This window comes from Bos mutus, chromosome 5 (assembly GCF_027580195.1).
Source record: "Bos mutus isolate GX-2022 chromosome 5, NWIPB_WYAK_1.1, whole genome shotgun sequence".
NCBI classification, from domain to species: domain Eukaryota; kingdom Metazoa; phylum Chordata; class Mammalia; order Artiodactyla; family Bovidae; genus Bos; species Bos mutus.
In genome coordinates, this window is record NC_091621.1 from 5,451,008 (window position 1) to 5,523,096 (window position 72,089).

The window sequence follows — 72,089 nt, forward strand, 5'->3', positions numbered from 1 at the left end:
ACAAAGAGAAATATTGTCTGATCACACTTGTGAGTAAAAATTTTTATAAAGAAATTAATTCATAGAAACAGAGAGTAGAATAGTGGGTACCAGGGTTTCGGAGAGTGAGAGAAATGGGAAGATGCTAGTCAGAGGGTAAAAAGTTGCAATTATGTGGGATGAACAAGTCTAAAGAGCCAAGGCTCAGCATGATGGCTATAGTTAATAATACTGTGTTGAATAATGGAAATATGCTAAGGAAGTAGATCTCAAGTGAACTCATCACAGACACATATGGGAAATAATGTGTTGGTTTGACTGTAGTAATCATTTCACTATGTATATCAAGTCATGTTGAACACAATAAATATATACAATTTTTATTTTAAAGTACATTTTAAAGAATTAAAAGTCTATAATGGTCCTGGTCTTTCTCCAAAATACCCCACCCCCATGACCCTCTAACCTTTCCAACAACTCTCCCATTTGCCATATCCTTTTTCAACCACACTGAATTCTTCACTCTTCTTTAAATATTCTAGACATATTTTTGCATGAGGTATTTTAGCTTGCCACTTCTTAAAATGTTCTGCTGGAACCCACATGGGTAGCTACTTCTCCTTCAGTTCTTTGCCTTCAAATGTCTTTTTAGTGAGTAATTCCCTGATCTTCCTATTCAAGATTAAAATTGCAAACCCACCTGCCCAACTAGCTCTCTATTCCCTTTTCTGGCTTAGTTTTCCCCCATAGAACTTATTACTGTAACACATATATAATATTTATTCACTTAGTGCATCTCCTCATGTAAAACATAAACCTGATATCAAGGACTTTTGTCTGATTGGCTCACTGTTGCATCTCCAATGCCTAAAATAATGCCAGGTCTCCAGCTAGTGATTGTTCCTAGCAAAAGGGCAGTGGGACTTCCCTGGTGGTACAGTGGTTAAGAATCTACCTTCCAATGCAGGGGTTTGATCCCCTGGTCAGGAAACTAAAATCCCACATGCTGTGGGGCAACTAAGCCCAAGCTCCACAACTAGAGAAAGCGCACACAGTCTACAAAGAAGTCCCAGCATGGCCAGAAAAAAATTAATAAAAATTAAAGAAATAAAAAAAAATAAAAACTTCCTAATGAATTAGATGAGATAGAGGTATTCTGATAGGTAGTTCAGATGGTAAAGAGTCTGCCTGCAAATGTGGAAGACACAGGTTCTATCTCTGGGTGGGGAAAATCCCCTGGAGAAGGAAATGGCAACCCGCTCCAGTGTTCTTGCCTGGAAAATCCCATGGGATGGAGGAGCCTGGCAGGCTTCAGTCTGTGGGGTCACAAAGAGTCAGACATGACTGAATGGCTAACACTTTCACACTTTGAGTAGGGACTTCCCTGGCAGTCCAGTGGTTATGAATACATCTTCCAATTCAGGGGACACAGGTTCAATCCCTGGATGAGGAACTAAGATCCCACATGCCTTGGAGCAACTTAACCTGCTTGCCGCAACTACAGAGTCCACGTGCTGTAACAAAAGATCCTGCTGGTCACAGTGATCCCCAGTGCCACAACTAAGACCCGACACAGCCAAATACATTAATTTTAAAAAATACACATCCACAGGACGAGTAAAAAGATAAAATTTGTTACATTTTTTAAAAAATAAATGCCAGACCTAGACTCTCAGAAAATAATTGTTGGATGAATGAATCAGTGAATTAATGAATCCTTCTAATAACAATCTTAGAAGAAAACTAGAATAGATTTTGTCCTATTTACTGAAATTTTTCAAGGCACAGAAACAGCCAGATGATTTACCAAAGGCCTTAAATCTGTCCCAAAGATACTACTGCTCTAGAGAAAACACACCCTGTCTGAGAGTCACAAATTCTCTTGCTTTCATATCAATACAAAGTCATTTTTTCATAGTAGATCCCTTAGACTCAATTCTAAGAAGAATAGAAAAGAATATACAAGATGCCTGCCTCCTAGGGAGTCTGCAGCACTTTAACATTAAATATTTATGGAATAAGCAAAATAGATAAAAGAAGTGCTAAATTATCATGTAACATGTAGTTACAGACTCTGTTGTTGTTGTTCAGTTGGTAAGTTGTGTCTGACACTTTGCGACCCCATAGACTGCAGCATGCCAGGTTCCCTTATCCTTCACTATCTCCCAGAGTTTGCTCAAACTCATGTCCATTGAGTCAGTGATGCTATCTAACCATCTCATCCTCTAGTGTTACAGACTCTACTGGTGGCAAGAGAAGTTTGTCTTCATTTAATGAATCGCTTTAGTGGAAAGAGAAGTGGGAGAGGGATGTGAAGTAACAGGATGGCCTCAATTACTAAGCAGCTGGTTATACTTGGTGCTGGGGGAGGTGTGGCCCTGCCCCATGAAATGTTTCTGACCTTCCTAGTAGAATGTCTTGGTTGGAACATACACTTTTGTTTCTTTATTTTCCTTGACTCTCTGTGTCAGTTTTTATGCATTAAACAGCCAACCACCCCTCCTAGTCTTGAAGGAATGTCTTGTGTAGGAGATAGACGTTATTGTTTAACAACGTTTTCCACAAATTGCACTGTCTAAGAACTCCAAGTCTTTTGTATTAGCCATTAAATGGGAAACGCCCATCTTCACAAACTAGAACTGCAAGTATTAGTCATGCCTCTACAGAGAGACTCACAAACCAGGGGTTGGAAGAGAACGAAAGACGAAGCCTTCTGATGGCCCTTAGGTGAGTGACTGGGGGACCCAGCAGGTAAACCCCACAATTGCTTCCCCCCACAGTGGCTTCCCACAGTCTTCAGATGAAGCTCCACCTCACCCCATGAAGCTCCCACAGTCACCCTGCCCCACCTCTCCCCTGCAATTCCCACCACCCCCACCCAGCCAGGATGAACTCCCAGCAGTTCCCAGGACACACTGAGGGTCTTCAGGGCTCCGGGTTTGCGCTTCTTTACCCTTTCTTAGCTTCTTCTGCCCATATTTGTTTTCCTGGTGCTCCCCCTTATGGCTCAACAGGGAACTGCACTCTGGGAATCTATCCTAAGCCAGAAGTCTGACATGGGTGCCCCTGCACTGTGCTCCCAAAGCCATCAGGCTCCCCTGGGCGTTGCTCTCTGCTTAATACAGGTTACCCAGTGCCCTCTCCCCCACTATTCTAAAGAGCCCCAGATGCAGGGGTTGGGTCTTCCAGCAGTGTCCTCGGTGACTAGTATCCATATGGGGCACAGCAAGAACTCAATTGGTGATGATCAATAAACAACTAAGAATCGGAATGGGGTATCAGAAACCAATCTATGGGAAAGCACATCATTTTGTTCTGCTTGGATTTATCATGTTCATTAAGTAAAAGTAAGCTAAGAAAATGTAAACTATCTTCCTGGGAATGAGTTCCTTACATAACTCTTCACTCCTGAAATTCTTCACAACTTTCAGCACAGATATAAGACTACATAAAGCTCCCATTTGCAAAACAGAACCTTCTCCTCTTCCTCTTCAAGCCCTTCCCAACTGGAAAGCCCAGTGAGATAACCTCCCAGTTGTACTAACTTGTGCTAGTGCTAAGTCGCATCAGTCATGTCCGACTCTTTGTGACCCTATGGACTGGAGCCTGCCAGGCTCCTCTGTTCATGGGGATTCTCCAGGCAAGTACTAACTTAGCCTCTTCTATCATTCTGTTCCTCTCCCTAGAGCCTCCTCCAGATCACTTCTGAGAATTCAGTTCATTGAGGAAGCCACTCTTCCATAAAACCCCAGAAGTAAGTTGTACTTGCCAAAACCAGACATCTACATTCCAGAGATTGAAACAGTTTTTCCAAAACTAAATTCAAGCAGTCTCCTAAAACCAAGTCTAGAAATAAATGCTCCTAGCATAGACAGTTTCTTAAGAAATCTTTTCCAATCAAAATAATTTTATTAGTCAGAAATTCTCTGAAACTCATCTCTCCAGTATACATTACATTTCAGTAACAGTCTTACAAAGAACCAGAATACATTGTTTGAAGAGTTTTTAACTCTCAAATTTTGGGCACACTCCTGAATATTCATTGGAAGGACTGATGCTGAAGCTGAAACTCCAATACTTTGGCCACCTGACACGAAAAACTGACTCATTTGAAAAGACCCTGATGCTGGGAAAGATTGAAGGCAGGAGGAGAAGGGGAGGACAGAGGATGAGATGGTTGGAAGGCATCATCGACTCAATGGACATGAGTTTGAGTAGGCTCCGGGAGTTGGTGATGGACAGGGAGGCCTGGCATACTGCAGTCCATGGGGTTGCAAAGAGTCAGACACAACTGGGCAACTGAACTGAACTGAAAGGTTTCTCCAATATCTTGCTTTAGAAAGCTCTTAACATTAGTAATTACTCTTGTCTAAGACTTTCACTCAAGATTCTTGCAATACTTAATAAAAATGGTAATCAGACATAAGACATAGGTAAGTGGGTGGTGTTATTAACTTGTAAGAATCACAAGGTTCTAAATTTAAATAATGTCTAGTTGAAGGAAAATGATAAGACTTGTCATAATATGAAAAATACTGTTCATTTATAATAAAATTGATGGGAGTTTTAGGAATGTGTTTAAACTAACTTTTGAATTGGATTTTTGTTCTTGCTTGCTAATAAAAGTCAACCTAAGAAGAACAAAGGATGGGGTTTTTCAAGAACTAACATGAAAAACAACCAATGAGCAAAACTTGAACAATGTGAGCAATAAAATAGGTATCATTATAGTGCTAGACTATAACCTAAAGAAGAACGTAGTATCCATGAGTCCTATGGATATAAATAAATAATTGAATAAAAAGTAAATGGGGGGTGCTCAGCCGCTCAGTCATGTCCAACTCTTTGTGACCCCATGGACTGTAGCCTGCCAGGCTCTTCTGTCCATGGGATTTCCCAGCAAGAACGCTGGAGTGGATTGCCATTTCCTCCTCAGGCGGATCTTCCTGACCCAGGGATCAAACCCAAGTCTCCTGCCTCTCCTGCATTGTAGATGGATTCTTTACCACTGAGTCACCTGGGAAGGCAGATGTGGGAGAAGAGACAAGTATTCTTCAGAGAAGGATTCCAAGTAACACAGGTGCAGGAACAAGGGAAGTAGAACATAAGCACTGGAAGCCACAGTATATGCTGCCAGCAGGGTCCAAGGATGAATGCTAAAATTGGTGGGCAAGTCTTTAAAAACAGGACATGTTCAGAGTCTCAAAGTGTCTCCCCCCAAATACTTAATAATTACCGTGGGTTTTTCCTTTTCTTTCCCTTTTGCTTTACTTTTTAATTGAGGTATATTTGACCTCTTTTGTAAACTCTGGTGCACAACATAATGACTTGATATGTCTATACATTTCAAAATGATCACCACGGAAGTCTAGTTACCATCTATCACCAAAGATACTACGTTATTATGGACTGTATTCCCCACACTGTACATTTTATCCCCATGACTCATTTATTTTGTAACTGGAAGTTTATATATCTTAATCTCCTTCACCTATTCATTCCTTCCCCCATCCTCCCCTCTGGCAAACAGCTGTTTGCATGACTGTTTCTGTTAGTCATTCGTTTTGTTTTTTAAATTCCACGTATAAGTGAAATCATATAGTATTTGTCTTTCTCTGTCTGACTTATTTCACTTAACATAAATAAGTTCATTCATGTTGTCACAAATGGCAAGATTTCATTTTTTTATGGCAAGTAATACATAATGCTTCTCAAAAATTCCTTGACACTCTTTTCTCCAGGATGTTGAGCTTAATTCCCCTCTCCTTTGAATGTGGTCAAACTTCCCTGGTGGCTCAGATGGTATATGCCTACAATGTGGGAGACCCGGGTTCGATCCCTGGGTCGGGAAGATCCTCTGGAGAAGGCAAGGGCAAGAGTACTCCAGTACTCTTGCCTGGAAAATCCCATGGATGGAGGAGCCTGTAGTCTACAGTCCATGAGGTCACAGAGTTGGACACAACTGAGCAACTAAACTTTCACTTTCTTTTATTGAGTGTGGTCTAAACGTCTGACTCACTTATAAGGAACAGAGAATGGAAACAGAACACAAGACACCTTACGGTGGAGAAACCTGACAGATGCTCCTATCCAAATGATCATAGTTAATATCACCAATAACAAATTATGTTGAAGTCATAAGATATTATGATGTGCTGAAGGGGGCTCTTCATCTCTGTGGAATTCCCCTCAAATTTATAACCCCCATCCATAAGAAAACATCAGAGAAATCCAGACTGAGGAAAATACTTAAAATATGTAGGCTTCAAAAGTCTCAAGTCATGAAAAATAAGGAAATTCTGAGAAAACACCAGGAAGAGGAGAGTCAGGATGACAAATGCAACAGAATGCAGTGGAATTTGGGGCTTCCCTGGTGGTGTGGTGGCTAAGACTCCATGCTTCCAATGCAGGCGGCCTGGGTCCCACTCCTGGTCAGGGAACTAGATCCCACAGGCCACAACCTAGACCTGGTGTGACCAAACAAATAATTTTAAAAAAAAAAAGAATGCAGTGGAATTTCAAGTTGGACCCTGAACAGAAAAAGGATGCTAACAGAACAGCTAATGGAATCCAATGAGAGCCTGTAGTTTAGTCTGTAGCATTATACCAATGTTTAATTTCTCAGTTTTGACAAATATAGTATGTTTATGTAAGATGTTAACATTAAGGAAAGCTAGAGAATGGCATTTAAGAACTCTCTGTACCATCCTTACACTCCTCTTTAAATCTAAATTTATTTCAAAATTAAAAGTTTTCAAAAGTTAATCTATCTGTTATCTCTATGGGATAAACATGATATTTCACCCAAATGCCATTATGGATGTGTGGATATGGGACAGGAGTACACGTACCATAATCATTTCTCAGTGATTCTAATCTTCAGTTTGTTTGTTTTTCAAATCCATTTGAAGTGCCTATGATAGTTGTATGGATAGTTGTATGGATAGTTGTATAAGGTAATGATTTTCTTGTGAAAGATTTTGTTCTTTTCATAGCAATCCATTTATACATTATTATTTTTATACTGATATATTGTATCTACATATCACAACATGTGACTTATTTGAAAGTGTTCTTCTAGAAAATAATGAAGAAATCCAGGTAAAGAGGGATAAAAATGTTTTAATTGTTGAAATGCAATTGAGTGATTTACATTGCAGTATTAAGTGGATACACAAGGTCGTTATCAAATTAAGAACTTTCCAAATATCCCACTAACCATCAGTGACAAGTCCTTGAAAACAGTACAGAATTAACATGATAAGATGCTTTGATCACACACAAGTAGAATGGGAGACTTGATGGCTATGAAGTACTTGTAGTTACATAAGCCTTTAACTAAAGAAAAGAAGAAGTTAATTGAAATGTACGTACGGCATGCAAACCTCAGCAGTTGAAGTATTGCCATGTAATGTGTTGTTCCCAATAAAGAAACTCCTTTGACATTTAAATAAAGCTGAAAACCAATAGTAAAAAAGGGAGATAGCAGGAAGTTATCAATTTAATCAATTTTACAGCTAAAAATCAACATGAAGTAGAAATAGTGAAAAATAACAGACAAATATATTACTTTGGGTAACTCGTTGATAGTGCCTTATTATTTTAAGTTATAAATAGATGAAGGATTTTAATTTATAAAAACTATCAAAAAAGCATCAGTGAAAAGACATGATCTTCATGAGCTGTGGGGATGTTCAGGTGAGAACACAGCAGGGACACAGCGACCGGCTGGGCAAGAACCCTTCATAAGTTTGTCTTCTGCAGGTGGATCACAGAAAGTTCCATATCCAAGCATGTTGTTTAACCAATTCCCTTCTAGTACCACAACATTCAGTATGTACCCGTGGTTTCAACTACCAACTAAGAATTTGGGGGGAGGGGTGGCGACTGTTTAGAATTTCCTTGGAAATGTCTGTGCACATTACAAAATCCCATGAAGGAAAAATTTCATCCAGATCTTGATGAACAGGCTATGAGGGTAACAAACAAAAAAAAGGGGAAAGAGTTATTAGGAAGCATGAAAGGCAACACTTAGATAAAAATACATCAGCATTAAGCCTGCAAATTATTCAGATTTTCTCTTCAGTAAAACACACATTCAACATCCGTTTAACATCGATCTGAGAATGAAAATGTGGCCAGCATAGGGGGAAGCACTGATGACACTTATATAGAGACAAAGGTGGATGGACAAAGAGACTTTTCAACTTATAACTAAACAATTGGTTGGTCAAAAAGTTCCTCTGAGTTTCTTCACAACATCTTATGAATTGAACTCTTTGGCCAGCCCAATACACCAATGGGATGATGCCCAAACCTAGTTACCCATCAACAGCACAAAGATACAGATTGTTCAGCCACAACCCCACTCCTTTCCTGCTCAGTCAGACCCTCCTGGAAGGGGGCGAGCTATCCACATTATCTCCCTGGGGATCTGATGCAGCAAGCCCATCCACTGGCATTTGAGAAGCATTACTGCACTGGCAGCACTCCATACATCTAAACGGGCAAAACTTCCACCCTTGGGTCATCTGTAGAAGAAACTACACATCTGGAGATACAGCCAATTTTAAGAGATTATGAAAGTGTCCGTCGCTCAGTCATGTCCAAATCTCTTTGCAACCCATGGACTGTAGCCCACCAGGCTCCTCTGCCCTTGAAATTCTCTAGGCAAGAATACTGGAGTGGGTTGCCAGTTCCTTCTTCAGGGGATCTTCCCAACCAAGGGATTGAACCTGGGTCTCCTGCATTGCAGGCAAATTCTTTACGATTTGAGCCACTAGCTTCACAAAGTAACCAATTTGACTGTGAACTTGGGACACTAAGATTTTACACATATGTTGTTTAGTCGCTCAGTCGTGTCTGACTTCAGCAATCCCATGGACTGCAGGACGTCAGGCTTCCCTGTCCTTCACCATCTCCCGGAGCTTGCTCAAACTCATGTACATTGAGTCAGTGATGCCATCCAACCATCTCATTCTCTGTCGTTCCCTTCTCCTCCTGCCTTCAATCTTCCCCAGCATCAGAGTCTTTTCCAATGAGTCAGCTCTTCACGTCAAGTGGCCAAAGTACTGGAGCTTCAGTTTCAACATCAGTCCTTCTAGTGAATATTCAGGACTGATTTCATTTAGGATGGACTGGTATGACTTCCTTGCAGTCCAAAAGACTCTCAAGAGTCTTCTCCAAAATGATAGTTCAAAAGCGCCAATTATTTGGTGCTCAACTTTTTTTATAGTCCAACTCCCACATCCATACATGACCACTGGAAAAACCATAGCTTTTTCTACATGGACCTTTGATGACAAAGTAATGTCTGCTTTTTAATATGCTGTCTAGGTTAGTCATAGCTTTTCTTCCAAGAAGCAAGCACCTTTTAATTTCGTGGCTTCAGTCACCATCTGCAGTGATTTTGGAGCCCCCAAAAATAAAGTCTGTCACTGTTTCCATTGTTTCCCCATCTATTTGCCATGAAGTGATGGGACTGGATGCCATGATCATTGTTTTTTGAACGCTGTTTTAAGCCAGCTTTTTCTCTCTCTTCTTTCACCTTCATCAAGAGGCTCTTTAGTTCCTCTTCGCTTTCTGCCCTAAGGATGGTATCATCTGCATATCTGAGGTTATTGATATTTCTCTCAGCAATCTTGATTCCAGCGTGTGCTTCATCCAGCCCAGCATTTGATATGATGTACTCTGCATAGTAATGCTCAAAGTTCTCCAAGCCAGGCTTCAACAGTACGTGAACCATGAACTTCCAGATGTTCAAGCTGGTTTCAGAAAAGGCAAAGGAACCAGAGATTAAATTGCCAACATCTGCTGGATCATCGAAAAAGCAAGAGAGTTCTAGAAAAACATCTATTTCTGCTTTATTGACTATGCCAAAGCCTTTGACTGTGTGGATCACAACAAACTGTGGAAAATTCTTAAAGAGATGGGAATACCAGACCACCTGACCTGCCTCTTGAGAAATCTGTATGCAGGTCAGGAAGCAACAGTTAGAACTGGACATGGAACAACAGACTGGTTCCAAATAGGAAAAGGAATATGTCAAGGCTGTATATTGTCACCTTGCTTATTTAACTTATATGCAGAGTACATCATGAGAAACGCTGGGCTGGATGAAGCACAGGCTAGAATCAAGATTACCAGGAGAAATATCAATAACTTCAGATATGCAGATGACACCACCCTTATGGCAGAAAGCAAAGAAGAACTAAAGAGCTCCTTGATGACAGTGAAAGAAGAGAGTGAAAAAGTTGGCTTAAAGCTCAACATTCAGAAAACTAAGATCATGGCATCCGGGCCCATCACTCATGGCAAATAGATGGGGAAACAGTGGAAACAGTGGCAGACTTTATTTTTTGGGGCTCCAAAATCACTGCAGATGCTGACTGCTGAAATTAAAAGACGTTTACTCCTTGGAAGAAAAGTTTTGACCAACCTAGACAGCATATTAAAAAGCAGAGACATTTCTTTGCCAACAAAGGTCCATCTAGTCAAGGCTATGGCTTTTCCAGTAGTCATGTATGGATGTGAGAGCTGGACTATAAAGAAAGCTGAGTGCCAAAGAATTGATGCTTTTGAACTGTGGTGTTGGAGAAGACTCTTGAGAGCCCTTTGGACTGCAAGGAGACCCAACCAGTCCATCCTAAAGGAAATTAGTCCTGAATATTCATTGGAAGGACTGATACTGAAGCTGAAACTCCAATACTTTGGCCACCTGATGCAAAGAACTGACTCATTTGAAAAGACCCTGATGCTGGGAAAGACTGAAGGCAGGAGGAGAAGGGGACGACAGAGGATGAGATGGTTGGATGGCATCACCGACTCGATGGACATGAGTTTGAGTAGGCTCTGGGAGTTGGTGATGGACAGGGAGGCCTGGTGTGCTGCAGTCCATGGAGTCGCAAAGAGTCAGACATGACTGAGCAACTGAACTTAACTCTGCATAGACGTTAAATAAGCACAGTGATAGTGTACAGCCTGATGTACTCCTTTCCCAATTTGGAACCAGTTCTTTGTTCCATGTCCGGTTCTAACTGTTGCTTCTTGACCTGCATACAGGTTTCTCAGGAGGGAGGTAAGGTGGTCTGTTGACCACCTTTAAGAATTTTCCACAGTTTGTTGTGATCCACACAGTCAAAGGCTAAAGTATAGTCAAGGAAGCAGAAATAGATGTTTTTCTGGAAATCTCTTACTTTTTCTGTGATCCAATGGATGTTGGCAATTTGATCTTCTGGTTTAGGTCAAAAAACAAAAGCATCTCCAATCTCTTCCATAAAACGTCTCTTCTTATCAGCATTTCTGCCCGATAATTTAAGCTCCAACACCTCATGATAAGTACTACTGAGGATGCTTAATGATTGAGTAAACGGACAGCCTTTCAATGTAGACATTTTCTCAAATTCAAAAGAGGCAAATTGATTGGTAACCAGTAGAGTTAAAGAATGGGAAAAGTTGAAAGGAGAGAGGGATGGCAATAAAATAGTGTCTGTTTTCATACCGATAGCCATGGGCAGTAGGGAAATATTCAAGCTCACCGTCTAACATTGGCTGATGTTGGCTGATTCACCAGCAGTGTGGCTCCACTGTTATCAGGAAATTTCAGATCCACATACAAAGCTTCCACAATCATCTTGTCTAACTCTCACATGTGAAAATTGAAACTGGGTGAAGCTGGGAGAAAGTGAGGGATTCATCTAAGATCCTGTGTTAATACAGACCTGCCAAGTCTCCTGATCTCTGTCTACACAGCACTGCTTCCCACTCTATTCAGATGCTTTCTGAAATATATCCTGTTTTCAGGAGGGTAAACACTAATGTATGCTTATTTTCAACTAGATTATCTTTTCTATTTGATGCAGATAATAAAAAAAAATACAGTCACATCAGAAAAAAGCAGCAGGGAACTTAGAAATCTACATGAGATTTAGAACTCTTAAAAATACTAGAAATAGAAAATCTCCAGCAAGTTCTCAACACCCTAATATGGATATGAGCACTATGGAATAATGCTCCATAATGTTGTAGCCTTGACGAGAAAGTCTTTGAAGAAGCTGCCTAATATTGTTGTATTTCTTATCCCAAAGAAACCAGTTAAAGCTTCCATGTCCCTTTCCTCCAATAGGAAAGCTTATTTGTCTCCATTTTTGAGCTTATTCTGCACCCCATATCGTCCCAGACACCAGTACCCATACTGGCTCTGAGCAAGAAGTTGGTTCAACATCAAATCAGTCTTGCTTCTGGTCTACCAAGGGCTGGATCCTAGTTACACAAAAGGATGACGGTACAATGACGATGATGATGGTGATGAAGACAGTGACAATTACAGCAGAAGGTACCATTGACTTTATATTTAATCCTAACAAGACCCCTTCAAGATAAATATCAGGGGAAGTAACTTGCCAGGCTAGTAACGGAAAGAGCCTGAATTCAAATCCAAGGTTGTCTGACTCCCAAAAGAGAACGGGCTATCTCAGGAGACAGAGCATTCCTGATCATTGGATGTTCAGCAAGACTGAAAGGCAAGATCTAAGCACTGCATGCATTGTGGACCAGGTGAACTGAAACTCTTTGGCTCTATGGTTGCTCAGTATCTTTTAGAGTATCTGGTACCCAGAGGGTTGTTAATGAAAGCTATTTTTCTTGTATCCTTGTTCTTGTTCATCATATCAATATAATTCTAACTCCACACTCTTCACCAGGTCAACAGTGCATCACCTTTTAAATTTGGTCTATAATTTTACTATTCCTTCCTGCAAAACTGCATCTTTGCAAACTGATGACTACCTATCTCTATTGGAGTTTTGGTACTGATAAATCTTCTCTCTGTATATCAAGTACTCCTGGCTATTGCCAAACATTTAATATTGATCCGAATCTAATTCCCAGCCTCTCTAGTCTTTCCTTGTCTATCATTTTCAAGGTCATAGCCCCTCAAAGATTTTGGCAATGAAGAGAGAAACCTCGGGAAGTCTAGGCAAACATGTAGCTTGTTCTTATTTGATGAATTAAGTTGCAGTTGAAAAAAATTAAGTGAAAAAAGGTAACTGCAGAGAAAATCAATCTAATCATTAAAGACTTCTTTACAATAAAACATATTTGATTCCATAGATTTAACTGAAAGATGAGATCCCTCCTAATCTTATACAGAGCATTATTAATATCTACAGTTCATTCATCAAGGGTAAATATACAGAATTATTTAGAAAAATATACGGTACCTCTTGATCATTGAGTCATGATATTTTTTCTTCTAATCTTAAAAAAGAAAATTAAGAAAAGTTAAATATTCAGTTATAAAGAACTTATTGCAGTTACCCATAGAACTACAAATAGCTGGGATATATACATATTTGCTAGTCTAAATCATCAAGTAGAGAAAAAGCAATGAGGAACAAATAACCAGGGTATGTTAAAATAATATAATATTTTTATTATATTTGTGTACAAATTAAATTACATGTTACATCTATATATGTGTACATATCAATAGTTCTTTAAGAAACCATATATTAGACAACTGTATAGTGATTAGTAAATCAGCATTCTTTACAAGCCACATTAAAACTTAACTTTAGCAAGAAGCTATCTACAAAGTTGCAATCATACCTATTATCAAAAGGACTTCATTAGCCCCATAATTACTAACTACTAAAACTCAGAAAAAGGAGCCTCCACTTCATTTCGTTACACAAAAGGCAGTTAATTTTCTTCTAATCACCAGGCTACTTACCAGTTACATTTATAAGGTATTATAAGAATTCACCTTTATGTTCTACAAAAATTCCATAAATTTACTGAAACATTTGCTTTCACACTGATCATCACTGAAATTAAGATGAAATTTAAAATATCCATGGATCAACCACAAACAGAAGCTAACTGTTGCTCTGGAATTATTCTCATCATGTGGGTGGCAGTTTCAACAAATGATTACAATGAGCATGTATGGGTTTTTGTTGTTACTATTGTTGCTTGTTTTTTTTAGGCCATGCCTGGTGGCATGTAGGATCTTAGTTCCATAACTAGGGACTGAACCTATGCCCTCTGCAGTGGAAGGTTGAAGTCTCAACCCTGAACTGCCAAGGAAGTCCCAGATATGGTTCTTATACATGGTTCACTGAAACTCAGTAATATTTAGGGTGAGCCAGGCAAGTGGAAATATCAATTTCACATTTTTTTTTTCACAAAACAAAAAATTAGACATGTAGAAACAGTAAATATCACAGAGTTTTACTTACTTTTCTGCACAGTCTTTGTCTGATTGGACACCATATTGACAGCTTCAGATGGTAGACCAACATACACTCCTCCATAGTTTCTTGATGAGAAAGAAGCAGAGATAGAAAAATCAGACCAAACTACATGGTTACATTTGCAGAAAGTGGTGATATCATGGGAACTTTCAAACAATTATAGAATTATTAAACTAATTTATGACTTTTCAAAAGTAGAATTCAGAATACTATTGTCCTTGGAAGATCATTGTTTTTCTATGTTTAAATAAAAGCTACATATAAAAATAGAAAGCTGTAGTTTTTAGATATTTTACTTGCAATGAGGAAGAAGGAGTTGGGATTGTTTTTAGAATTCAGTGGAGTAATAAATAACAGTGGCATGACAGGTTACAGTTAATCAGTCAACATTTATCAAGAATTCACCTAATGTGGTAGCAGGTGCTATGAACACACAAAAACACTTTATGTGTAGGTAGATATAAAGTGTTGGAGGAGGAAATGGCAACCCACTCCAGTGTTCTTGCCTGGAGAATCCCAGGGACGGCGGGACCTGGTGGGCTGCCGTCTATGGGGTTGCACAGAGTCGGACATGACTGAAGCGACTTGGCAGCAGCAGCAGATATAAAGTGAGGAGAAAGAGAGAGGTAAGGAGTAATGAGAGTGAAGTGCAGTTAATCAGAGGATGGAAGGATGGAGAAGGCAGAGGAAGTGAAGAGATGTCATCCAATTTGAGAGAACAGCTCATCCAAAGTCCACGAGTGGAAGCTAGCACAGGCTGTGTGCACAGAACAAACCACGCTTGTTTGGAAGAAGCAAAGATAATGAAGAACTCGGGGCAAGATCTTTATCACACTACCTGCTCCCACCTGTATTGTCTGTGCCACAAGTTTCCCTGGAGGAATCGGTATTATTGGCAATGTGCTACCCAGGCGTCAATTAAATTTGTGAGTTAAATTAATTTGTGTTAAATTAAATCCATGAGGTGTGCCCAAATTACTCAAATTAAAGGCAGCTTCAACACTAAACATACCTCCTCTTATCATCTTCTGTTATCGATTCTTCTGTTCTAAAAGATCAAAAACATTTGATATGAGCCATTTGGTTACACAGAGACTTCATTTTTGGTTCTGAGCAAAAGGGGACTGACAAGTTAAAGACCAGTTTTGTTTCTTTCAAGTTCTTCCATGGAGTATTTCAGTAACACAGTATGCTCTCTCTGCCTCTACAAAGAAAGGAAGTGGAGATTCGAATTTATCTGCTGAACACTGGCCACACACACAGAAAATACACCCATAGAGGGCAAAAACCACTCTGTGATCTAATTTGTCCAAATTGAGCCCATAATCTAAATTCACCAGCTAATGATCAACCTCATTTACCTCTTGATAAAGTTGGATCATTTTTTAATTCAAAGGTGTCAAAGTCATACTGTAGTAGACCCAGTGCTATGCTTACTGAAGTGGTATAACACTTTTAGGTGCTATTTACAACTTTTAATTAAAATGGATTTATAACCCATCAGTACAGATAATAGGAAAATGATGGTGACAAACTTGTTCAAGATTATCAGAACCGTTTACTCCGGTTCTGAATGGCCAGCGTTATCGTGAAATTGTTTTTGAAGCTGTAACTGGCAGTTATGGACATACAGAATGCCTAATTTTTTGCTGCAGATATTCTTTTCCTATCCAGTGACATATGTGTGTATTTTAAGTCTTTCCCCTTTTGTGTGATTCAGCTCAAGGATATATTCAATGTTTTAAAATATATTTAACTTCCCCAAATGTAAGAAAATAGTGAATTATTTTTAATCTATTACCTCATAAATTATTCAATGCCCTAAAACCCAACTTGCATTCTCTGTATAAAATTAATCAATATCTTACGCAACTAATTTGCATGAAATGATAATGTAACTGCCATATTTTTGGGTAATAAATTAAGCTTCAGATATATTATTAAATCTTTAAAAATATCATTTATAAAGACTTACCAGATAGCCATTTTTTAAACCTTCAAGTAAGTTATAGTGCCTGCCTTTATCTACATGCTCCCTTCATTCCACAAATGATTACTCTATGATACAAAGACTGGAGACTAAAGACCACATGGGTAAAAACAGCATCATCAACGAGTCCTTCCCATGTGTCAGATTCCACATGCCAGACGTTCCACATGCACCAGTGTGATTTCTCCCAACAGTTCTGAGGAAATAGCTTCAGAGAGCCAGGTAATGAACAAATACGCAAGTCCAACAAGTAAGACCAACATTGAAACCCCACCCAGATATCTGACACCAAAACCACATTCCACATTCCAATTTACCACTCTGCCTCTCAAACAGGAAGATGTTAAAGTGAAAAACACTTCCTGCGACAAACCAACATGGTGGCTTCCCCTAGAGTGGGCGCTGCCTCCACACCACTCTTTGCAAAAGCTGTGAGCCTCATCCCTGTCTCACAACCTGCTTGTGTAACTGCACCAGGTACTTTGCTCCTGCGATTCTACTATTTCCTTCAATCCTCATCACAATCCTGAAAAATGGGGATTTGTTGTTGTTGCTGTTGTTGTTTAGTCGATCAGTCGTTTTCAACTCTTTGCGACCCCATGGACAGTAGCCCACCAGGCTCCTCTGTCCATCAGATCTCCCAGGCAAGGACCCTAGAGTGGATTGCCATTTCCTTCTCCAAGGAATCTTCCCAACCCTAGGATCGAACCCGCCTCTCCTGCATTAGCAGGCAGATTCTTTACTACTGAGCCACCCAGGAAGCCCAAAATGAGGATTAGTCACATTTAAAAATGAAAAACTGAGACTCTGAAAGGTGGTGTACTATATCCAAGGTTACATGGCCAAGTAATAGAGCCAGAATTCAAAACAAAGGTTGCTGTACAATAGAAATTAATACAACATGGTAAAGCAACTATGTTGTTTTATTGTTGTTGTTGTTGTTCAGTCACCCAGTCGTGTCTGACTCTTTGCAACCCCATGGACTGCAGCACGCCAGGCCTCCCTGTCCCTCACCATCTCCCAGAGTTTGCCCAAGTTCATGTCCATTGCTTCAGTGATGACATCTAGTCATCTCATCCTCTGACACCCTCTTCTCCCTCTGTCCTCAATTTTTCCCAGCATCAGAGACTTTTCCAAAAAGTCAGCTGTTTGCATCAGATGACCAAAATACTGGAATTTCAGCTTCAGCATCAATCCTTCCAACAAGTATTCAGGGTTGATTTCCCTTAAGATTAACTAGGTTGATACTCCAATAAAAATCTGTATGTGTGTGTGTGATTTGTGTGTGTGTGATTCCAGTTCCTGCTTCATAAACTGTGAGCCCATGCTAATTTGTATCAGAGAAACACCTCTATCTCCCAAGCTGAATCTCTCTGATTTTATCATCCCATTTATAAGAGGGAACCAAGGTGGCAGAAGGGTCTTAGTCAATGTTTCATTAGCATTAGACCTAAGCCTCTATGCTGTCAGGGGCAAGCAATCTTTTACAACTTGTTAAATGGCTACATAACTCATTTTATGAGTCATGTATTGAAGTTTTCTTGGTAGAAAACCTCTCCAGATCAGCAGTTACATTAGACTGTATTCATCTGAACAACCAGGTCCAAATCAAAGTTAAATCAAAAAATAGTGGCTGGTCTAAACCAAATCTCCTTGTGGAGAGAGAGGGCCAAGCCACTCTGGCTGCCTGAGAGCCAAGTGCTGCCCTGTCCTGTTCGAGAGGACAGCAGCCTCTCAGCTATGGTGACGTGGTCCTGCCCTGCCTGCACTGGCTGTAGCCTTCTGAAAAAGAAATGGTTCATCAAGCAGCAATAAACATTCCTGGTAAGAGGAAGATCTAGAGACATTAAGCATCTAAAAAGATACACCTTTGGTGTGAAGGTCAGCTTCTTTTGAAAGGGCCTTTCTTGTTGATGAAAAGTGGACATTATCTCACAGCAGTTCAAAACAACTGAGGTGATAAATTTATCTGACTGCTAAGCAACTTGGCAAGAAACTTTAGTCTTCAGAATTCTAACACCTGGGAAGATTGACAAGTTTGGGATAACGCCTTGGCTGTCCAAATACCTGGGTTGCCCCACCCATGCACCATCTTAAAGAATCATTGTACTTGTTTCCCCTCACTGAGTGTATTTTGAAAGATCCTGTTACCAACTGGCCTTAGTAACTCACTTACTGACAATTTTCCTAGACATTCAAGTGCCGAAGACATACAAAGCCTCTGAAGCACGGGATGATTCCCACAGGGAATGTGTAGAATGTGAATCAAAGGCAAATAAACCTTATGTTTTGCTAACCTACAGCCCGTGCAGCCTCGTTGTAGGCACATGCAATGCAGATTTCTGTTCAGTTTCTAAAGTGATGAAAATACCCTGTGGTCGGGCCAGGGCACCACCCTACCACGGAGCCCTTGGAGGAGCCACTGATCTTCATGGAGGACTTGATCATTTTTCTTTCCTGGTCACTATAGCTTTAGTGCAAGGGCAATGACTACTGTGCAGCTGTGATTGCTGATGCATCACAAGATCTGTTCCCAAAAGCAGGGAAGGAAGTGGGGAGGGAGAGCAGGACAGAAAGCCATGTAAACCCTGGCTTGGAGAGAAAGCAGCCACTGACAGAGCCTAGAAAGCCCTTGGTTGTGGCCATCATAGCTCTATTTTCTGCCAGCACTAAAGACAAAGAATGAGATGACTTCACCCTGGAGTCTTTCTTTAGAAAAGAGAAACTGAAGATTGAATTAGTCTATGCTGGGAACGGCAAAGTAAAAAGGAAGCCGATTCACAGTAGATGAGCCGGAAGAGGCCAAACCGCTCTGCCTGTCCTGACAACACTGCTCAGGAGTTCACTGGTCCAAATACCTCCACACATTCGGCCCATAATCCTGTTCCCTTAGACAAGGAGCAAGTGAACATACATCAACCAGCAGAAATCTCCTAGGGAGTAATGGAAATAAAAACAAAAATAAACAAGTGGGACCTAATTAAACTTAAAAGATTTTGCACAGCAAAGGAAACTACAAACAAGGTGAAAAGACAACCCTCAGAATGAGAGAAAATAATAGCAGAGGAAACAACCGACAAATAATTAATTTCCGAAATATACAAGGCAGCTCATACAACTCAATACCACAGAAACAAACAACCCAATCAAAAATTGGGGAAAAGACCTAAACAGACATTTCTCCAAAGAAGATATACAGATGGCTAACAAACACATGAAAAGATGCTCAACATTGCTCATTATTAGAGAAATGTAAATCAAAACTACAATGAGATACCACCTCACACCAGTCAGAATGGCCATCATCAAAAAGTCTACACACAATTAATGCTGGAGAGGGTGTGGAGAAAAGGGAACACTCTTGCATTGCTGGTGGGAATGTAAATTGATACAGCCACTATGGAAGACTGTTTGGAGATTCCTTAAAAACTAGGAATTAATCCACCATATGACCCAGCAATCCCACTACTAGGCATATACCCTGAAGAAACCAAAATTGAAAAAGAAACATGTACCCCAGTGTTCATTGCAGCACTATTTACAATAGCCAGAACACGGAAGCAACCTAGATGTCCAGTAAGATGAATGAATAAAGAAGCTGTGGTACATATATTCAATGGAATATTACTCAGTCATAAAAAGGAATGCATTTGAGTCAGTTCTAATGAGGTGGACAAACCTAGAGCCTATTATACAGAGTGAAATAAGTCAGAAAGAGAAATATAAATATTGTATACTAATGCATATATACAGAATCTAGAAAAATGGCACTGATGATTTATCTGGAGGGCAGCAGTGGAGAAACAGACATGGAGAACAGACCTATGGATGTGGCGGGAGGGAAGGAGGGAGAAGGTGAGATGTACAGAGGGAGTAACATGAAAATTTACAATACCATATGTGAAATAGATAGCCAATGGGAATTTGCTACATATGACGCAGGGAACTCAAACAGGAGCTCTGTAACAATCTAGAAGGGTGGGATGGGAGGGAGACGGGAGGGAGCTTTGGGAGGGAGGGGACGTGGGTGTACTGTGAATCAGCTGATTCTTGTTGATGTCTGACAGAAAACAACAAAATTCTATAAAGCAAAATTATCCTTCAATTAAAAAATAATTAAAAAAAGAAAAAGAAACCTTCTAGGGCAGTAATCCACTTCTAAATAACAGTTCTGAAACAGTTCAGGAGTCAACGCTCAGGTGCCTACAAGCAGAGACACTGAAGATGGGAAATGTGAATGAAGGCATTCAGGGACAAGAATTCCCCTGAATTTACCACAAATGGAGAAGAAACCTTGAGAATAAGGCTTCTACCAAGAGAACCAAAACACAGGGGTATAGGAGGTAAGGGACCACGTACCATAAATCAAACTGCCTCGAAACAAAAACGGAAAGGTGACTCACCAATTTCCCTCCCTTTTCTCCTGCCCCAGCCCCAGTTTCACCACGATGGAGGCTGACGTCAATAAGGGGGAAGAAAACCTGCACAAATTATTAATACCAAGGGGTCGACAGCTGGAAACAACCATGTGGCCTATCCAGACAAAATCTGCTCCCGCAGGGAAGCTGTGTTGGACCCCCCTCCCCACACTGCCATGTGGGGACAAGGACTCAAGCAACATCCTCCTTTGCCACCTGGCTCCCCGTTAGGTTCCACCAAAGGGGACGCTCAAGAGACATAAAGTGCAGGAACGGGGGAAAGGACTGCCCTTTCCAGCTCTGCGTGCTGCTCCTGCCTGCAGTAGCCCAGGAGCTGGTTCATGGGACCAGCCTTGCTGACACTCTGTTTCTGGTCATCACAGCTCAAGTGGGCAGGCCATGGATACTATGTGGCCTCCAGCTGTGGTTCCTGCTGGATTACGAAATTCAGATGTGACACCAGCCTGGCAGTGCCCTCTCCCCAGAAGTGAGCATCCCAGCCCCAGAGAACCCCCTCCTCTTCCAGCTCTTAGATTCTGGCAACCCCAACCTTTTTTCCTTTGTCACTCCTTCCCTAGGAGTGGTAGCCACTTCCTGATATAATGTTCCCTATTATCTTAGTCTTCCTTTCTCACATCCTCAATCCTCCATGACCTGCTTAACCAATTCCTAATGGTAAATTCTCTCTGCTAACATAGCTAATGTGGTTTCCTTTACCCTAAGTGGACACTAACTGATACATTACTTGGTAGCAAGAGTGAGGTTAATCTTGCACCCCCTGGACTGTATGTGTCTCACTAAAGTATTTAAAGGATGTGTTATTTCCTGTTTATCAGGTCTAATCTCTATAACATCATCAATGTACTAGACCAGTATGATGTGCTATAAGGTGTCAATAACATCAAGATATTGCAGAATACAGAATGAGCGGCAAGACTACAATGGTATACTGTTGACCCTACCAGGTAAAAGCAAACTGCTTCTGTAATCCTTGCAAACTGGTTCAGAGATAAAGCATTCGACAAACATTGCATAACAGAAGCTAGGGTCTATGTTGATTGTTTTCAGTAAAGATACCGTATGTTGAACAGCAGCTGAAGTTGGAATGATCATTTCATTAAACTTAACAAGAATCCAAAGTCAGCCTTTAAAATAAATCTGCCTTCTGCACAGACCAAACAGACAAGTTAAAAGGAGATATGAGAAGTGTCTTCATGTTTTCCTTTTTCCACATCTTTGGTGGGGGCACTAATTCCTGCAACTCCAGGAATTCAGTGTTCCTGTTTGTATATTATTCTGGTACAGAAGGGAAATCTGATGGGCTTCTACTTGACCTTTCCTACCATGACAGCCAATGTGGGAATTCTTTCAGTTTCCAAATACATCTACCCTGATTATGAACTCACAAACAAAGGAAATGACCAGAGCCTGGGATCTGCAGACTATTGGACTCACCACAGTTTTCAGGTTAGCCAAAATTCCATTGTTTCCCTGACCACTATAAGCCCACACATGGGCTGATGGCCCAGAATGGCATATTGCATCCTCAGGCATTAATATCAACCAGAGCCAGTGCCTAGAAATCTCTAGAAGGTCCAGGTACTTCCTTCTGTTCTGGGCACAGGTGCTCTAATGAATGAACACAACTCTGAGAAGATATAAAAGAATCTCTACCATGAATGTATGCAGCCATGTTTAAAATTCCCTCAAGGGAATGTGGCCTTAATCACTCTGAATCTGACTTGAGTCTGGAAACTGGGTTAAGAAGCCATCCTTTCCATTGTGATGATCTCAGTTCAAGTTTCTGGCTCACACACCAGAAGTCTCCCTCTTACAAAATACATAAAGGCAGAAAAGGAACCTTGAGGCCATGTTTCTCATTTATCCCTAGGGAGAGTGTAATCAACTAGCTATTCTCAAAATTCCTTCCAAGATGAAACAATGTGCCTCTTCATCCTGCTGCCCATGTTGGTGAGTATGCCTATCTTGTCGTGGGTGATTGAGTTCTTGATTTTTTTTTCACTGGAGTATAGTAGCTTTGGGGCTTCCCAGGTGTCTCATGGGTAAAGAATCCACCTGCCAATGCAGGAGTCACAAGAGACGAGACGTGGGTTCAATCCCTGGGTTGGAAAGATCCCCTGGAAGAGGAAATGGCAACCCAATCCAGTATTCTTGCCTGGGAAATCCCATGGACAGAGAAGCCTGGTGGGCTACAAAAAGTCGGACACAACCGAGCAACTGAGTATGCATGCACACACAGTTGCTGTACAATGCTGTGCTAGTTTCTGCTGTACACCAATGTGAATCAGCTATAAGTATACATATATCCCCTCCCTCTTGATTGGGTGGTTGAGTTCCTGACCTCTGCTTCTCTGGAATCCCATCCCCTTAAGGAAACAAAGTACCCATCTCAAGGGCAGCATCTTCCATTGTCACAGCCACGTTACAGAGAATGATCCCCCTGGATACTCCCTTCACTATGTGTTTCTCAATTTGCTCAGTGCCTGGGGAAGGGGCTCTCCTCTGTGGTGGGGAGCAGCTCACACTTGAAAAATCCACACCAGCATTCCTATCTCCTCAAACCTTTGGATTCCCTCCTCCCTATCACACCAGGCAAGTTCTCCCCTGGTGAGAGTGTAAACTCCTTCAGTTAAAGTTTATCAACCAAGTTGACTACACTGTTAAGAGTCCCAGCCATGCAACTGAATTATTAAGCCTAGAATCTGTTAAATAATAAATTCAGTCTCCTTATACACTCCTTCCTCCTTGGTCTCACATCCTTTGAAGCCATTTCTACACATGTTCCCAAGGATTGTGGTAAAAGAAACTTTCAAAATCCTGCAATTACTTAGCAGTATAAGCTCTTTCCTCCCAGGCCAGACTTTGTGCTTGTCCGTGGGAGCACCCTGAGATCTGATCTACTTTTGGGTACAAAAACAATAAGGGTTGGTTGCAGCAGGTCCGAGTAAGAAAACCACCCCCTAACAAGGCAACCACCCAGGCGAGGGGACCCAACTCCATGCCTCCTACCCAGCTGGTCTACCCCATTCCAAAGGCCCTGCTAGGAAAACAGTTTCTGGCTGGCAAAGATTGGGAGAGCAAGTCAATTCTTCGTTAGCTCCACCTCAATTCTAATGTACGCCAGTCTACTGCTCGAGAGAGAGGAAATGGGAAATAGAAGAGGCTACAACAGCTGTCTCTAATCTAACCAGGTGCCCACAGACTTCTCCCGGAAATGTGGAACTGAATCTAAAACAGCTAACAGAAAGCCCTGCCAACTAACACAGTTCTAATGCCTTAATATCATAACAAAGGCAGCACGTTGAGAAAGTCACACCACCACCCCCCCGCCCCCTGATTTCTGACCTCCACAACTAAGTGAAGAAGAGGCGGGAGTATGGAGAAGCAGGTGGCTGGCATTTTTATTCAGTGGTGTAGGCAACCACATATTTGAATAATTTTAAGGGTCTGGAAAGGCCATGATTTAAATATAGTTTGATTTTACCTGGTGGCAAAAGTTACAAATTCAAATTCTCTATTATTGGTCAGGTGTGCCTCAGTGTCAATGACGGGAAAGGCATGTGAGAAAGGGGGCCAGGCCCCAAGGAAGGGGCTGGAACTAAGAGCTGGGGCTGCACTGTCCATTTTACGGTCGTGCCCAGGATGCATAGTAGAAGAAGACATACTTCCTGGGTCCAAAGAGTTAAAGAACAAAATAGTACTAAAGGACTTGGATTAATTGTAGCAAGTAGTTTCCTCCATTTTCAAATCCCCATGAGCTAATACTCTACAGAGTAAACTTATGTGATAAACTTGCTTTTTCCAGAAGCATGACTAAAAGCCTATTGGTATATTGCTTTCTCTAGTTTCAAGACAGTGTCTTATTTCTGAGCATATACGGTACTTGAAGTGGGCTGCCCTAGTAGCTCAGATGGTAAAGAATCTGCCAGTAATGCAGGATACCTGGGTTCGATCCCTGAGTTGGGAAGATCCCCTGGAGAAGGGAATGGCTACTCACTCCAGTAATCTTGCCTGGCGAATCCCATGGACAGAGCCTTGATGGGCTACAGTCCATGGAGTGGCAAAGAGTTGGACATGATGGAGCGACTAACTAACACACACACCCAGCATTTGAAAATTTGTGGAAAGTGACATCATATTTGAGAAAAAAATGTAACAGCATCATATTACTTAAACAAAAGGTCACATCCCATCGTAAGGGGGAAAAAAACTTTTAACCGCATACGCAAAAAAACACACTTCCTAAGAACCATGGAACACATATTAATAATTTTGGACTAGGTTTATAAAAATACACTGGACATTTAATTACCATTGGGTATCTTTTTGTTAGCAAAGACTTAGCTTCTTTTATCAAAGGACAGGTGTTCCAGGAGAAAGAAAAGGTTAAAGCCACCCACTGAGTTTTACCATAAGCTCCTACAGTAAGGTCACCCGCTCCCAAGCTCTGACTCAGATTCTCAGCCACTGCATCAATACAAATGTTTGGAGAGTCAAGCATGATTGAGGGTAGACCACTAGTCTATCATCTCCCCCACTTTGGGGACTGCTGAAAAGCTAAATTAGCAGTTGATAGTTTAAAAATGACACATCCTTGCAGAGTGGTATAGTGTTTAGTGATTTCTGTCTCACCAAAGTTGCCCCGATTTGAGGCCATGTGAGAAAAAGAAAAAAAAAAGAAAAAGCAACCGTTAGTTTCAAAACTACTTTCTTATATCTAAGTTTCCACCAAATACTTCTAGCCCACTTCCGGTGAAACCAGCATGGTTCTTTCCTAACCCTTCTCAGATTGACTGTCTATACTGATTCAGATTTGCTCGTCAATGCACACCTGTCTGCTTCCTATTAGCTTTGCACACCTTCTCGAAATGAACCAGAGACACTGACTTTCTCTCTAATTATAAATAAGCTCGGACTGCTTTTAAGTCAAGGTTCCAGAAGGTGAGCTGCCTTCCAACCAGCTCCATGTCTGTGGTTGCTCTTTGGCGCTGGCTGGTTTTCCTCTGCCTGTTCTTTCTCCATTAATGTATTTTGTGCATTGTTGTTTAGTCACTAAGCATGTCTGACTATTTGCGACCCCATGGACTGTAGCCCACCAGGCTCCTCTGTCCATGGGATTTCTCAGGCAAGAATACTGGAGTGGGTTGCCATTCCCTCCCGCAGGGGCATCTTCCCCACATCCCCACCCAGGGATGTTCGAACCTGCATCTTTTGCATTGACAGGCAGATTCTTTACCACTGAGCCACCAGGGAAGCCCATTTTGTGCATATACCTATATAAAACTAAATAGCCACACCAAACACCTAAACCCTTTTATCAGTTTATACCACTATGTGAAGTCGCTCAGTCGTGTATGACGCTTTTCGACCCCATGAACTGTAGCCTGCCAGACTCCTCCATCTATGGGATATTCCAGGCAGGAATACTGAAGTGGGTTGCCATTTCCTTCTCCAGGGGACTGAACCCAAGTCACCCACATTGCAGCCAGACTCTTTACTATCTGAGCCACCAGAGAAGCCCCTTATTATTCCACTATGATGTCCATTTATCAACGATCACATAGAGACCTTATTCTGAATTACTACAGCAAATACAAACCACTACATTTTTCCTTTCTCAGTAGCGCTTGGTAATAAAAATATTTTCATCACTGTATTTGCTTAGTTTCTGGGTTACATAAAATAGCTGTCCTCAGGGACCAACAGAAGGGTTTCAGAGGTAAAATAATGAGCCCACAGCATGGATACATTAGGTGCATTCGCCAGAACAAACACAGATGATAAATATCAGACAGCCGCCAGCCACTCCAATTAATATCTCCTCAAGCATGGTGGCTACAGTTGCCTTAAAATTCATAAAGTTCTTATTTCCCGAGCCTTCCAGAACAACATAGTTCCGTGGCAAAGAAATTATTTATTTTTCATTTATTTTGTCTAGAAAAGTGTTCTAAATATAGCGTTATTCTTATTAACGATGATCTAAGAAGTAGAAAACAGTCTGCAGTCTTTTCTTTTCCCCTATTTGCAGTGTAACAAAAGAGGCCAAGCTTGCTGTGATTTGTAAACAGTACAATTTCAACATGAACCTCCGGGGGATCATTTGTGTAGCTCCAATGATCTAGTTTTAGCAACCATTCATGATCGACTTTGGAAGAAGCTTATTAATTGACAGTGTTTCCTTCTACCCACTCTACAGTCCTCCAAATAAAGTGCAATCATTCAATTTTCTCTGTAAGAGGTTTTTACGATGACTCCTGCTTTTTAGGGAAATTCAAATTAATTCCACCAAGCATTCAGTTACAAATGATTTTGGACAGAATTAATGTTTTATCACTGACTGTTTGGGCCTATGTGTAGTATCATTCATGTCTTCACAATCTCGAAACCCTTGGGACAGTAGTTAGCTTTCCGTCTCTTTCCTCGGTCAGACCCCTTAGCCAATGTTGGTCCCTTTCTTTCTTCCAGAATGTATAATATTACCGGAGAACTTGAGTAACATTTGCTCTTTGTATAGGGTTTAATGGGTCAAGAATTAAATTGCAATTTCCCTACCCCTCTCCTGCTCTCCTTCTAAGAAGCACATGCTGCTGCTAAGTCACTTCAGTCGTGTCCGACTCTGTGCGACCCCATAGACAGCAGCCCACCAGGCTCCCCCGTCCCTGGGATTCTCCAGGCAAGAACACTGGAGTGGGTTGCCATTTCCTTCTCCAATGCATGAAAGTGAAAAGTGAAAGTGAAGTCGCTCATAGTGTTGGATTATTTCAATACTGGCTGTAGAAGTATCCTTTGCTACAAGGCAGGCAGGAATGTTCTCTCCTCCTTAAGGAAACTTGCTTTCCCCTGATGTATCACTTTTCTCAAAACCTAAGGAATAAGTAGTTAGTTTTCCCTTGTCCCAGTGTCTCCAAACAGGGGATGGAGCCAGAATACTTCCAACCTCTCCAAAGCACTCTTTCAGCTGAGGTCAATTTTATTTTCACTCCAAAATTCTCCTCTTTGGCATCAGAACCTTGCCATAACAGACCCCGGATGCACTGAAGATTTTGGCCCTGACTCAAAGGTTTTCTTTCTCACCATCATTATCTTGGACAATTTTAAATCCCATGAAAACCATTCAGTCGACCTCTTGCTTCACATTTTGCTAACTTCCTCTATCCCAGCAATTTTTACTGCTCTTCTAATAACTTACCCCCATGGGTGCTCCATGGAGCTTAGTTCCGGCAACTATTTCACCTCTCATATTTTAGAGTAGGCAATTCCACTCCCTAGGAGGGAAAACAATCTTCCTTTGATCTCCCATCCCTAGCGCCCTACCCCAAAGAAGCCTCCAGTCCACACACCCTCTCGGCTCTACCCTTTTATCAGCCACTTAGTGCTTTCCCTCCCCCCCTCTCCAGCAAATGCCTTGTAGTCAAACATTTCAGCAATACTTGCTGGTCACCAATTCCTCTCTATCCCTGAATGAACACGCCCAATTGCTTCTCTGCCTGTTCCTATTCCACAGCGTCCCACGGAGGAAAATCTAATCACGTGTTGATGGACAAACAATGGGAATGTGAGATTTCTAACCACAGCGAGGCCCTTGATGCACTGGGTCTTCTCCCATCAGTGATTCATGACAGTTCAGTTCAGTTCAGCTCAATCGCTCAGTTGTGTCCAACCCTTTGTGACCCCATGAATCGCAGCACGCCAGGCCTCCCTGTCCATCATCAACTCCCGGAGTTCACCCAGACTCACGTCCATCGAGTCAGTGATGCCATCCAGCCATCTCATCCTCTGTCGTCCCCTTCTCCTCCTGCCCCCAATCCCTCCCAGCATCAGAGTTTTTTCCAATGAGTCAACTCTTCGCATGAAGTGGCCAAAGTACTGGAGTTTCAGCTTTAGCATCAGTCCTTCCAAAGAAATCCCAGGGCTGATCTCCTTCAGAATGGACTGGTTGGATCTCCTTGCAGTCCAAGGGACTCTCAAGAGTCTTTTCCAACACCACAATTCAAAAGCATCAATTCTTTGGCACTCGGCTTTCTTGACAGAGGCACTGGCCAAATCTTTTCAACAACCCTTAAACCACCTAGTAATTCTAGCTACAATTTATGAGGGAGGGACAACACATAATACCAAGTATTATGCTAGGATACTAAATATACTGTATCAATAACCGTCATAACCCTTAAGAAGTTGCTTAACTTCTCTGTCTCCCATCTCCCCATTTGTAAAATGAAAAAGAACTACTGTCTTCATCACACTGTTGGGGGTAGTGAGTGAGATGATATACTTCAAGTACTGGAATTCACTCTATGGTATGCAGTTCTCAATAAAGATAAGCTATTAAAGTTGAGAATGATGATGATAATGATGAAGATGGCTACCCTGAACAGTTAATATCATCCCAGTGTTATGATGGCACTAGTGGTCAGGAATCCACCTGCCAATGCAGGATACACAGTTTCAATCCCTGGGAGAAGAAAATGACAACCCGCTCCAGTATTCTTGCCTGGAAAATTCCATGGATAGAGGAGCCAGTCAATGGGGTCGCCAAGAGTCAGACACACCTGAGCACGCATGCACAGTTAAGGGTGGAAAGAAGTTTAAACTCAGGTCTCTCTGCTTCCAAAATGCAGGTTTTTTCAATGCTAAATACTTTCCTACCCCCAGAAAATGGGTAAAATTTTTGAGTAGTAAGCTACCTTCCCGGAGAAGGCAATGGCAACCCACTCCAGTACTCTGGAAAATCCCATGGACGGAGGAGCTTGGTAGGCTGCAGTCCATGGGGTCTTGAAGAGTCCGACATGACTGAGCGACTTCATTTTCACTTTTCATGCATTGGAGAAGGAAACAGCAACCCACTCCAGTGTTCTTGCCTGGAGAATCCCAGGGACGGCGGAGACTGGTGGGCTGCCATCTATGGGGTTGCACAGAGTCGGACATGACTGAAGCGACTTAGCAGCAGCAGCAGCAAGCTACCTCACCCTCATTAAACAGCCTTGCATGCCACTTCACAGAGGAGAAACAAAGTTATCAGATACACTCAGATCTTTAATTAGAAGAAGGCTCAGCTGACACAGATATATTAGACATGGGAAATTTAAAAAGGATTCCAAGGAAACTCAAGACTGGAGATATGTAATTTCAGCTTTTTAAAAAGACTGAGGTTTGATGTGTTTTATGGTAACTCATTCCAAGATATTTTTCTCTATAGCTGTTACCTTCCATAACAATAAAACTGCTTTGTCAAGAAAAATCTTAATGAAATATCACTTTACAAGTTTTAAGTGAAAGAAGTATTTGAATAACCTTGTTTAAATTGAGTGGCTATGATCTTTTATTTTCAACAGCAAACATTAAATTTGATTCAACTTGTTTAATACTGTTTCTTATTCAAAATATATTTGTAAAACACACACACACTGAAAAGTAAATCAAGGGGTGGGCTGAATTGAGAGACTGGAATCGACTTATATACACTAATAAAATAGATAACTACCAAGAACCTATTATATAGCACAGGGAACTCAACTCGGTGTGCTGTGGTGACTTAAATGGGAAGGAAATCCTAAAAAGAGGGATATATGTATGCATATGGCTGATTCATTTTGCTATATAGCAGAAATTGACAGAGCAGTATAAAGCAACTATACTCCATAAAAATTAAATCAAAAGATTATTTTGAAATAATATAAAAGTTGATCTACATGAAGAACCTGCTTTTTTTCTGCCTGCCCCATTATAATTCTCTCCCATTTTGGTAACAGCATCCCAATTTTTCTTTGGTGTGGGAACCACTGTTCTCCCACTATTTAAGGTTAGGTGAGGCTAACGACACTGATTGGCTCCAGCAGTTGGCACGTGACCAAGGCCTGGCCAATGAGAAACCATGTCCTCGTGGCCCACTGACTGGTTCAGAGAGGGGCACCTGATCCCATGTCTTGGCCAGGGAGAGCCTAGCGCTCTGACTTGATCAATCTTCAGGGAAAGAGAAGCTCTTTTTTCATGGGAATTAAGCCAATGAGATAAAAACTGGCCATCTCCATCACCACTGAGGAAAAGCTGCCTCAGAATGGAGCCAAACACAGGAAAGCAAGGATGAAAGAGTTTCTTCCTGTCATTTGATCACCTGGATCCAGCTGTGACTATGGCTGAACCCCTGGAGCTTTTCCGTTACACGTGCCAATAAATTCCTTTATGTTTGTTTGTTTAGGCCAGTTTAAGCTGGGCTTCTGCCATTTCCAACCAAAAATATCCCAACACAACCTATCTGTGCCAAATAGCTAAGATAAATTCCCTGAAATAAAAGCATGGTTGACTTTCAGGTTTGTGAAAACAGTCAAATGTCATCAAGTTGAATTCACTTCTATTTCGTTCTGCATGTGAGGGTTCTGTGGTTTAATTTTGATGAGAGGGAGTGAGAAAAACAAAAGTCTCACTCCCTGATATACATGTAGGTCTGTCCTATGATGATTAAATTTCTATATATCTTTAGTCATACTTTCTTCCTTATCTCAAGCTGGTAAGGTGAACCTTCTATGTTTTTAATCTTTCTTGCATGTTCTAGAATCTACATCCATCAATTATTCTCTCCCTCACACAGATAACCCCTCCCCAAACCACCCTCAGCTTTTCTTGCTCTACTGGTTCCTATACTCTCACCTATCGGTGTACCTTCTGTCTCCTCTGTAAAAATAAATAGAGAATGAAAACCAAACTTCAATATATAAAATCACCCATACACATAATCAGGCAGAAAGAATCACAAAGAAATGGAAGAAAATAATGTAAAATATTAATGCTGATTGTCTATTGTCTCTCATGGTAGAATAATAGCTGATTTTTTTCTTTTTTTAAAATGCTTTTCTGTGGTTTACAAATTTCCTTAGTATTTATTTTATAACAGAAATGTATTTCTTAAAATACATTTCCTCTTCAAGCTACCACATTTTTCCATCCCTTACTGTCTAATATTGTAAAACAAAAGACCAGGCATCACTTCCTCACTCCTAGTTCACGGCCACACTGACTCTACTGGTATTCACTCCACTCAACTGAAACCATATCCCCCAGTGACTAGTGTGGCCATCACGTCGCATTCAATGGTTTCTCTTCTCCCTTTAGCTCATGTGACCTCTTTGGGTCATCAGCCATCCCTTCCCCTGGCTCGAGTTTGTAACCACAGAGCTATTGTTTCACCTCAGGTTTTCCTTTCCTTTCCTTCCCTATTCAGTCGTTCAACAGGTCTTATCAATGACATTTCCAGGTGCGCCCTGAATGCATCATCGCCTTAGCTCCTTGCCCGTGTCCTGTCTGCTGTCTGCCCCTCTCGTGGCCTCAGCCCCACTACTGCTCTGTGCCTCCACCCCTCCCCCATCTCACACAGCCCACTGCCCTGGGAGTCATCGCCCTAAAGCCCAAGCACAGTCATGGAAGTCCCCACCTTAAAATTCTGAATGGCTCTTGAATGCATATAAAAATCAAGTACCATGACCAGGCTGCCACCAAAGGCCCTTCACGAGCTGGTTCCGGCCCATCAGCCTCATCTTCCACGTGTTGGAGCCTGTGCCACAGGCTCCGGGAACACTGGCTGACTTTCCAGAAGAGCATGAGGCTCTCTGGTACACAAGGGCCTCTTATCGTGTTCTCTCCCCTGCCCTGCCACTCTTCCCCTCCCCACACAAACTCCTGTTCACCCTTCAAGACCCAGACTAGCATTAAATTTTGACTATTTTAATAATTAGCACTTATAATACTGTAGTTTGGTCCCCAGTAGATACTGACCTGCTCTAGGGCAAAAACATCATTTTATTTATTATATCCTGGTTTCTTGCCTATAGAAAGCAGGCAAATAATAGTAAAAGGGAGATACTGTAAAAATCCCAAACCGTCCCTAGAACATTGATTTTTATTATATATTAAAGGAGTAATTATAATGATTCTGACTTATAAAAACAATCACAACCCCCCTCAAAAGACTTTTATGTGGTCTATATAATATGCTGTGTGTCCTATTTGAAGTGCTGTACTCTCAGCATCCGTGACGTGAGTCTGGCCACTTCTTTTAATTTGAGATCAGTCTCTTTAGATGACAAACAAAAACAAAAAATTTAAATCTTCATAATAAAGTTTAAATTGTCTTAATTTCTTGGTTTCCTCCTTCACTCATGACACCTTCTAATATTACAGTCAAGATTTATATATCTACAGCTTCTGCTTTAAAAAAAATGGTTTGAGTATACCTTTTGTGCAAGGAAAAAAATACTATACTTTTCTTTAACTTTTTCCAATTAAATCTACCAATTTACTTTTGAAGGGCTCTGGTGGCTCAGAGGTTAAAGCATCTGCCTGCAATGCGGGAGACCTAGGTTCGATCCCTGGGTCAGGAAGATCCCCTGGAGAAGGAAATGGCAACCCACTCCAGTATTCTTGCCTGGAGAATCCCATGGACGGAGGAGCCTGGTGGGCTACAGTCCATGAGGTTGCAAAGAGTCAGACACGACTGAGTGACTTCACTTTCTTTATTGAATAAAATTATATCTTTTTAGTTACAGAACTTATAAGGTACACAAAGTCACAGGACATTTAAATCTAGTGAATTCAAGATTTTAAAAAGTAGTTAAGGGACTTTCCTAGTGGCTCAGTGGTAAAGAATCTGTCTGCCAATGCAGGAAACGGGTTTGATCTCTGATTTGGGAAGATCCCACATGCCACAGGACAACTAAGCCCATGGACCACAACTATTCAGCCTGTGCTCCAGAGCCTGGGAGCTGCAACTACTAAAGCCCACAGGCCCCAGAGCCTGTACTCTGCAACAAGAGAAGCCACACAGTGAGAGGCCCATGCACCTCGACTAGAGAGTAGGCCCCGCTTGCCACATCTAAAGAAAAGCCGGAGCATCAACAAAGACCTGGCACAGTCAAAAATAAAAAATAAACAATTTAAAAGTAGCTATAGTTAAATGGCATCTCATGTCCTGGAGAAGGTAATATTGACAAAAACATCCAAAAAGCCATCACTAAATCTTCTTAGAAATTTCCATACCTTTAAAAGAAAGAAGTCATGCAACCAATCTCTCCTTAAAGAAAAATGATGAGATTCATCTGTTACACACTAGCTATGTCCCCAGCATGATACTATGAACTAGAGGGGACTTTTCTCAATTCCCAATGGAAAAAAGTCCAAACTGCTGTAAGAGTTCAAAAGAGGGAGATACCACAACTAACAGAGATCAGGGATATTCTTCTCATAAAGGGTAAGATATAAGCCAAGAAGAATAGACAGAATTTTTACAGACAGAATTCACCATTCCAGGCAGAGGGAACAGCAAAAAAAAAATTAAGGAGGCAAGACAGAAATCAGGAAGTCAGTGTAAGACCCTGAGAGTGGTCTCAGAGCACCCAGTTCCCCACTGGGCCCTTGATCTTGTCACTCCCTGACTGCAGGACTTCCTTCTCCTAAAGGCTGAAATCTAAAGGGCCTTTTCCTTTTTGCAAAGGATTCTGGACTCAATCCCATGGGCAATGGAGACTAATCTAAAATTGGGAGCAGAGATCCTGAAAGGACAGGGGATTAACCTGGCAACAACGTACAGAAAAGAAAGGGAGAGACTGAAGGAGAGATGGAGACACTGCCATACCAGGAATACATAAGGATGCTGAACGCACTCTTGCTCGATGCTTTGGTAATAAACTCAACCACTGCAACCAGGAGACTGAAGTATTCTACGCTGCTTCCTTTGTACCTCAAGTTCCATACAAAAAGCTTATTTAATCCCCCCAAAACTTTATAGCCCTAATCTAGTCTTCTCTGGATTCCTTTTTTGATATATATATATATATATATATATATATATATATATATATATAAAAATGCCTGACTCTGCTTGTGACAAAAGCTTTCAAGTCCCACTGATCCTTTTGCCCCACAACTGTGCAAGCCTAAAGAAAACCTGTGAACTCCTCCATGTATGCCAACAGGGAGGAGACAGCCAGGCACTCCTCTGCCCACCACCCCCATCCACCCCAGCACCACTTATAATAAGAAACAAAGCCACTTACCCCCTCCTTCATGCAAACTGAATGGACCAGTTTAGGAGACCACTTTGTGCTCTCTAGAAAGCCTCATTATGTGAGTAACACATCTTCTCCTGCCCTCTTGGTCTGTGTGTGTGGCACCATCAGTCTTGACCTCCAAACCGATTGCAGTGGCTTGGACAGAGGCTGGTCCCACAATCCATGGAGTGACTACAAACACTCCTTTTTCTATTTTTGTCCTTGGGGGCTCTTCATCCCTACCTTCTCCCTTCCCTACACCACCCTCACTACCCAGCTCCCTAAATGACACTTTTTTTTTTCAGAATATTTGCATTTTATTTATCTCTTTTTTAACTGAAGTATAGTTGATTTACAATGTTGTGTTAGTTTCTAATGTAATACAGCAAAGAGATTCAGTTATATGTATATATTCAGTCATATATATATATTCTTTTTCATATTCTTTTCTATTATGGTTTATTACAGAATATTGAATATAGTTCCCAGTGCCACAAACACTCTTAAATAGTGAACTACTGCAATGTCCTGTCTATACCTAGATTCAAGGTAGGAAGAAGCAAAGAAGATGCATGATGGAAACCCTCAAACGGTCCTGTGGTCTAAAATTCAACTCAATATTGATTGCCTCAAATGGACATATACATTCACTCAAACGTCTATTTATCACTTCAAAGCAATTCAGTGTGTCTTTAGTAAATGCTTGGCTCGCACCCCTCCCAAAGGGCTAAACTCTAAGATGTTGCATAGTCATAGAAGCTAGGTGCTCAATTCTGCTGTAATCACAGGCTTGCAATTAGAAGAAATCTCTACACAAGCTAGGATGGAAACACAATTAAATATTTCCTTTTCATAAAGTTCTGGGTTAAAGTGCTAGGGCAACTGAAAGGCTAAAATAAAAAGCCACAAATAATCCCTTTATTCAAATAGCACTTTAGTTACAAATCAAATGAAAGCCTTGATTTGTGTTCAGTACAGAAAGTACTTCCATGTCTTTTCAGCCAAACCTGCATATCTAAAGGTCATAATCATGAAAACAGTGTCTTCCTCAGAAACAGTTTAGAAAATCATAATATTAAGTACTTACACATCTTTAGCTGCTCCTGCAGGGCCTGGAAGAAAAAAAAAAAAGATATTTTCTTGTTATCTTGATAACACTGGTACAAAAATCTTAAGCCCAGTATCCAACTAAAATAACTTTTTCAAGAGATGAGTTGAGAATATGATTTTTTGAAAGATCATCTCACAAAAGAAGAAAAAGGAGAGCAGAAAAATCATAAAAAGCCAAATCTTAGGTTTAGAATTTATTCTGTCCATTTTTAACAATTCCTATAAATTATAACAGATTATTCCCTGATGGCTCAGAGGTTAAAGTGTCTGCCTGCAATGCAGGAGACTGGGTTCAATCCCTGGGTCGGGAAGATCCCCTGGAGAAGGAAATGGCAACCCACTCCAGTGTTCTTGCCTGGAGAATCCCAGGGACAGAGGAGCCTGGCGGGCTACAGTCCATGGGGTCGCAAAGAGTTGGACACGACTGAGCAACTTCATTTATCTTATCTTTATAAATTATAAAGTCCTGATTCTGAAAGGAATTTTATAAGATGCCCCAACCTAATCTGCTAATTTTACAGATACAGTAACAAATTTGAGAAGTATTTTCTTTTCTAAGCCACATGACTTCTAAGCTGGTACCTACATGGAACTATCATGTTACACTATGCACTAATCAAAAAGTTAAGCAAAGTCATCACATGACAAAATGGAGACAACATCCTAAATGAATTGGGAAGTCTCGAAGATGCCAGCCCAGCTCCAAAAGGAGTAACATTCATTTCCAACTCTTGTCCTATTTGCTATTGAACCCTCTCATTTTTGCTTCCCATCCACATGTCAAAAACCCAGTCCTCTCACTTATCAGATTCTCTGCCCACAACACAGTTCCATCTGCACTTCTGCCCCCTAATATCCTTACCTAAACAAACAGAACTTAGTTCCAACTTTAAAAGCTACATGGAATTCAGTATCATTTAACCTCTTATAAGTTCACTTCCCTCATGTCAAACGAGGAAAATAAAAACATCTGTCTCAAAAGTTACCATGAAGTTCTTTAAAATCTATATATCTATATCAAAATACCAATGACATTTTTCAAGAAAATAAAACAAATAATACTAAAATGTCTATGGAACCACAGCAGACCCTGAATTGCTAAAGCATCTTCTCAAGAACAAATCTGGAGGCATCATGCTCTTGATTTCAAACTACATGACAAAGCTATAGTAATCAAAACAGTATGTTATTGGCAAAAAAACAGACATACAGATCAATGGAGCAGAATAGAGAACCCAGAAGGAAACCCATGCATACATGCTCAATTAATTTACAACAAATGAGGCAAGAAGATGCAACGTGGAAAGCATAGTCTTTTCAATAAACTGTCCTGGGAAAACTGGACAGTCGTATGCAAAAAAATGAAACTAAACAACTATCTTACATCGTACACAAAAATTAACTCAAAATGAATTAAAGCCTTATATGTAAGACCTGATACCATAAAACTCCTAGAGGAAAACATAGGCAGTAAGTTACTTGACACTGATCTTAGAAATTAATGTTTGGATCTGATTCCAAGAGCAAAGGCAACAAAAGCAAAAATAAACAAGTGGGGCTGCATCAAATCTTTTAAATTCCTGCACAGCAAAGGAAACCATCAACAAAATGAAAGGACAACCTACTGAACGGAAGAAAACACTTCTAAATTACATATCTGATACAAGAGGTTAATATTATAAATATATAAAGAACTCATAAAACTCAATAGCAAGAGAGAAAGAGAGGTTGAGAGAGAGAGAGAAAAACCAGCTTGATTTTTAAATGGGTAAATAATCTGAATAGACATTTTTCCAAAGATGACATACAGATAGCCAATCGGTACATGAAAACATGCTCAACAAGTCTAATCATCAGAGAAATGCAAATCAAAAACCACAAGATATCACCTCATACCTGTGAGAATGCTTACTTTCAAAAAAGACAACAAATAACAAGTGTTGGCAAGTGATGTGGAAAAAGGAGGATACCAGTGCACGCTCTTGGTGGGAATGTAAATCAGTGCAGCCACTACAGAAAACAGTACAGAAATTCCTCAGAAAAATTAAAAATAGAACTATCATGCTGCTGCTGCTAAGTCGCTTCAGTCGTGTCCGACTCTGTGCGACCTCATAGACGGCAGCCCACCAGGCTCCCCCGTCCCTGGGATTCTCCAGGCAAGAACACTGGAGTGGGTTGCCATTTCCGTCTCCAATGCATGAAAGGGAAAAGGGAAAGTGAAGTCGCTCAGTCATGGCCAACTCTTTGTGACCCCATGGACTGCAGCCTACCAGGCTCCTCCGTCCATGGGATTTTTCAGGCAAGAGTACTAGAGTGGGTTGCCATTGCCTTCTCCAGAGGATCTTCCCAAACCAGGGATTGAACCTGGATCTCCTGCACTGCATCACTGTTATTAGCAGTCACATTTTCGTTAGTATCTCAATTTTCCTATCTATGAAGTGGGAGTTAACTCCTGTACAAGTCACAGAGGTATGAAAATAAAGGAAAACATGCTACAAAATACAAACAAGTCTGCAGGAAGAGTTATTGCCAAAATTGTAAGAACTTTATCCGAGAGATATTAATCTAGGACGTATAATACTGCAAATTCAAAGAAAAGAATAAAGATAATCAAGACTATGTGTCAGGCTTCCCTGATGGCTCAGTGGTAAAGACTCTGCTTGCCAGTACAGTAGACATGAGTTCAATCCCTGACCTGGGAAGATCCCACATGCCTTGGAACAACTGAGCCGGTGCACCACAACTACTGAGGCTGTGCTCCAGAGCCCTGGAGCCACAACTACCAAAACCCAGCTGCCCTAGAGCCCTTGCTCCCCAAGAAGAGAAGCCCCTGCAATCAGAAGCCTGTGCACCACACTATGGAGAAGCCCCTGCTTACCACAACTAGAGAAAAAGCCCAAGCAGCAATGAAGACCCGGCACAGCCAAAAAATAAATACAATTATTTTAAAATGAATTTTAAAAAGACTATGTCTCAAATAAATTCTTTAAAGGTTTTGACCAAACCTGAACTTTGTAACAAACTTAAGACTCTTTACTCAGGGGAGAGTAATATTTCTGTTTCACAACTCTCACTAAGATTATATAAATAAAAATGGCTTTGGAATCTGAGATCATAAAACCAAAAAAAAAAAAATCCTAAAATTTAAAAAAATCTTAAACATAATAACAGTGGAGAGTTCAACAGGAAAAAATAAACAAAAGATTTAGTGCCACCAAAAACCCATAAAAATGGACATTTTATTTCAGAATCAAAACAAGCATGAGAATCTGGGAGAAAGTCTAAAAAGAAAATAAATATCCTCGTTTTCTTAGTTTCATTTTCATGGAAAAAGATGGGGAATGATTGGGGGTTGCAGTGCTCAGAGGAGGAGAGAGCAGAAGGCATCAGAACAGATTCTGGGACGTCATACAGAAAGAAGACGGCGGTCATGATGTGAGCGCCACGAGCGCTGAGCCGTTAGAGATGAAGGGGAGGGCAGAGAGGACAGAAGCCACCTCACTGCATCTGACGGACAGCAGCAGGGTGGTAGGGAAACAACAGCATGGAACTGGAAGGCAGAAGAGCCAGGTAAAATTCCTGCTCCAGTATTTTATTTGACAGTCCCTAGATCCCTCTGCTTCAGCTTCTAATCCTGGGCTGACAAAGGCACCGGAAAAGACAAACCACAATAAGTGTGTGAGTGAAATTCATTTCAAAACAGTCACATGTTGTCTCCTCAGCACCTGTTTTCATCAGTCACCAGAAACCCTGCATCCACTTCACCTTGACTCCGGCGTCCCCACGGCCTCTTTCCTGCTGGGTTCACCATCTAACTTCCCAGCAGGCCCAAGGCAGATGCCAGGTGTTACCTTCCAGAAGGAAATCAGCAGGCCATTTCTTATGTTCACAAATGTACCTCTCTTAAAGGGCACCATCTATTTAACAACTGCAGTGGTGCGGAGGCCAAGAAGTCAGAAACACTGACTTGATGTATAGACATCAAGCCTATAGATATGATTATAATGTACATGCATCTTTCTAAAAGGGAAGAAAGCATACATCTTCACAGGAGCAAGGGATTAATGATAAGCTTATAACCAGTGCAGGTAGAACATGACTCCCTGACATACAACTTCTCAGAGAAAAAGAAAAACAAAATCTGTAATTGTTGAAACTCCCAGCAAAAATATCAGGATTTCTAGGTATATAAAATATGAAATGTCTTTGTTTTGCAGAAGTATAAAATCATAAAATTACTAGAAAGAGAAGAAAAATTCTGGTTACCCTCAGTGCAACATTTTAATCATATTTCATCTAGACATTGATTACAGTTAACCAGATGGAGAGCTCTTCTCTAGATATTTTATGCAAAAGATACTTTGACTAGAACAATTCAAATAGCGGCAAAATCCCATTTGCTTTAAATTGTGTTTATGATTCATGAGATTCATCATTTATTAAACAAATATTTATAGTGGTATAGCTACTTCTTTCAAGACCCCTGGGGTAAAACATTTTTCCCTGTTAGTACCACTTCATTTCCTGCCAAAATGCCTCTCTACTGTTTAAACATAGCTATGGTACCTTAACACAAGGGAAGGCAGGTAACCATGTTTCTTGTGGGATAGAAGCACCACAAAATCTACAGACCTAAATTAGAATTTTTGTGAGTCAAAAGATTTAATGACTATTTTCCAAAATTGTATTATTGATCATTATAATTTTAAATATCTTCCTAAAAAATGGAAGTGGGAGGGGAAGGTCTGCTCTCAGAAAAGTATCACATTCAGTTCCAGTGACAAACACTTCCTTCTGAATACAACTGTTTCTTTAACACTTAGAAGATTGTTGTTCACAATATTGCCTCATTTCACCATGATTGTGTATACATATATATTTTTTTGGTGGGAAGCGCCTGCACTGTGAGGCATGCAGGATTCCCCAGCCAAGGATTGACACCCCCACACCCCCTGCGGTGCAAGCGTGCACTCAACCACCAGACTGCCACCAAAGTCTATACCTTTTACTTTCGTCAAAAGATTTTAAAATTGTATTCATGAGTCCCAAAGTCAAGAGTCTCAGTCACTTAAAAATGCACAGCAAATGCAATTTATTCAAGCATTAAAAAAAATTAATCTGATATTGACGAATCATAGAAAGATATTTGGTCTTCATTCCCTCTTCCTGGCACAGAGCTTCTAAAATCCTTGGAACTTCCTGAGAGATAAGGGTGATAGGAGCCTGTTTCTTCCAATGAGGTGACTCTTGGCAGGACCCCAGGTAGCTTCAGGATGGGAGCTCCCAGAAAACCCAAGGCTTGATTAGAAGCTTGGAACTTTCAACCCCACTCCCTGTCCTCTTGGAAAAAGAGAGGGGCTGGAGATCAAGTTAATCGCCAATGGCCAATGATTTGATCAATCAGGCCTATGTAATGAAACCTCCATAAAAACCACTAAAAGGACAGGGTTCAGAAAGTTTCTGAGTTGAACATCCATGTGCCGGGAGGGGGGTTACCCCAATTCTATGGGGACAGAGACCCCTATGCCTGAGACTCTTAACATGACCTCTGTACCTCTCCATCTGGCTGTTCATTTGTGTCCTTTATATAAACTAGTACGTTTAATCCAGTAAGCAAAGTACCTTCCTGAGTCATACTAGCAAACTGTCAGGTCTGAGGAGAGGGGATGTGAGAACCCCCAAATTTGCTGTCAAGTCAGACAGCAGTGCAAGTAAGCTGGGGACCCAATACTTGATACTGATGTCTGAAGTGAGACCATCTCAGGCGACTCAGCCCTCAAACCTACGGTGATAGACACTAACTCCACATATGAGCATCAGAATTGAACTGGATGGTGTCAGAGAACTGGAGAGGCAGATGGCATCTGGGAAGGAAAAACCTCTCAGATAACCTTCACATTTTATAGAAATTGGGCACCCCCATAAATAACTGAGGCTCTGAACAGCTTTGAAATGCTGTATGAATCACACCAAGACTGAACGGTGCTGTATCTGCTTCAGCAAATGATTATTCACACTGCAGGTATTGTTTGTAAACTCTTCATTTTCTGATTTTCTGATTATATCCCATTCCAGGAACAATTACAAAAATGTCTTCTGTGTTAGTTCCGCATGAATGCTGTAACAAATCACCACAAGCTAAATGCCTTAAGACAACAGAGATACGTGCTCTCGGAGTTCTGGAGGCCAGAAGTACATCATCAAGATGTCAGGAGGTCCCGACACCCTGCAGAGGTTGCGGGAAGAACACGGTCCAGGCCTCTTAGCATCACGGGACAGTGGGTCTTCCTTGGCACTCTGTGGCTGGTGGCCAGATAGTGCTTTCTCTGTTCTACCCCGTCCTCACATCACCTCCTCTCCATATCTGTCTTCTCCTTGTCTAGCTCTTCCAAAGACACTTCATCATCTAGGATTTAGAGCCTATCCAGATAACCTAAGATGGTGTCCTCATCTCAAAATCCTTAATTATACTGGCAAAGACTCTTTTTTCCAAACAAGACAATATTCACACATTCCAAATTAGGATGAGAACGTATCTTTTTTAGAGGTCACCATTCAACCCAATGCACTTCTCATTCCTGTGCTCCTCTACCTCTCCAAAAGCAGAAATTCCCTTTTGAAAAAAAATACATAGCAAAATTAATATTGAGGAAAAATTAAATTTAATATGACATGTCACATATTCTGCAAACACAGACAAAATTTTACTCCTAGTGCATGATAAAGCCAGCTGCAATATACATCAGTTCAGTGATATTAAGCAGATATTTGTAACATCTTGGTTCCTATAGACAGATGTTTATTGGCAATCTAATAAGTCTTATAACTTTAAAAGATTGCCCTGTACTGCCCAGTACATTTTCAATATGGTTCAGAGTCATATATTTATTTTTATGAATTTCCTTACCCATGCCAAATTTTAACAAAAAGAAAATATTTACCTCTTTTAAAAGAAAGGTCACATACATATGTACATTTGAAAAAACACTATTAATGCCTTTTTCATCCCTGTTCTCTATGCACTTCATAGCGCTGAAGTAACATACTGGAACTGTTCACAAACAAATGAATCGCTAAATTACATAGTAAATCGTATCTCTTTGTTCAGACTGAGTAGTGATAACTTAAACACATACACCAGAAAATAGAATTATGCACATGAAGAATTTCTAAAAGGCACTGAAGATGCACAAATCACTCTTCTTTTAATCAGAAATATAAATGATTATGGCTCTTATGGGAAATAATAAAAATATGCAGGAACGTTTTACTCTTTATTTGTTTTATGAAAGAAAAACGTCTCTCTGAGAATTGTATAAACATAACTGTAGAAAAAAAAACAAAGCTCCCTCTAATTTTGACAGCTTGCTATGTCTCCTCTGACCCATAATAGTTCTAAAACTATGTCATCAGCTCAATTGGCCAAAAGAAGTACAACAACAGCTCTTTAGTTCATCTACAGCAATGTCTATTTTTCAATAAGCCAATAAGAGACACAGAATCGTAAGTCATTTCTTCAATAGTGGAGAAAAAATTTCAGATCAGTGTATTCTAAAAAGGTAAATTTTTTAAAGTATAGTTGACTTACAATGTTATGTTAATTTCAGGTACAACATAAGATTCAAGATTTTTATAGATTATGCACCAAAGTTATTAAAACATTATTGACTATTTTCCTTGTGCTGACTTACATCCATAAGACTTACTTATTGTATAATTGGTAGCTTATACCTCTTAATAATGGAGCTTTCCCTGTGGCTCAGCGATAAAGAATCTGCCTGCAATGCAAAAGCCGTAGGAGACACCAGTTCGATCCTTGGGTCAGGAAGACCCCCTGGAGGAGAACATGGCAACCCATTCCAGTATTCTTGCCTGGAGAATTCCAGGGACAGAAGAGCCTGGCAGGCTATAGTCTATAGGGTCGCAAAGAGCTGGACATGACTGAAGCGACTTGGCACACACACACCTCTTAATACCTTCACCTATTTCACCCATAAGCCCTCCTCACTACCTGGCAACCACTAGTTTGCTCTCTGTACCTGTGAGTCTGTTTTTGTTTCATTATAGTGATTTATTTGTGTCATTTTTTAGATTCCACATATAAGTGAAAACACACAGTATTTGTCTTTTTCTGTCTGACTTATTTCACTTAGCTTAATATCCTCTAGGTCCAACCCATGTTGTTGCAAATAAAATCATGTTAATGAATGTGGATGTTCTTAAGAGAAAACCTCTTTGCTTACAGGTTGCCCTTGCCGAATACTATGCTTTCAGTAGATAAAAATTAATAAACACAGCTGTATAAGTACAGACATAGGGCAACGCATTGACATTTAGCTGCTGTAATTTAAGCTATGTCTCTATTGAGCTGTAAGTGGCTCATGGCAGAGTTGAATAACTCTCTTGGGTCACCTTCATGAACCAGTCACATGGTTGCAACATCGATTCTGTGGGGCTAGAACAAGTGAACCTTCTAATCCTTTCGTGCCAGAGATAATTGTCTGCACAGAGGTGTTTTCACACATCTTGTCATTCACATCACGTCAAATGCAGTCCATCCAAGAGGATAATGGGTCACCTGCATCCTCCAACCTTCCCTTTAGAGGGAGTAGCAGCTCCTTCCAGTCTCCTGCTGCTGTGCTAAGTCGCTTCAGTTGTGTCCAACTCTGCAACCCCATGCACTGGAGCCTACTAGGCTCCTATGTCCATGGGATTCTCCAGGCAAAAATACTGGAGTGGGTTGCCATGCCCTCTTACAGGGGATCTTCCCAACTCAGGAATCGAACCCAGGTCTCCCGCATTGTGGGCAGATTCTTTCCCACTAGCGCCACCTGTCTCCTAGGCTTTAACAGTTTGGGTACATTTTCATTTCTCCCTCCCGCTACCTCCCTCGGGCTTCCCTGGTGGCTCAGATGGTAAAGCATCTGCCCGCAATGCGGGAGACCTGGGTTTCATCCCTGAGTTGGGAAGATCCCCTGGGGAAGGCAATGGCACTCCACTCCAGCACTCTTGCCTGGAAAATCCCATGGACGGAGAAGCCTGATAGCCTTCAGTCCAAAGGGTCAGAGTCGGACACAACTGAGCAGCTTCACTTCCACTTCCTACCTCCCTCACATGTAGCCGGTCCTCAGCCCAACTGGCTTGCAGGGGTCCTTGATGTCAATGCCTCCATCGTTCACCAACAACCCTCTCACTTCATGGACTCCTGACGACAGCCTTAAATTACATCACTCTACTGCTGGCTCCTTCCTTCTATACCAGTCTATGACAGTCTTTCCCTGTATTAATAATAGCACATTAAGTACTTAGACAATAAGGCACTGCTCTAAGCACTTTATATATATTAAACTCATTTAATCTTGAGTAGGTTCTATAACCACTCTTCCATTCCACAGCTGAGGAAACTAAGATATAGACAGTTTCAGCAAGTTGTCCAGGTTATGCAGCTGATAAATGATGAAAGCAGGATCTGAACTGGGGTCTTTGGGCTCCAGAGCCTCCTCTCAGTTCTGAGGCCTTCTTGCCTCTCTGTCCTCCCCAACTCCCATCCTGACGGTTCTTACTTCCAACACTCTGCAACCAGTGTGAACTACTGACCCAGTCAGGACAGACTTCTCACTGCCCTGAAATGCACTGAGCCCGTTTCTGTCCCTGTGTTTTCATACTGCTCTAAAAGTGCCCTCCCTTCCATTCTCTGCTTATCCAAATCCTACCTATTCTGCAAAGTCAAATCAAGTCCCACCTCTTCCAAGCAGGCTTCCCTGGTTGCTTAAGGTTTTATTTCATTCCTCTAGTGCTATATCAGTCAGAGAGTGCCTACAACAAGTTAGGACTTAATTTTATATCTTTTTTGTTTCCCCAATATATTTATCCATTCAAGAAAAAAATTTTTAAGACCCCAAAAATTCCACTGAAAGACTGAATATTGGTCTTGAGGCTGAGCGTCCAGCTGTGACAAGACTCTCATGAAGCTTACCTTTGGGGAAGGGGAACAAAAATGACAACAAATAAACAAAATATCAGCTCTCCAGGAAAGAGTATTTCAAATAGACAGAGAACAAGAATGAGTGGAGCATATTTAAAGAAGAGAAAGACAGATTGGCTGGGGAGGGGGGTGCCTAAGTGAGCTAGGGGGAAGAAGCACATAAGATATTAATGACTTCTTTGATGATATCAGCAAAATTTTATATTATTACCACTACACAGCCTGGACTAACGCTGAGCACAGTGGCTGAATTTCAGAACTACCAAACCATTCCAGTAGTCATGTGTGGATGTGAGAGTTGGACTATAAAGAAAGCTGCTTTTATAGCACAGAATTGATGCTTTTGAACTGTGGTGTTGGAGAAGACTCTTGAGAGTCCCTAGGACTACAAGGAGATTAAACCAGTCACTCCTAAAGGAAATCAGTCCTGAATATTCATTGGAAGGACTGATGCTGAAGCTGAAGCTACAATACTTTGGCCACCTGATGTAAAGAACTGATTCACTGGAAAAGATCCTGATGCTGGGAAAGATTGAAGGCAGGAGGAGAAAAGGACGACAGAGGATGAGATGGTTGGATGGTATCACTGACTCAATGGACATAAGTTTGAAACTCCAGGGGTTGGTGATGGACAGGGAAGCCTGGCGTGCTGCAGTTCATGGGGTCACAAAGAGTCGGACATGACTGAGTGACTGAACTGAACTGACTGAAACCATCTACAGATGTCGATGAAGGCTGGACTACATAGCTACAGCAACAGTAGAGAATGTAATTATGTATCTAATAGAGGATAAGGTGATAACTAACCTAAGTAACTGGACCCAAAAGAACTATAGTAACTCCCTGGGTACAATGATAAAATAGAATAAAATAGAAGAACCACCATAGAAAGAGTCTAGTAATAAACTAAGTTATGGTCAGATAGCTGCCACTTACACATCTCTGGTAGAAAAAGCAACTCAACAATTCAATCAAGTACCAGGAGCAGAATACTTCTGAAATGACTCTGCTGCTGCAAATATTTTTCACAGCCTGCAAAATAGTCTACACTGAACCAGGCTCTTGTACACATTTGGAACCATCCAAACTTTGAAGGGATTTTTCTGGTTCACATAAAATAGGATTTCCTGGTTTACATTACAGACTCAGGCAACAATCTACATGTATGACTCGACACAGGAAATGACTGACCTGCTATGGTTCATCAGCTCAAATGCAGGGGTGTTCATGTCTCCGCCTAATTAAGGAATATATTCAAGGAAAAACAAGGGAATAGAGAATCTGGTTGCTGATCAAGACAGTGGTGGAGACGGAGAGCAAAGAAAAACACAGAGAAAGCAACAGCTCCCTGCCTGTAGCAAATGAAACCCTTTCAAAATGGACTCTTTTTATCTATCAAAGTAAGATAGATATTACACGATATCACTGTGGAATCTAAAGTATTACACAAATGAACGTGTCTACGAAACAGAAACAGACTCACAGACACAGAGAACAGACTTGTGGTTGCTAAGAGGGAGAGATGAGGGAGAGATGGACTGCGAGTCTGGGGTTAGCAGATGCAAACTACTATACATGGGATGGAAAAAGAACACGATTTGACTACACAGCACAGGGAACTATATTCAATACCCTAAGATAAACCAAGAGAAGATTTTAAAACTATATATAACAACCTCTTTGCTATATAGCAGAAATTAACACAACGCTATAAATCAATAATACTCCAATTTTTAAAAGACGGGCTCTTAAACCCAGACGTTCCTCTAAAGTTTAGAGTCTAGACTCTACACTATGCAGGGAAAACGTACTGAATTGTCACTGAATGGAAAAAAGAAGTCCTGTATAGTTCTAGGTTGGAAAAAATCAAATTCCTACATTGAGACAGTGATGGTCCTAAAACATCAGAATGGGGACTGCGCTCATATAATCAAAGTGGTTCTCGTGTCCCCTTCTACCCTGATAGCATGGATACTTTGACTCCTCCCTGAAGACTTCTCTGAATAAACTATGATTTATTCCACATCTCTTGGGCATTTGGATGCTCATTGTATATTTGACTACACTTTGCTTTGCAGGTGTTCTCAAATGGTGAAACTTCCTATTTCAACAACCAATTTCTCAAGAGGGGGAAAGCTTGATTTCATTCTACAGTGATCCCTTGCTGGCTGCCCCTACCATTGCCCTAAAATTCCCTAACAGAGTACGAAGCTTTGCACACAGAGGTGGACCATGTACTAGCTTCCACTTAGAAATCCACTGCAAAGGAAATCTGACCTAAATTATCTAGGGTCTGTATGAGCGGATTCCTTCTGGCTGTTTGATCACTGAACTGCATTTTAGTTTCTCCATGTATTGGACATACAGAATCAAATTTACTGAAGCACACTACTAAATATCAGTTTGTCATATAAACCAATTTCACCAGACAAAAGCCAAGAAAAGCTATTGTCCAGATAGCCCAGGGAAAAGAAACAATTATCTGGTTTTACCTGAATTACTTAGGGAGTAAGACAGGGCTTACAATGGCGATTTCAGGTTGGGGGTCCTTATTATAAAGTGCTAATGTATCCTCTGAAAGCAGATTTGCTGTGTTCTTATAGAAAAATATTCAGGGAACACCATTTCACCTTCAACGTGGTATTACTCCACTTCTATATAGTAATTACAGTAGAGTGCTATTCTGTTGCTCAAAAAAGTAAAGTGAAATGCCCACAGTGGCAACCAGCACAGTGCCAATGTCAAGCTTGAGCCTCACTTTCCACATTCAAGTTCAGCACCTGCCCACCATCTTTTTCTCTTTTTTTTTTTTTTTTTTTTTGAAAAGCTTAAAAATGACTATTGAAGTGTAAGACTCCTGGGACATTTCAGACGTTTTGCACTGTAATTACTGGAGGGTGGAGACAACACCAATTTAATGCATTTCATTTTACTTGGGTTCAGTGACATGCATTTGCAGCTTGGGCAATAGCGTATTTAATGCTGATGCCAAAGTTCACAATTGAAAGAAACCTTTGCACTGCGGTTTAGTTCTCTTACCCTTCCATCTTTCCTCTTGATGCATTTCCTTTCTGAACCTAAGGTGTTACATCAACTGACAGAAAATTTCGAAATAACAATGACCAAAGCCCGAGGCTAGGCACCCGGACTCACCAGCAGAGAAATGTTTGGGGGATGACTTGTCAGAAACAAGGGCAGAGTCATCAAAGAGGTGATGCAATAACTCCCAACTCATGTTTTCTTCTCCTTCGTGTTTTATAGTCTGCCCTCGCTATTTTCCTCTTCTCTGAACACACAGTAATTTTTAGCAAAGAGCGAGCTTGAGGAGAGAACAGCATGCTCTTACAGGAGCTGTCCTTCGTGAACAAAAGTGAGGCTACTCATCCAGAAGACATGCGCTCAGAGTGGTTTTTTTCAATATAACTGTATCTCCCTTTACATAAAAAGGAATGTGCTCATTGGGGGAATAAAGGTCAACCAAATATTTGTAAAGAGAATCATGTTGTCTCTATTTCTTACCTCACCATTGCAGAGCTCACTTATCATAGTCCTGGTTTAGCAATGGAAAACCTCCCTCTATCTCCAAACCTGACAGGCAGTTCATTAACAAACAAAAATATAAATGAAGTAAGCCGGTGGTGGTGGTTTAGTCACTAAATCGCATCCGACTCTTGCGACCCCATGGACTGTAGCCTGCCAGGCTCCTCTGTCCATGGGATTTTCCAGGCAAGAATACTGGAGTGGGTTGTCATTTCCTTCTCCAGAGGATCTTCTCCACCCAGGGGTCAAACCTAGATCTCCTAGATTTTGCAAGCAGAATCTTTACCTACTGAGCTACCAGGGAAACCCTCCTCATTAGAATACTGGTAAGTATCCCTGCCTGTCACGCAGGAGACTAGGGTTCGATTCCCAGACAGGGAGACGACACACCCTGAAGTAAGCTAGCTCTACTTTAAAGCAAATGGGTTACAAATCCTTCCTTTTCTTTTCTTTCTTTCTTTTTATGACAACATGGAAAACGTACCAAACTAAAGGTAATGGTTTTTAACCTTTTTAAAAGTAAGGTACACATGCAATGGAAGGCACAGGGACACAGTGCGTGTTAGGTTGAGAGATATACATTCGATCCTTGAATAACACGGGGATTAGGGGCACCAACCCTCCACAGAGTGGAAAATCTGAGTATAATTCATGGTCAGCCCTCCATATCCGCAGTCCCACACCCCTGGATTTAAATGACTGAAGAGCATGTAGTACTACAGCATTTACTATTGAAAAAAAATCCATGTATAAGTGGACCTACGCAGTTCAACCTCAGTTGTTAGAGTAAATCGTAATTCCTGGTGCAGAATATGGTCTTGACATGGTTCCAGGTTTCCACACAGAGCTGTCTGGCCACTCTCAAGTGAGACTCCTGTCCTTATGCTAAGGCACTAATTAAGCTAACTACCTTTGACTCTGTTACAAGAATTAAAAGGGTTTGTTCCCCAGGAGCTCTCTGCCTGTCACAAGATTGGGAATTTAATTCGAGATGGTAAAGATGACCTGTCAGAAAGAAACTTTTCAATGAATCATTACCTGGCTTCATTCACAGCTTTGGGACTAGAATTCCACATATTTTAGTGCCTTCTCCTAAAATATTCCGTATATCTGGTCACTGACAGCCAGAGAGGAATAACAAACTTCGCCAATTAAATGAGCAGATTCCCACATCTGATCCCATAAGTGAACATCAAAATAAACTTTAAAATAAATAAACTGGAAAGGCTTGAATTTTAAACTACATCTTCCAGGAGGTCTGGATCAAGGGAAGTGACAGGCCCAAGGTCACAAAGTCATTGAGCGGGCATTCACTCCCGCCTTGGAAACACTGCAGCATCAGAGCGCCCTTCCCATTTGCTGGTTGGGATGGGATGTGGCGTCTGATTGATCTCAATTGGAGGAGATATGAGTTCTGTATCCAAAAGACACCAAAATAGGTCAGCAGATACTGTATTACTCAAAACAGACCCAGACTCTTAAATAAGTAGACACTAGCTGAGTCAAAGAGAACGGCTGAGTTTTGGAATAAGTCACTTGATACAACGCCTGGCTGACTAGGGGGAATCTAGACGACTTCCCCGGCCAATCAACACAATGAAGAAGTGTAAAAAGAGGTTTCAATTTTTTTTTTAATGAAAAACATAAGAACAGATCACTGCTAATATTAAAGCTCTGTCACACATATTCTAAAGCATCCTCGATACTGCAGCTTCTCAGAGGAATCTTAACAGCCCAGCCGGTCTTAAACATCAAGACAGACTCAGATGAATTTTTAGCGCCCTGTTTGCAGTTCTCAACCCACTAGCACCTTCCCTCCCCCTAAAGAAAGTCCTGAATCGTTCTGCTGCACTTTTCCAGGTGCAGACTCTGGGTTGCGAAGGGCTGGAGCCCGAGGCCTGCGGAAGCGAGTGCGAGAAAAGAGGAGCAGACGCTGGCCACGACTAGGAAACCTCTCTCCTAGGAGAGTGCCAGGACTACCCGCTGCAGGGGAGCCCCGCCACCAGGGCTCCCCGCGCTCCCTCCGCAGGATCGCCCTGCAGGTTCTCCTCATCCAGGCGTGACCGCCCCCGCACAGGGAGGGGAAATGCCCCGTTTTCAGTCTGTCCTAAACCGGACGATCGGCTCCTGTCCCGAAATCGGGGACGGGGAGAGGGGGCTGCACGCCCTCCCTGCCCCGGGTCCCCGCGCCCTTCCTTCTCGCCGCCTCTCTCCTGGCCTCTCCCGCAGAGGCGGTCAGCCCTGCAGAACTCCCCACCGCCCCCGAGTCGCGGTCCCCGCGCCCCCAGCAGCCCGCCGCGCTCACCTTGGCCCGCGCCCGCGCTGGCGGCGGTGGAGTTCCCGCAGCCCATCGCGCCGCCGGCCGGGGAAGCCACGCTCGGGAGCTGGCAGCCGCAGATCCTGGGGGTGGAGACGAAGGCGGAGGGCGGCGCGCCCCGAGCCGGAGGCCCGCGGGGGACTTACGGGTTCGAGGGGCTCTCGGGGACCACCCACTCTAGCTACCCAGGAGCGCAAATCTGGGCGTCGCAGGCCTGGGCTGGCCGGGGCGGAAACTGCCCGGCAATCCTCGCCCCCGCAGCACCCGGCTCTGAGACCCCCGCCGGACCCACCCGTCACCTCGGCAACCGCGGCGCCGGCCAATCCTCAGCCTCCTGAGGGCTCCCCGGCCGGACATTGGTCGTCGTTAAGAGGGGGCGGGAGTTTAAAGTGGGTTTGGGGGTGAGGGCGGGGCTGAGGGGTGTGGCCGGCGCGGGCTGGAGGGTGAGGCAGGGCAGTGGAGGATGCCCACCTGGCGGCCCTTCACATCCTCTTTGGCTTTTCTTCTCTTTGCCCACTTCCCCTCCCTACTTCAGGATGTGTGTTTTGGGACGGGGCGGGGGGGGCGGGAGACGGGAGGGGGTCGGTGGAGGAAGTGGCGGGGAACACCTGTTTTGAGCAAATGGGCGCTCCCCTCCCCCAAATATATAATATTTCTATAAACGGAAATCCATTTCTGCTTTAACAGAAAGCCAATACAACTCTGCTCCCCCATCCACACTGGCCAGTAACAGGAACATAAAGTCTTCCCTATGTTGGTCATATTAACCTACTAGACTTTAAGTATCTGCTGCAATTTTGAAAAACCTGGATCCAGAACCTTGATGCAAGAGATAAACGGGCTTCAGGCTGAGCAGCTGACATCTGTCCCCTGTGGGCAGATGCTCCAAGATGAAGACAATGACAGGAGCCCAGTCCTGCTTGGATAGAAGATAAAGAGACTACATACATATTTCTCATTCTTAAGATCAAGGAGATCCCCCAAACTGCACATACACAGAAAGGTTCCTCAGAAGTCAGAGAAGGGAGGAGTTGCTGGACTATAATATACTCCGTCAACTTCCCAGAAACCCTTGCACTGGAATCCATCTTGGCCAAAAGATGCATGCATACAAGAGGGGCAGGGCCCTAAATTATACCAAATATGCATTCAGAGCCAGGCAAAGCAAGATGGTTGACCAGAGGAAACTCAGAAGAACTGCCTCAAATAAGTGACTGAAGCTACTGGAAAGGCTTCCATGATAGCTCAGACAGTAAAGAATTGGCCTGCAATGCAGGAGGTTCAGTCCCTCGGTCAGGAAGATCCCCTGGAGAAAGGAATGGCAACCCACTCCAGTATTCTTGCCTGGAGAATCCTATGGACAGAGGAGCCTGGCGGGCTACAGGTCATGAGGTTGCAAAGGGCTGGACACCATTGAGCAACTAAGTGTGCCCACAAAGGTGCACGACTCTCTCTGAGCCCACCTGTGTATGTCTATCCATGATATACATTTTTCCTCCTAAAAAAACACTTGTTTCGCTACTTCCAACTCTTTGTTGAAATTCGTTTCTCCAAAGCAGAAGAACCAGGACCTAGCCACTGGCCCTCTTGGTCTCGTGACTAAGATTCTGCACTCTCACTGGCTGGACATGGCTTCAATCAGTGGTCAAAGAACTGAGATCCTATTTCAAGCTATCCCAAGCCAAGGCCACCCCAGATCAACTTGAACTCTGATTTAATGACAGAACTGTGAATTTATGTGGCATTTTTCAGCCTAATTGTTGGGAAAGTATTACTGGAGTCAGGCTTTTGTTCACTCACTAAGTCACATTCAACTCTTTGCAGCCCTATGGACTGCAGCACACCAGGCTACTCTGTCCTCCACTATCTCCTAGAGTTAGCTCAAATTCATGTTCTAACCATCTCATCCTCTGTCACCCTCTTCTCCTTTTGCTCCAATACTTTGGCCACCTGACTAGAAGAGCCAACTCATTGGAAAAGACTGATGCTGGCAAGGATTGAAGGCAAAAGAAACCAGACTATCTGAGTTAAAATCCTTGCTCTGCCACTTAGTAGCTGTGTGACTTCAGCAAAATTACTTAACCCACAACTTATTGGTTGTTTTACCAGTAAAATGGCAATAATTATTCAGACACATGCAAAGCACCTAACATAGTACCTGACCCTAAATAAATGACAGCTCTTCTTTTTCTTAAATCTATTATAAGTGCGTGCTAACTCCCTGAAAGTAAGGACATCTGATTTATCAAAATGTCTTCCTGGCTCATTGGACAGACTCAATAAATGTTGTGTGAGGTAAATTCAAGCCAGGAATTAAATCTCCATTTTAAATCCATTTAATATTTATAGAGAACCTAACCTGTGCCAAGTTCCTTGTTAAAATTAAGGTCCAGGGTTACAAACATATGGGAGAAAGTTTAACCAGGCAGATAGATTATAAGCAACATAATTACAAAATAGCAGGGATGCTAACAGAGGAATACAGGAAACCCAGAGGGTGCTGGGATACTGATAAAAGACCTTCCTAAATAACATACAGTTGTGTTTTGAGGAAACCTTGAACTCGAACCAAGGCCCTAGTGGATGGTTGTACATGATCTTTGGAACAATAGTGAAGACTGCTACTGCTGCTAAGTCACTTGAGTCATGTCCGACTCTGTGCGACCCCATAGACGGCAGCCCATCAGGCTCCCCCGTCCCTGGGATTCTCCAGGCAAGAATACTGGAGTGGGTTGCCATTTCCTTCTCCAATGCATGAAAGTGAAAAGTCAAAGTGAAGTCGCTCAGTCGTGTCCGACTCTTAGCGACCTTATGGTCTGCAGCCCACCAGGCTCCCCCTGTTCCTGGGATTCTGAAGGCAAGAACACTGGAGTGGGTTGCCATTTCCTTCTCCAACGCATGAGAGTGAAAAATGAAAGTGAAGTTGCTCAGTCGTGTCCGACTCTTAGCGACCCCATGGACTGTAGCCCACCAGGCTCTTCCATCCATGGGATTTTCCAGGCAAGAGTACTGGAGTGGGGTGCCATTGCCTTCTCCGATAGTGAAGATTAGGTAGTCCTATTGTTCAGGTTACAAAAGATACACCATGCCCCCTTTAAAAATTAGATATACCTGGGCTCATGCTGAAATGATGATAAACTCTTGAGCAAATGGTGCATTTTTGAGCTGTTTGGCATTTAGAAGCACTGCTTTTCTACCTTGGCCTCCACTATCTTGATTCAGTGGTTACTTCCATACAAATACAGAGTTGATGAGGGAGAAAGGTGGGGGATTATCAAACAGCCAGAAGAAACACTCTTACTTATTTCTTCACCATATGACACTGGAACCCTAGAACACTCATCAGAAAGAAGAAAACAGACCCTGGCATTCAGTAAATGATCTGACATTCACAGCTAGGTCTTCACCTTCTCTGATTAAATACAGTTGCATAGAAACCAATATCAGTGATGGCTGCTCGATAACTATGAGGAAGTAAGACCAAAAATACCACTCAGTAATCTTGTCTAAATATAACAAAGACAAATTCACTGGCAAACCACAAAGACACCACCCAAACCTGACTAATACTTTTTTGACTGTTACTTTTTTATTATTATTATTACCAGTTATAGTTTTAGCACCATTCTAGTCTTCTTGCCTTGTCGGTGACATTCATTAAGAATATCCCATCATAGAATTGTCCATGCTTCCTGACAATATCCAATCCAGGAAAAAAATCCTGCTTCCTTAAATCCCAACCAAAATCACCTAACTTAAACCCAGATCTTTTAAATCTTTCTCTAATACTCTGTTCCCCATGATGTGCATTCTCTGTCACTGTGATGAATGGTAAACTCAACTTGTTCAACTACCAGGATGTTCCTAGTGGTCTTTAACTGGAGGACATTGACGCTTGTTAATCATATGTCCTCTGCCTTATAAGGTTATAGACTATGCTGTCTATCTTTCAACAAACACTATTGAGTGTCTCATTAGTGCCAGCCACTCTTCTAAATGCTTGAGATACGGCAGTGAACAAGATATAGAGGAAAAATCTAATTAAAGGAGATGGATCAAAATCAAATAAAAAATAATTTCAGATACTCTGAGTGCAATGGGAAAAAAATAAAGCAGGAAACTAAAATAGATGCCTGAGGGGGAGGGCTGTGTTAGGCTGGATGGTCAAGGATGGCCCCTCTGTTGCTGTTGTTGTCATTTAGTAGCTCAGTCACGTCTGACTCTTTTCCAATCCCATGGACTATAACCTGCCAGACTCCTCTGTCAATGATTTCCCAGGCAAGAATATTGGAGCTGGGTTGCCATTTCCTTCTCTAGGGGATCTTCCCAACTCAGGAATTGAACCCACATCTTCTGCATTGGCAGGTGGATTCTTTACCACTGAGCTACTGGGGAAGCCCAAAACCCTCTGAAGAAAGGCTATTTTAGCTGAAGTCTGACTGATGGGAAGAAATCAGATGTGTGAAGATAAAGGAAAGAGCATTCCAGGCAGAGGGAATGGGACGTGCAAGAGTCCTGAGGCAAGAACAAGCTGGTATGCTTCATAAACAACAACAACAAAGGCCAGGACAGCTAAGCTAGAGCTGAGATGGCGGTAGTTAGCTGAAGAGGTAGGCCACATCACACTGGGTAGGTGGGCTTAAGAAGAAGTTATGATTTTATTCCAAGGGCAATGAAAAATCATTTCATGATACAATACATGAAAATTTCCTAATAAAATGCAGGCATACAGTAAGTGCCCCATAAATGTCAGTCCTCTCCCTAACGTGAAGTGAAAGAGTAAGTCTAGTGTCTCCTTTATCCTTTTTAGGAATTTATTTTATTTCCTGGACAATGGCTAACCACATTTGGATGTTTTCAAAAAGCATTGAGTCAAAAGAAAATCATTAATGCATGCCTCATTTCCTGACCGGTCAATTTTAGCTTCTTTCTCTGTGCCAGTTTTAAATCACACCATTTAGCTGTTGTTTTCATTCTTTAAACAAGAACTGATGTGGTGAGAAGAAGACAGAAAAGGTGTGTGACTGAAATGGATCTGACAGGAAAGAGAAAACAAGAACACAGAGCTCAGTCAGTCTGTTTTCATGATTTGTCTTCCATAAAGAGTTGGACACCTGAGTTTTCTTTTTTTTTTTCTCTTTTTCCTTATTGACCAATTGCAAGATGGCTGCCTCAGCTCTGAGTAGCTCAGCCACACAGAAATACTCAGCAACAGAGAAGGGGCTTTGTCATAACCCACCCCCACCCACCCCCACCCCCAGCAAAGAGGGCTTTCCCCTCTTTGCATCCCCTTTTTAAAGCCAGGAGGTACCCAGAGCACTTTCACTCCATTTCACTGGCCAGAATCAGTCACACATCCCTTTCCTGATCCCTAGGAAGATAAATAGGACGTTAATCATTGGCTCTGGTAAGTTACAGTTTGCCCCTGAGTTATGACAGAAAGTGCAGGATAGATACCTGAACAAAACGGGGGCTCTGCTGGCAAAAAAGGGAGGGATAATTAATAGCTGCTTAATCAGTAGTTCTCATAGATGTTACAAACGTGCTACAATATCTAGTTGTCTTCTGGATTAGATGCCCTACACCCTTGAAGATGGGATTAGACATGTGATTAGCTTTGGCCAATGAAATGGGAGTACAAGTCATACAAAATATGACTTAGAGACTCTATGAATTCTGGTCTCCTGGGAGTTAGGAGTGCAAGAGATTTATTGCAGGAAACACCTGAAAGATATAGGGAAGAAGGATCAGAAGTAGGCAGGGAAAGCCTTTCAGGCTGCATTCTCAGGTCTGTCATCCATGGGGAGAATAAGAAGAGAGGTCTCTATGGAGGACTGGGCGGGAAGAAGCTCAGACTGGTGTAGCTCTGAGAAAGTCTTAGCCAGGGCAACAGATTGTGTAGATTGGCTGCGAGGGTAGGCCCATGCTGGGCAGAGATGGCCAAGTCCTAGGATCCCTGCTGGGCTGGAAGCTGTCCAGAGAGATCTTGACCTCAGCTTGACCACAGCAGCAGATCTCAAAGATGCCAAGAGCTGGAGACTGTCAACCAACTTCAACACTCATAGCAAGTTCTCTCTTGAAGGGAAATCTGAGTAGCACATCTCCAAGCCAGCCGCAAATGAAGAAACTCTTGATTGCAAGTGCTAGATTCTCCAGCTGTGAGGACCCTAGAGGTACATGTAGAGGAGCTTCATCCTCCATCAGCCTAGATCTCTAAATCACTGCATCAGACAGGTCCCCACCCACATACACAGTGGAGCTACAGCATGAGCAAGAAAGAAACTTCTGTTATGTTTAAGTCACTGAGATGTTAGGGTTATCATCACATACCAATAGGTATATCATACCATACCATATCATATCAAAACAGAGCATAGCATTTTATAACGTATCATAACAAGATATCAGAGAAGGCAATGGCAACCCACTCCAGTACTCTTACCTGGAAAATCCCATGGACGGAGGAGCCTGGTAGGCTGCAGTCCATGGGGTCGCTAAGAGTCGGACACGACTGAGCAACTTCACTTTCACTTTTCACTTTCATGCATTGGAGGAGGAAATGGCAACCCACTCCAGTGTTCTTGCCTGGAGAATCCCAGCAGCAGGGAAACCTGGTGGGCTGCGGTCTATGGAGTCGCACAGAGTCGGACACGACTGAAGCGACTTAGCAGCAGCAGCAACACAGATATAGCAACCAAATCTGTGTTTGGTACAATATATGTTTTCAAATGTATGGGCATAAAATTGACCACAGTATTTTTCTTGTGATTTTGATCTCTTTTATATCTGTGAATGTGCTCCCTTTTGCTGTCTCACTTTTGCTGTTTATTTGCACTTTTTCTTTCTTTCTTGATCTGTCTTGCTATATATTTGTCCATTTTATTGGAGTTTTAGAGTCCACTGTTCATTTTTTTACCACTTCTTTTTTTGTTTGGTTTTCAATTTATATCTAGCCTTTATTATTTTCTTCTTTCTAATCTCTTTTGAGTTTGCTTTGCTATTTTTACAACTTCCTGAGTTAATCATTGTTTCTCCAGCAGTTCAATCAGTCTTTGGACCTGACCAGGCACTCAGGAATATATGTAAACATTCATCCACGCCACTGTGAGGTTGACCTAGAGGAGACAGTTTGAAAAAAAAACCAAAGCAACAACAACAAAAATCTGCAAATAGATGCCCTCAAATCACTAGCTGGAATAAGTGCAAGGAAGAGATTCAGTCACGCAACAGGCTGAGATTAAATATACAAGTGGAGGAGCTTCATAGACGCTGATGGTGACATTTAAGGTAACCCCTGAGAATAGGATTGGGCTTCCCTGATCGCTTAGTTGGTAAAGAACCCGCCTGCAATGCAGGAGACCCTGGTTCAATTCCTGGGTTGGGACGATCCCCTGGAGAATGGATAGGCTACCCACTCCAGTATTCTTGGGCTTCCCTTGTGGCTCAGCTGGTTAAGAATCCATCCACAGCCAGGGAAAGGTTACCCACCCATTCCAGTATCTGGTCTAGGAAGGAGCTAGGCTTTTAAAGCTTCTTTGCTTTGTGTTTTAATCGGCTATGACCACCTCGGGACTCCAAGACTCAGGACTTGGAATCAAAGAGCAAGTGGGACACCACTAGAAAATGTGTGAGAAACATTTGTTGAGCAAATTTCCTGGGATTTCAGAGTAAGAAAGGATCCCAGGAAATATGGTCCAACGTTTTGCCATCAAGTAAGTACTCACTCCAGTGTTCTTGCCTGGAGAGTCCCAGGGATGGGGGAGCCTGGTGGGCTGCCGTCTATGGGGTTGCACAGAGTCGGACACAACTGAAGCGACTTAGCAGCAGCATCTTGGGGGGGGTGTCCCCATTTTATAGCTCACACGATGTGTCTGCTTCCTTTTCTCCAGGTGATGTCTAATTACTTGGCTGTTTTTAAAGGAAGAGGCTGAGGCACAGAGCAAAAACAGGCATGTGACTTCAATCTCCTTGTAAAGTACCCCTTTCCCTCACCAAGTATCACTGCCAATCCTCCCAATTTGATGTTACTACATTTTTTAAATGGACATACAATTCACATAACATAAATAAAGCATTTTAAACTATACATTTTTGTGGCATTTAATCTTCACAGTGCTGTGCAGCCATCACCACTATCTGCTGCTGCTGCTGCTGCTGCTGCTGCGTCGCTTCAGTCGTGTCCGACTCTGTGCGACCCCATAGACGGCAGCCCACCAGGCTTCCCTGCCGCTGGGATTCTCCAGGCAAGAACACTGGAGTGGGTTGCCATTTCCTTCTCCAATGCATAAAAGTGAAAAGTGAAAGTGAAGTCGATCTAGATCCAAACAATTCTCATCATCTCAGAAGGAAACCTTGCACCCATTAAGCAGTTACTCCCCATCCCCCACCTTTATTCCCAGCCCCTGGCAACCACTCCTCTACTTTCCATCTCTGTGGATTTGCCTATTCCGAGCACTTCATATAAACGGAGATGTTATTACAGTTTACATTTAGGGTTATTCATAGTATTTTTACATTATTAAAGCTTGTATATTGTTTGGCGTGCCCATGAATTTACAGACTAAATAGTTCCAAGTGAGATCTAGAATAAAATGTTCTGTATGGAGTCAATAGTTTTTTATAACAATGAGAAGATACTGGGGGAAATTTGCAGGAGCTAAGTGGCAATCAATCCTGCTTCTTGAGGCCTGGTCGGCAGCATGATGAAAATTTAATGCACATGTAAAATAAAAAATGTCATGTCCTTTTCTCTGAAGCATTTTCTCATTTCCTAAAGGGAACTGTGAGCATTTTCCTTGGGCAGCTAAACATTCAGGATGTAAAAGCAGTTATTAACCTGTAGAAAGTGGATGAGCTTGCCCTGATGAACTGAAGAGACATCAAGCTAGAATTCAAAAGCAGGAAGTAATTTGCCTGAATTTTTTTAATGAATTTTTTTACATACTATTTTTGAAGATTTGAAACATGGTTGAATAATCTCTGATGGCTTAAAAAGCAGGAAGTAAGACTTCCAGTGTTATATGTTCATTGACAATGTTAAACTTGTAAATATCCTTTCACTTGAATTACAGTTAAGATCACATATTTTAAATTACACAACACCATCAAACCCTAGAGAAAACTTAGAGACAGTTTAGATGCATTTATATGAAGTTTTCATTACCATGGACTGTCATTTATAAGTTGATATTTGAAAATGGGATTTTAATAGTTACGTACTTGTTTCTCTACACAGGAAAATAAAAGGAAGCTTGATATTGAAATTCTCACATCCACATTTCTCCTGAAAAGTCCTTTTCTTCCAAAGGAATTTCCTCCACTCTGTATTATTTTTTCAACAACTACCTTAAATGAAACCAAATGAGCTGCATTGTCACCTCTTATGTTTTCCTTACAAATGCATTTGAAAGACAAAGCAATACCAATCTAGCCTGCTAAAGAAACTTTTCCATTTGGTTGTAGCGTCATCAATTCCAAGGATATTGGCCGTCCACGTAGATCACTCAAACCTTATGTTAGAAATTTTGGCTAATACAGCCAGACTGTCAATATTGTGTCTAAATTTAGTTGCTCACTTGCCTATCAAAGGACATGGTTGCCATGACTAACTAAACAATATATATAAATGGCTAAGATTAAATTGCTTGGAAAAGGGGAAGGAACTGAAGGGTGAAGGGGAGATATTTAATCATTAGCTAAAGCACACGAAAATTGATCTGTGTTTGGACACAAAGGGATTTCTAAAGAAAATGATTTCCAATTTCAGGCTTCTTTGGTAAAGAAAATCTTTCAGGATTCAGAGAGATTACTAGTACATTCTTTTCTGATTTTAAGTGCTTCAAAAAATGACCCCCCCCCCCCACCACACACACAAAAGATCTATTAAGCTGCTAGATGTTTCCTAGCTTGAAGGTCTTAAAATCTGATTTCAGATACAATGTCTCAGTCTAGAAACTTCCTGCTGCTACTGCTAAGTTGCTTCAGTCCTGTCCGACTCTGTGCAACCCCATAGACGGCAGCCCACCAGGCTCCCCCGTCCCTGGGATTCTCCAGGCAAGAACACTGGAGTGGGCTGCCATTTCCTTCTCCAATGCATGAAAGTGAACAGTGAAATGAAGTCGCTCAGTCGTGCCCAACTCTTAGCGACCCCATGGACTGCAGCCCACCAGGCTCCTCCGTCCATAGACTGAAGCAATTCTGACTTCCAATTTCTTATAGACACTCAATCCACCCACCCTGAGTTTCTCTAGCCTCCCCTACTTCTAAACCCTCTAGGAATCAGACTTCTCCCTATCATGCTTTGTTTAACTCTGCAGAAATTCAAAACTGAATGTCCTAGTGATAACCCTGGTGAACACTCATATTATGTTTAATATAAAACAGAGCAGGAATCTAAAGTCTTAGGACTTTGGAGCCAGATAGACATGGAGTTAGTTCTTTGTCCTGACTTTTATAACTGAACCTATACCCTAGGAGCCTAAACCCTCCTAACTGCTTTAGACCTATCATATGGATGTGGCACATGGGATCTGAGTTCCCCAACCAGGGATCGGATCCACGCCCCCTGCAGTGTAAGCGTAGAGTCTTAACTACTGGACTGCCAGGGAAGTCCTGGACATAATCTAAACAACGGAAAGCACACAGATTCTTAGAGCCAGGCTGCTTGGGCCCAAATCCTAATTCACCACTGACTAGCAGGTTACCTCATCACACTCTGTCTCAGCTTCCTTATTTGTAAAAAAAAAAAAGAGGGGGGGTATGGGGACTAGCACCTATACCAGCAGGTTGCCATGAGAATTGAGTTAATATTTGTAAATCACTACAGTGTCTGGCACATAGTAAGAGTCGTGTAAGAAATTTCAGTAGTAGTAGTAATAATAGTAGTAGTAGCAGTAGAAGAAAAAGAAACATTATTCTCACTATTGCAAATAGTTTTGTGTGAGAATAAAGTGAGATCACAATTATCTCACAAAGAGTAAGCATTCAGTCGATAGTACTTTTTATGTATAACCAGCTTCAGCAAATATAAAGACAGTGGATGCTTATGCTCATTCATTCAACAATAAAGTTTTTAGTGAGCAATTAGGAAGTGCCGCAGATGGTGCCAGGTGCTGACCACACAGGGATGCAAGGATAGGAGGCCAATCCTCACAACCCTCAGGTTAACCAGGAAAGAAATGTGCCACTGGGTGTTAGGGGTGCTATGAAACACATTTTATAGGGTTCCATGGTGTTCCAGATGGAGGAGACCAGAGAAGGCTCTGAAGGAGGTGACACTTGAGCTGAACCTTTAAATATGAATGGTCCAGCCAGATGGAGAAGACAAGGGGTCATTCCAGGAGAGAAAGCAGCCATCCTCGACACTGCTGCCAAGGCTTCCTTCTGTCCAAACACACTTGATCATATCTTCCCCCTCCTTACATCCCATGTTGACTCCTCACTGCCAGTAAGACAAAGGCCAAGCTCTCCAGGTGACAATTAGAGCCTTTGTATCTTCTGATTCTTCCACCTTTGTAGCTCCATCTCCTTTTCCTGAGCACTGTGTTCTGAGCACTCCAAACAGGCTGTCACCACCACACCTTTGCTCGCACAGGTGCCCCGGCCCGGCATACCTCCCTCCCTCTCCTCCATTCTCTGACATCTTCATGTTCAATCCTCAAGGCCCATCAAATGTTATCTTCTCAGCAAGTCTTCTTCTATTTTCCCAGGAGGAAATAATTCGTCCTCCCTCTATACCATGGGCTTTCCTGGTGGCTCAGAGGGTAAAGAATCTGCCTGCAATGCAGGAGACCTGGGTTCGATCCCTGGGTTGGAAAGATCCCCTGGAGAACGGAACAGCTACCCACTTCAGTGTTATTGTCTGGATAATTCCGTGGACAGAGGAGTCTGGCAGGCTACAGTCCATAGGGTCACAAAGAGTCAGACATGACTGAGCGACTTTCACTTTCACTATCTCACAGGCACATTCCTTACCATACTATATCATTAGGTCTTGTTTATCCACCATCACCCCCACACCCAACCAATACTAAAATACAAATTCCACAAGTCAAGATTCTATTCAACTTTCCACTTTCAGAGCATAGCTAAACACATGGCAAACTCTCAGTAATCTTAAGCTATTATTTCTCTGATGGATGCTGGACAAATATTCACTAAGTCATGGAGTCAGTCAAGGAGAACTTGTTAAAGAAGGAGCCACTCAACCTGATCAGAGATTGTCCACAGCAATTTCATGCAAAAAAAATCAAGCTGTTTTTCCTTACTTTTTCACTTCTTGGTCTTTGGAGCACTTGTTTTTGAAATGCACATCCAATAAGAGAAAAGTCACTGGAAGAAACTATCCTTCAGAGTCCTACATCCTATCAAATTCAGTCCTGGAATTTGAGTTCCTTGCGTTATCCAGTGAGCTCTTATCAACCATTACAGACCGTGACCTAAATTCCCCTGAGCAATAAATCGGAAATAATTCCCACCTATTGGCACAGAATGAAATTCTTATCCCCTATAGCTGGCCAAGGACACACATGAGACCAATTCAAGCTCTGCCAATAGAAGTGGGGACTTGACCCTCAGGTCCCCTAAGTGAAGGGTGCTGAAAAATGCTTCACCGACATCACTGAGAATGAACTATAGCTAATAGGAGAAAGCCTATGGCAGCAAAAGCAGGATAAGGGCATTTAAAATCAGTGACCTTTTTTCTATTTCATTTGCCTTATTATCAGAGTTGGGCTGCTAGAGTAGTCATAGTATGTGGTCACACACATCAGAAATTAAGATGGGCATTATCGATCCCTTACCACACTTGAAGAAAGCTCCCATATGTACTTTTTCTGCAAGTAGGTCACCTTCCACCTGTGCCTTGGACTCCACCCCCATTATATCAAAAAAGGCATCTCACATTTATCACGTTCCTCTTTTACACAGAGAGCATCAGTTTTTACCTTTTCTCCGACTTTCAGAGCGAGAATATCTCCTTCCGTTGTAGAAATAAATTCTGCTGTTTGATTCCATCCCCCTACTACCCTTTCTGACTTCCCTCATTTATGGCACACCTCCTGTCTTTCCAGAACTCCCAGTCTACTCACCATGAGTATTTGTTGAGTATCTTCCGGGACCTCTGGAATTCTTCCAAGGTCGTGAGACTGTAAAACTTCTACTTTTCACAATAGTTAGATATTCCTCCTTGCCACTGAAATCATCTTAATTAATATACTTGGTGACAGCAGTGGCTGCTCTAGTTTTTTTTTTGAAGTATAGTTGATTTACAATGTTGTGTTTGTTTCACTGTACAGCAAATGAATCAGTTATGCATACACAAGTATCCATCCTTTTTTAGATTCTTTCCCATATAGTTTATTACAGAGTATTGAGAAGAAATCCCTTTGCTATACAGTAGGTCCTTATTAGTTATCTAGTCTCTATATAGTAGAGTATATATGTCAATCCCAGGCTTCCCTGGTGGCTCAGACAGTAAAGAATCTGCCTTCAATGTTGGGAGACCTGGGTTCCATCCCTGGGATGGGAAGATCCCCTGGAGGAGAGTATGATAACCCACTCCAGTATCCTTGCCTGGGGAATCCCAGGGATAGAGGAGCCTGGAAGGCTACAGTCCATGGGATCACAAAGAGTCGGACACGACTGAGCAACTAAGCACACGGCACATATGTCAATCCCAATCTCCCAATTTATCCCTCTGGGTTGCTCTAGTTTTGACCTACCAAGTACGTCTTTTCCCTTCTTACCACAAGAACCCATTGGGTAACTCTTCATCTCCCATTCAACATGGTTCTGATGGGACTGTGGGCCACAACAGCTCATGAAGGAGAAGACTTGGTTGAGAAATGGGCTGTGATCCAATCCAATCCTTCCACCAGAATTTGAATTTTGAGCATGGAAAGCTCACCTGCATGAAAAGCAGTTGGGGCTGAGTTATCCTGATGGCAATGCCCCCAAAGAGCCTGTTTGTGGAATCTCCATCTCTTCCCTGGATCCCTTTTCCCGAGGCCTGCTGTTAACTAAAATAGCTAAGGCAATTTACCAGAACCTAAATTCAAGGTAACTATGATGTTGATAGAAGGAAATACTCTTGGCTTAAAAAACATTTACTTAATTTAACTACTTTGCCGTTATTTATCTATGACAAATTCCTCCTTTGATTCTCTAAAGCAGTGTGATTTCCTTCTAATATATTCTATTTTTTTAAGTTAACCTAACTTGGCTTCCCAAGTTAGGACAGGGAGGCCGGGCATGCTGCGATTCATGAGGTCACAAAGAGTCGGACACGACTGAGCGACTGATCTGATCTGAACTTGGCTTCCCAGGTAGCTAGCGCTAGTGGTAAAGAACCTGCCTGCCAATTAAGGAGACATAAGAGATGTGGGTTTGATCCCTGGGCTGAGAAGATCCTCTGGAGGAGGACATGGCAACCCACTCCAGTATTCTTGCCTGGGGAATCCCCATGGACAGAAGAGCCTGGCAGGTTACAGTACATAGGGTTGCAAAGAGTCAGACACAGCCGAAGTGACTTAGCAAGCAAACTTGGTTTCTAACTATAACCAAAGCAATGTAGAGTGACTAATGAATACCTACATCAATGAATACTTCTTCAGAAACCAACCTAGAAATACAAATATGCAACTTTTCCATAGTTATCATAGTTATGATATGCAGTCTCAGGCAGTTTGAATTCTTAAAGTGGTAATTTCCAAAATGGGATAGTCCCATGGCTGATTAAAACCAAACTGCAATCTCTAATGTGTTTTCAAAGTGCTCAGCTTCTATTCCAATTGTCTCTATAGATGTTTGGCGGGGGAGGGGTGGGAATTGAGCTTAAAAGATCTTTTGAGTTCTGTTTAAAATTTTTTTTTCATTTTGGAAACTGTGATGTGATTAAAATAAAGCTTGATCTTCAGGCCTTGGGAACTCCTTGCATCTAGCACTTGTCACCAGATGGGAGACGTTCTGCTTGGAGGGGCAGTTTCTTTCTTCTAAACTAAGGAATTTAATGGACACTATATTCTCAAGTCCCCACCCCTACACCATTCATAATCTTTCCTAAGAGATAAATGAACTCTAACTTCCATTACTCTAATTAGTGTTCTTATCAAGTCTGAATTTGACCCGCCAAGATTCACCCTGCAGAACAGCACATTTCCCTTCTGCTCGATGACAAGCCACTCAGGCAGGGAGCCCCGGAGAAGTTTCTTGGCAGGCCTTTTGACTTCTAGTTGTTTCCTAGAAGACTACTCAAAACCTCCACCCACAGCTTTGAATAGCATTTTTCAGAAATGAAGTCTTTATCCCTCAGCAGGAAACATTAGTCAAGGCAACTCACCAGGACTCAAGTTCAAGGCAAAGATGATTTTGATAGAAGGAAAATACTTTAACTTTAAAGGGGGAGGGGCGGTATTTAATTTTAACTTCTTGGCCACTCCATCCATTTATCTATGACTCTCAGTTGTTTATTCCTGGCTCTGCATGAAGACCTATAAGTACCTTGTTTAGACTACTTTAATCTGACATTCTCTCAGTAGAAATGTTGCCTTGTTCTTACAATAAATTCCGCCCATTATCTTCCATACTTGCCATCAGTTGCCAAGGAAATTTTCTTCCTTGTATATATAGGAGAATTTTTTGTCTTTAAAAAACATCTCTTAGGGGGCAGTTGTATATTGCATTTCTCATTCTTATCAGGAAGTAGAAAGGAAAACATCATTTCTAATCTTGATGTAAAGACATTTCAGCCAAACGTGGAAGACGACATATCTTAAAACATGTTTTGCCACATGAGCTAAGACAGTGGTTTCTAAATGCTAGTTCATGGATTAGTTTGTATCAGAAATAATACAGCAGCTTCTCAGAGAAGCACAAATCCTTCCCCAATTGAATGAATCAGAATCATTTTAATAAAAACATATCCATTTAAGAGACTGAAGTAGAACTACACATGTTATACAAAAAAGGTGTCCAGGAAACAGTGGACAGGAAAAGCAAATTACAGAATGGTAGACATAGAATGGTCACATTTGTGGTGGGGGGGAGATATAAATATGCATACAGTTGTATTGGAGAAGGAAATGACAACCCACTCCAATATTCTTGCCTAGAAAACCTCATGATAGAGGAGCCTGGCAGGCTACAGTCCATGGGTTCACAAGAGTCAGACACGACTTAGTGCCTAAACCACCACCACCACCATGGTTGTATCAGGGCTACCCTGGTGTCTCAGACAGTAAAGAATCTGCCTGCAATGCAGGATACTGGGGCTCAATCCCTAGGTTGGGAAGAGACCTGGAGAAGGGAATGGTTACCCACTCCAGTATTCTTACCTAGAGAATTTCATCAATTAAGGAGCCTGGCAGTTACAGTCCATGGGGTCACAAAGACTCATACATGACTGAGTGACTAACACTTTCACTTTTTTTTCACTTTTCATGGTTGCATTAAGTACCAAAGTTTTTGAAAGGCAATTAGTTCAGTTCAGTTCAGTCGCTGAGTCGTGTCTGACTCTTTGCGACCCCATGGATCGCAGCACGCCAGGCCTCCCTGTCCATCACCAACTCCCGGAGTTCACTCAGACTCACGTCCATCGAGGCAATACACAATAATATATTACAAACAGGAGTATTCTAAGAAGTTCAAAGTGGAGAAGAGGGGATTTACTTTTCACTTTTTACCCTTCTGCACTTTTTGAACTGTTTTTTTAAAAGTACATGCTACATTTGTACTTGAAATTAATTAATTAGCAGTGAAAAATATGCTAAAAGTTTCCCAGGGCTTTCTAATCATCAACCAGTTTTAGGGACCATTGCACCAGGGAAATGAGATAAAAGTCCATTAATAAAATTTTTCAATTAAAGGAATTGCACTTTCTCTCAAAATGCAAGTTCTCCTAATTATGCCACAAGTACAAGGACTCAAAGCAATGTTGAGCATTTCTAGCATTGGGTGCATGGAAAATAATAAAGGAAAATACATAATGGGGGAATAAACAACTTACACTGAAATTTGGAAGTGGAAACATTATAGCCCAAGGAGGAAAAAAAAGTCTTAAAACTACTACAGGGATGGAGAAGGGGAAAGTAAATTCCCATCCACCATCTTACATGCCACATACACAAAAACTGTTTTGTCTCTCTTTCTTTAATGAAAAGATCCATAAATCAAGCTAAAATGTTTACTGTTTTAGTTCCCTACTGAAAAGTCTGATTTTCAACAGCCAACATGTACTGTACTTAGGTGTTCAGTCATGTCCAATTCTTTGCGACCCCATGGACTGTAGTCCACCAGGCTCCTCTGTCCATGGGGATTCTCCCGGCAAGAATACTAGACTGGGTTGCCATGCCCTCCTCCAGGGGATCTTCCCAAGCCAGGGATCGAACCCAGGTCTCCCTCATTGCAGGAGGATTCCTTACCATCTGAGCCACCAGGGAAACAGCCAACATATTATTGAGTGTTATTATTAAGAACTATAATCGTTTATCATTTTGATAGGTCCTAATGAAACAAAAGCAGAGACATTACTTTGCCAACAAAGGTCCATCTAGTAAAGGCTATGGCTTTTCCAGTGGTCATGTATGGATGTGAGAGTTGGACTGTGAAGAAAGCTGAGTGCTGAAGAATTGATGCTTTTGAACTGTGGTGTTGGAGAAGACTCTTGAGAATCCCTTGGACTGCAAGGAGATCCAACCAGTCCATTCTGAAGGAGATCAGCCCTGGGATTTCTTTGGAAGGACTGATGCTAAAGCGGAAACTCCAGTACTTTGGCCACCTCATGCGAAGAGTTGACTCATTGGAAAAGACTCTGATGCTGGGAGGGATTGGGGGCAGGAGGAGAAGGGGACGACAGAGGATGAGATGGCTGGATGGCATCACTGACTCAATGGACGTGAGTCTGAGTGAACTCTGGGAGTTGGTGATGGACAGGGAGGCCTGGAGTGCTGCGATTCATGGGGTCGCAAAGAATTGGACACGACTGAGCGACTGAACTGAACTGAATGAAACAGGCTGAGACAACCCTAAATGGAATATTTTTTAGTATACCTCAATGGTAAAATTCCACTGCTACTGCTAAGTCACTTCAGTCGTGTCCGACTCTGTGTGACCCCATAGACGGCAGCCCACCAGGCTCCCCCGTCCCTGGGATTCTCCAGGCAAGAACACTGGAGTGGGTTGCCATTTCCTTCTCCAATGCATGAAAGTGAAAAGTGAAAGTGAAGTCACTCAGTTGTGTCCAACCCTCAGCGACCCCATGGACTGCAGCCTACCAGGCTCCTCCATCCCTGGGATTTTCCAGGCAAGAGTACTGGAGTGGGGTTCCATTGCCTTCTCCACTAGCCAAAGAACAAGAATCTTCTCCTCTTTAGCTTACAGCTTTGAGACCCTAGCTTTAACACATTTTGCTTTCCTTTTCCCTCTTCCATACTGGACTCTTGGCTTAACACTCTGCCACAGCCATTTAGAGATCAAAGCCATTTTACCAGCTTGCAGCAGAAATCTCTGGACAGAAATTCCTACAGGTAGGTATCTAGAAAAATACAAATGATTGTCAACTCATTGTAGGCCCTTGTAAAACTTTGAGAAACCTCAATTAAAATAGAGTTGGGAGGCCAGAAGGGGGAGCTTTTATGCCCCACCAAGTAATAGAGCCTAACAGGAAGTAGAAAGACTCTTCCTTCTTGGAAATAGCTCAGCCACTGAGAGAATGTCATAACTCAGCCAATGAAAAGCACTATACTTCAAACTATCAGTTCCTCCAATCAATTCTTTGTTTACTCTAGCCCTCCCAACTTCCTTTTCCCCTCTTTAAAAGAGTTCTCCTCTTCTTGTTATGTGAGGACTTGCATATGGTTCACCATGGTTGCAGGTCTGTATTGCAATTCTTTGGTGATGCCCATGCCCCCCCCAAAAAAAAATTTCTGCTGGAAAAATAACTGGCACACTGTTTTAGGTCAGTACCCTCCATTAGAAAAATAGGTGTACCAGTTCAACATTCAGAGTCCCAGTGGCCATACCTAGAATTTTGATTCAGTAAATTGGGTACTGGGTCCAGAAACCTGACTTTTAGCTAGTGAACAAGCAATTTTGATGCTCCTCATATGGGAACAATTGGAGACAATTTGGAGCCACCATATCATCTCTGCATGACTTCCCCCTAGACATGAGATAAACTGATGTACTTAAGCTACTAAATAGAGGTTTCTGTTATTTGTGGAAATCAATAGAATGTATTTCTTAGTAAGCCAATGTGGTACCCTGTGATATGATGATTTATAAGAAAATATGTATATACATATGGTCATTCAGGTGACAAATATAATTCTCATGAGTATTTGGTCTCCCTCCATGGTTTCCAAAACTTGGACCCTTCCTAAGAATTGGAAGTGATAAGGGTGTGTTTTGTTATGTGAAAGAGGTGACTTTTGGAAAGTACCCATAAATGGGGCTGGTTGCCATTGGAGCCAACTGTGTGATTAGAGTGTTGGGATTTTCAATCCTACCCTCCAACCTCCAGGGAGGGGAGAGTGGCTCAAGGTTGAATCAATGACCAATGAACAATGATTTAATCAACCATGCTCAGGTAATGAAACTTCATAAAAACTCTTTGAAGAACTTCCAAGTTGGAGGGCCTGAGAGAGGGGCGTACCTGGAGAGGGCATGGAAACTGGATACACACCTTGTTCTATACATCTCTTCATCTAGCTGTTCCTGAACTATATCCTTTTACCTTAAACCAGTGATTTAGGAATTAACATGTTTTTCTAAGTGCCCTGAGCCACTCTAGCAAGTTAACCAAACCTGAGATAGGAGTCATGAAAAGTTCTGATTTATAGCCAATTGGTCAGAAGTAGAGGTAACAACCCTGAAGATGGAGGGGATATGGACAGTCTTGTAGGACTGAACCTTTACTTGATCTGATGCTTTTTCCGGGCGGATAGTTCCAGAATTGAATTGCACTGTAGGATACAAGCTGATTTCTGGAGAATTCCTTGGTGCCATGAGGGAAAGCCCCACCCATACATTGGAAATCAAGTCTCAGAACCCAGTTTGATCCCTCACCCTCATTTAAGCGTCATGCCTGCTGATCATCAGTTTCTCTAAAAACCTTCTTTTTCTTTTTCTCCAACCTTATTTCCAAAGACTCTTCATGCCTCACACCTTTTTTTTCGGCCACACCATGTGGCTGTAGGATCCTAGTTCCCCAACCAGGAATCAAGCCCATACCACCTGCATTTGAAATGCAGCGTCCCAACCATGGGACCTCCAGAGAAGACCCACATTTCACACTCTTAACTTTGGAAAGCTCTTCTTTCTAGCCCAAGAAGTTTTTCCTGTCTTTTAGTCACTGCTGCTGCTGCTAAGTGGCTTCAGTCGTGTCCGACTCTGTGCGACCCCATAGACGGCAGCCCACCAGGCTTCCCTGTCCCTGGGGTTCT

The 72,089-nt window shown here is 41.9% G+C and overlaps 1 protein-coding gene across 4 annotated transcripts; it reads right to left on the reverse strand.

The window, feature by feature from the left end:
* Window positions 1–7,055: 7,055 nt before the first annotated feature.
* On the reverse strand, window positions 7,056–51,987 carry C5H12orf75 (chromosome 5 C12orf75 homolog). 4 transcript variants are annotated; one of them, XR_011464159.1, is made up of 7 exons: window positions 51,640–51,984; window positions 35,787–35,811; window positions 15,247–15,282; window positions 14,220–14,299; window positions 13,200–13,236; window positions 11,517–11,652; window positions 7,056–7,949 (listed from the first exon to the last, which is right to left on the reverse strand). XR_011464159.1 is itself a non-coding variant. In XM_070370225.1 (6 exons), exons 1-5 carry the CDS (start codon window positions 51,683–51,685, stop codon window positions 13,232–13,234), a joined length of 192 nt encoding a protein of 63 aa, XP_070226326.1. In that variant the 5' UTR covers window positions 51,686–51,983; the 3' UTR covers window positions 7,057–7,949; window positions 13,200–13,231. The 4 variants fall into 4 exon arrangements, 3 of the variants coding, with proteins under 3 accessions (XP_070226326.1, XP_070226324.1, XP_070226327.1); XM_070370225.1 differs by lacking the exon at window positions 11,517–11,652 and having other exon boundaries at window positions 7,057–7,949; window positions 51,640–51,983; XM_070370226.1 differs by lacking the exons at window positions 7,056–7,949; window positions 11,517–11,652 and adding an exon at window positions 7,956–9,743 and having other exon boundaries at window positions 51,640–51,986.
* Window positions 51,988–72,089: the final 20,102 nt, after the last annotated feature.

Coding starts and splice junctions, on each gene's coding strand:
- C5H12orf75 (XM_070370223.1), bottom strand. CDS start 51,685: ATGGGCTGCGGGAACTCCACCGCCGCCAGCGCGGGCGCGGGCCAAG. Junction 35,812..51,639: donor CAGCGCGGGCGCGGGCCAAG/GTGAGCGCGGCG, acceptor TTTTTCTTCCAG/GCCCTGCAGGAGCAGCTAAA. Junction 7,950..14,219: donor GACAAAGACTGTGCAGAAAA/GTAAGTAAAACT, acceptor TTACCCTCATAG/CCTGTTCATCAAGATCTGGA.